Genomic DNA, 69979 nt, shown 5'->3' with positions numbered 1-69979 from the left:
GGTTTTCTCTAGTGTGAGCCTTCCCCCCACAGACACAGATGAATAACATTTCTCTTGTTTGTCATTATGGAAAAGAGAAAGCTTTACATTCCTGCCTCTCAGCTGCCATCTTGAGCTGCTCTTTGCACTTTGCAGCAACAGACAAAATCCTGCTGCCTTCTCCTGCTGCAGTCTTGGGTTTGAGAGTGATAAGAGTGAAGGTCAAAATGGGATTACAGCATTTAGGACCCATTTAGTTTCTCAGGGGCATGGAGTTGGAAACAACTGAGTGTTCCAGTGCTCCTGCAGGAAAGACCAGTGAGATGTTTCATGAGGAAGTTTTCTTTCTGCACAGTTGAGCATGCTTGCAACCTCATCATGGCAAGAGTTCCACCTGAGCAGCTGTTGGCAGTTCTGCAAAGTTCACCTAGCCTGTTATCTTTTCTAAATGTATAAATGTAACTAGGATTTGGGAAAGAAAAAATGTGAAAAGTAATGGGAAGTTAAGTCATGCAGGATGATACACAAGGCCGGAGTGTTCCTTGTTTATCTTGTATCTCTACACTGAGTGCACTATTGCACAATGTCACAAGGGCTGGATATTTTCTTCAGTGTAGTGATGCATTTTAATTAAATTCACTGCTTAACGTGCAGTTATTCATTAAAGTTGTGAAAGGCATCCTGACCTTGGATACCCAATCCTCTGAAGAGGACTGCTAAGGATATGAACTAAATAAACATTTTTTAATATTATTCACAGACAAGAAACATGGAGAGCTTCTTGAGCAGTTGACTGCATCCATGTGTTCTGTTCACCTTGCTAGTCCCTCTGCAATTTCCAGGTCACACTGTTGCCTATCTGACATCAGCAAATCAAGGCAGGTATGTCCCCCTCTGACAGAGGCTGGACTTTGGCTCGTGTACTGAGGCTGAGCCTCAGCCCCAGGCAGCTCCAGCCTCTGCAGGGACAGGGTGGGAGCCCCTGGGCACTCCTGGATCACCTCTGAAGGGAGTTTTCATGAGGAAAGCAAGCAGATAAAAAAAGCTCTGCAAAATTCAAGCTGCATCTGTCAAGAACAAAGAATGTACAGTTCTCAGCTAACAATAAAACATTTATTCGTTTCCATTCTCCTATTTTTTTGTTTTCCACTGCTCAAGTGTTCTCTGTGTTGAGGTTGAATCTTTCAGGCCCCAGTAGATGTCTTCCCTGGAACACAGAGGCCCTGTTTTTCCCTAGAATCTTCTGCCCTTGTCTAGCCTCAGTGTAAAATACCCTTTGCTGCAGAAATGCATTTCTTACTTCTCTCATCTGCCCAGTGTTCCTTTCTTTCTGAAATTTTTTTTTATATTCTCAGATCCAGCACTATGACTTTGATCTTGTTTTCTTTTGCTGGTGTTATCCCATCATCAGCCAGTGAGAGACAGAGAAGAAAACTGGCTTTATCAGGAAGACAGTTATTCTTTTGTTCTCCAGGATTACAAAGGGCTTGGCTTCTCATGGTCTTTACTCAACCTGTGCATGGATAAGCAGGTAAAGGACACCACTGTCTGCAGAGCACAAGGAACAGGGGGCAATAGGCAGTGAAAGATGAGCAAAAGACAAGGAAGCAAACAAGGAATTAGGTTTCAAACAAATCGACTGAAGAAGTTTCCCCACCTCCTGAATTGTCAATGAAGCTGCAACAGCTCAGTCTACTTTGACAATTTAAACTGCAGCCCCAAATCTGAGTGTGTTTCAATGAGGGTAAAGGCTTGGAAAGGTAGGACATGTTTTTTGGCTCTGCCAGGATAATGTGATCTGCTGGTGCCTAGGAAGTGGTGATCAAAGAAAGGCTGGGGGAGGTTGCAGGTGTCTGCTGGTAAGTGAGGTGAGGGCTGTGTAAAGATCAGAGTGCTCTGTTGATAAGGGGATGCACTGAAAGGGCACCAGAACCACAGAGGGCTTCCTGTGCCATTACAGCAGGTGCTGTGTGAAGCTGAGAGAATAGCTGAACAAAGCAAACCACAAGGATGGCAGGATATTTAAAGCAAAATGGGAAATAATGAGTCATCCCTATTTATCAAAGGGCAGGAAAAGAGATTTCTGTCTCGGGTAATTTCTCGATGGGATATAAAGGCAGCTTTTAACAAAAGGGGGGAAAAAAATCTTCATTCCATTTAATTTCCTTTAGCCCAAGCAACCAAAATCCCTTTAGACTACAGAAGCTACCAATTATGTAGTACTGTTAGGGAAAAAAGTCAGTATTTTCCAGGAGTCTGGAGTTGAATCTGTCCCTGTAATCAGTGATGTGTTGCTTGGTTGTAAACAAACATCTCTACTCAGGAGTGTTCCTCAGATACCCAGAGTTAAACAGCATCAGTGCAACATTAGAGAAACATCTTACTTGGAACAGATAATTCCCATGGAATAGGTAAGGTATTGATTTGGGAATTTTTTGGATTTGGTGTTCCTTGTTGAAAGTTTGGCTTCCCAAAAGTCATGGTTCCTTGGGGGGAGACCTTGCCAATGCCTCCAGACATTGCTTCAGGCCCTCTGCTATGTTCAGTGGACTCTTTGGCCATCAGAAGCTTTTCCAAAGAGCTTTCAGGCAAGTTGCTACTTGTTATTCTGGTAGTAAATCAGGTTACACATGTGGGTTGCCTCAAGTGGCCAGCACTTCCACAGGTGCTGCTGTCAGAAATAATCCTCCTTAGCAAGGCAGGCTGGTGCTGTGAGGAGAGTCACCCCTCCTGCAGACTGTCCATATGCTCTGCTGCTGCCCATCTGTTGGTATGAGGAGAACCTTCCAAGGAATGGGGAGGCTGCAAACGTGCACAGTGTGAGGCTGTGTGTAGGGATAGGTTAATGCTGATATCACTGCTGCTTGGTCACCTAGGTGATGGATCTGGCTGCTATAGTAACCTGCAGCCTGCATTGCTCATCAAATACAAATTTTTACAAATAGGATTGGTTTTAGGTGCTCTTGCCCTGTCTGTTGCCCTTTTAAAATTTTTACGTGGGTTGTGAGATGAGACTTTGAAGTACAGGTTTTATTGTCTGTTTTTTCCTTGGAATTGTGTCCTGGAAAACACATGATGTTTATGCTCAAACATTGAACTTAGGATAGAGATGTTTGAAAAAATAAAGACATGCTATTGCTCTTCACCTTCTGAAGTCTTGCCTCTTAGGCCCATCCTTCACTATGGAAGATGATGTTTCAGAGGAGCTAGAGCCAATTAAAAAAAATAAAATAAAAAAATATTAATATATGCTAATATGTTAGGTATCCACAAGGGCTTCTCACATTCTTTTGCCAGCATGCAAAGATGTGCCAGGGTCATGTCTGGGATGTGGATATTCTGTGTATGGCCTGTGGGGCACTTCAGCATCTCTCTTGGCCCAGAAAAGAAGGAGTTTTAATCCATACAGTGCTTTCAGCTCATGGATGGTGCAGTGTGTTCATCCAGGGATCCCCCTGAAATGCTGCTGGGTGGGAGATGTTCATGGGGTCATATTATGGGGTGTCTCACTGAGATCTGGGGAAGATGGGCCAGCAGTCAGGAGGGCACAGAGTGGGAGAGCAGCTCCTAACAAGAGTGTGAGTTTTTCTTTTTGATCACTGTGAAGGAGTTTGGGTGTGTGTTCTCAGGAGTCCCACACTGTGTTAACTTTTCCACTTGGACAATATTGGTAGTAGGAGATTTTAGAATTCTTATATATTTGTAAGTATAGGAATTAAAAAATAAGCATTTATTATATATATTTATTTCCTATATATTTTTAATTCCTTAAATCGAGAGATTTTTAAGTTCCTCTTGGCAGAGAAGAACGGGACAAGGGAGAGTATGTCATTGTGACTTGTGGAGGGACAAATTGGCATATCCTTCACAATGTGACCTGACTGAACAGATTTTCTGCTTTCTGGAAAATTTTACAAGGTATAAACAAAAATCTGGAAAAACACTGATGAAATCAAACCCAGAAGTGATTAAAAATGAGGCTGCCAACTTTCTGTCTCACAAAGGGCACTGCAGATTTACCGTGAAGGCAGAGCAGGGCCGACATGTGCACCCCAGGACTACACCAAGACAAATCTCAATATAAATGGGGAGCCACAACATACAGCAGCCCATTTCTTAGAGGCAAATTTGTGGCAATACCCCAAAGAGTTACCCCAATCCTGTCTGAAACATTCAGGAGAGTGTTCTGGTGTCCCACCCTGCAGGACTGAAACTGCTTTGCCTGCCCTTGGCACAACCAACTGTGCAGCTGTTGCTGCAGCTGTGTTGGGTGTTTTGAAAAAGCACAAGAGGAATATCTGTTCATGGCACTCCAGCTGTAATAGCAACCTGAAAATATTGAATATTGCCTCTGGGCAGTGACAAGACTCTGACTGCTCTGCAGACCAGTGTCTTTGCTGGCAGAACAGGCACGAGCTGTGTCCATATGATCTGCCAGCTGATGGCTTCTCGAGTGTGGGATGGAAGTGGAATGCACATTCCCAGGAACAGGGCTGGCTGGTGGGCAGGGATACACTTTGGTAGGCCTTGAAGACAAAAACCCAGGGAAAGGAAGCTGCCACTAAAGGGTGCTCTGTGCATGAAGTCATCTGGATTTGCTATGCCTACAGTCCAAAGAGAGGGTGGCTGCAGAAAGGTTGTGCTGTAGTTTGGGCATTTGCTGGTGAATTGGGGCATCTACTTCTGATTTGGGCTGCCCTCATTGCTTGGCAGAAAGCTGTCAAGCAGTGTAGGGGACACAAAGAGAGTGTGGGGAGCTTGTTCCAGCTGTGTGAGCACTGGGCCCATGTAATCAGCTGCATTAGAACTAACCCAAGTGTATTTTCCCTTGCTTGTCCATTGGCACTATTGACTTCTAAATGTGCTGGAGTCTAAGTTGACCCCATGAGCCTCTTCTAATCAATGGGCAGCTCTCCTCCATGGCACATGCCAGTTTTCAAAGAAACAACATCACTGAACATCATCATAGATGTTATCTTCATTCCCTGTCCCTGAGGCCTTCTGAACAGGAGCATGGCAATTACTGGATGTAATTTAATTTGCTTGCTTTGGCTTTTATTTCATTTGGGCTGTGAAGCAGAGGATTCTTACACAGCAAGGTTAGATCAGTTCTGCTGACTTCAGGCTTGCTTGAATTTGTAAAACATGTGCTGATGCTGTGAACAGGAGTGGTTCTGTCTCTCACTGCAAACTCCTTGTCAGCTGTGCAATGCTGAGATTTGTTTGGTATTAACTCAGTTATGGGTATGATGGGATGTCAAATGCTGCTGAGGGGGTGGCAGGTTCCTTCCACATCACCTGATCTGCAGCAGTTTGGGGTGTGACAAAGCAGGTTTGTTTGTTTGTTTGTTTGTTTGTTGAACAACAAAAGGGTTGTTCACTGAGTCACCCTCCCAAAGAAGTTAAACCTGAGGATGTCCAAGCAGGTGTTTGCCTTGTGTCCCCGGTGGCACACTTCAATCTGCACCTCTGTTTAGCATGCTGGCTGTGGGTTTGTTGTTCTTGGTTTTTTTCATCTTCTGGTGTGCATTTTCAGGAATGTATTCAGGCAAGGCACTGAAGTACTGAATCTAAGAAACCAGGGCAAGCAGGAGGGTACCTGCTGTGCAAATATTTTGGGCACTGATGGGGCATCAGACAGAAATTTCAACAGAGCCAGAAGTGAAAGAGAGCAGAGGAGATTTAGGCTCTTCCTTTCACAGTCCTGCACCTGGTTAAGGGGAAAGGCTCCATCTCCTAGGAATTATCAGTATGTTACACTGTCCTGTGATACTTCATCCCTCTTGGGTTCAAGACAATGATAGTTCTCTAGGAGTGTAACATAAACTCCTGAGGTGTTCATGGAGAGTGCAAATTCAAAGAGGCAGCAGACTCCTCAGAGGATGTGGCTGTCATGGAGCACCACAGTCACTGTAGCTGAGATTTCAAAGCCGCTCTTCAACAGTCAAGCTGCTGGCGGATGCCACTTTCCTCCTTTCCAGCCTAAACTCTGCTGGAGAATGCTGCTGGTTTTCAGTGTCATGTTCCTTTCCCTTCAGTGTATTCTGCTCTTGCCATAAAGCATTTTATTCAGGCTGAGTGTAGTCACTCACTCTTAGCAAATCCTGACTCATAGGGTGGTGTGGGGTGGAAGGACCTTAAACATCATCTCATTCCAACCCCCTTGCTATGGCAGGGACACCTCCCACTGGATCAGAGCCTCATCCAACCTGACCTTAAACACTGCCAGGGATGGGTTATCCAGAGTTCCTCTGAGCAATCAGTTCCAAAGCCTTACCACCCTCACAGTAAAGAATTTCTTCTTAATACCGAGTCTAAACCTGCCCTCCATCCATTTGAAGCCATTGCCCCATGTTCTGTCACTCCATACACCTGTAAATAGTCCCTGTTGAAGAAGAGGAACACTGAGAAATAAAAAGGTGGGGCCTTTGCTCACAGTAGATTACTTGCATGATGGATGGGCTTGAGCTGGTGAAGACTGGGGGCTGCTGGTGTAAGCTAATACTCCCTGGCTTTTCTGCAGCTGACTAAAACATGCATTGTGCTCAGAACTGAAATTGCAGGCACGTTTTCTTGGGGCTGGGCACCCAGCACCGCAGAAACCGGAGCCAGTGGTGCCTCACCCCCCACGTGTGAGGCAGGTACTGTGCTGCATCTGCACTAGGCAGCCCCCATGATGGTTCTGTTGGTTCAGACACTGCTCTGGCACTGAGGGAACACTTGCCTGCACCTGCCAGAGGATGGGTTTTGCCAGACCTAATGACTTGGAGATAACAGCCCTTGTGGTGGGGGGAGCACAAGGCAGCCTCCCCAGATCCCCTCCCCACTTCTGGTCTGAGGCCCTGGCAGGCAGGATGGGGGCTTTGGGTCAGTCTGTGATTTTCCTGTGGCCTCTTTTAATGGCAGACAAGCAGAATATTTCAGGGTTGGTGCAGGTACAGAAAAAGCCCAGGTCTGGAGTACAGAACTAGAACTGAGGTGACAGAAGGGAAGGGGCAGGGAGAGCTCAGGTTATCTTCTCCTGTACCTGGGCCTCTGGGGCTCTGAGGAATGGGGCAGGAATGCAGCTGAACTCTGTGGGGATCTCACACCCACTTTCTCCAGCAACTCCTTAAATCTAGCCCCAGCCTTTGATCCTAAACCAGCATCTCCCTCCAGTCCCTTTCTCCCCGGTGCCTAAGCTGTGGTTTAACACTTGCATTCATATGTAAAGGTAGGAAAGAGGGCCCTTCCCACTTGTGGGGCTTTCTTGGCTCTTGGGCTTGTATCCTGTTCTTTTCACTCGTGCTTCCCCACCAACTCGAGTTCCCTCCTGCTGGTCCCAGAAATGAAATAAAATTGAAGTAATTTGATTTGTGGAACACCTAACAAGTTTCCAGGTAAATTGTGGATACTTCAATGGAAAATCTCCCTCTAAATCATAAAAAGTATAAACTACAACACTCCTGGTAATTTTGCTGTCCTGGGTATGCTCCCTGCTTATCTCATGTCATAAAAATCCAGCTTGGCTATTTTTGGGTGCTGTCTCCAAACCACACTTTCTGTTCCTGTTCTTACCATCCTTCCCCACTTTTTGGCACATCGTGTGAAGGGGTTTTGGTGCCACAACAGGCAACCAAATGTTAACAAGCCCCTGGCTCTGGCTCTCAGCAGTCCTGCCAGCCGTGGTTAACTGAGCATTGTTCAGGTCAAAGCCATTGTGCACCTGGGCTGTGCACACCTTTAGAAATGTGAATACTTTTTTTCAGCTACTGGCTGAAGGATGCCAAGTGTTGGCCTTTTATACACCAGAGTTTGTAAAAGAGAGAAAGCCAAGATACCTGGAGCTTGCTAGTTTCCAGGAGGGAGACTAATCCAGGATAATTTCTACTATTAGGAGAAAATTACTCTCTTGTTATTTTTGAAGTACATAATGGTAATAGTTTTCCATTTACCCTCCTAGGTAGCCCAAGGCATCCTGCTGCTGCTGAACCATCAGGGTTTTTTTCAAAGAAAAGAAAGAATAAAGGATGTGGTCCCTGATAGCTGTCCCAGGGATTGACACATTGCCCTGGCTGGTGGGGCAGGTACCCAGGAGTGACAAGAAATTCAGCTCAGTTCAGCTGCAGGTGAAAGCTGTAGCTTTCCATGGAAACCACTGGATTGATTATCTACCTTTGGCTACAGGTAATTGCTATACCTCATGCAATTATGTGTGATAATTGTGTCAGGAATAACAAAAAAACATGAGTACATCCTCTGCATTTGTGGTCTGTTCCTTTAAGAGTGATTATGATTTTTTTAACAGTTTATTTTTTTTTTAGCCCAACCTAAACATTTCTGTTCAGTTCATCAAGCATAAGAAGGGAAAATAAAAATATTTTCAGCACATTACAGAGTTCTGTTCATTTTTAGGCATGCTCTCTAGGACAAGCCCTTATTGGAACTGCAGTGGAGAAGCAGAATGATTTAAGGACTCTAAAATTCTCATTTCCTTCCAGTCTGATACAGTGAGGGACGACAGCTAAGACACCAGGCAGACCTCAGGAACAGATGCAGCTCAAACATTTTGGTTGGCTCAGATATATTAAAGCAGTTATCTTGTGCTCTTTCTGTAATACTGGTTTGTTTGGGGTTTTTCTATATGAGTGCTTTTTTGAAAAGTGAGAAGTGGCAAGGTAGAGGACAGTTTAATAAAGGTTTATAAAGGTCCCAATTCTTCATTTCTTGAGAAGTGCTACCATGCTGCTATTCTTAATGAAAGGTCAGACAACTAAATTTTCCGTGGGATTCTACTTAATTACATTCAGAGATGGAAAATTTATTGTCACAGACTAATAAACCAGCAGATGGCTTTAAGGAAGTCGGTAACATGGCAGTTTTAAATAGAAACCTGCTTGCTTAAAAATAGAAAAGACAGTAGATCTGAGGGAGATGTTCTGTAAGCAGCATGTCACTTCTCTGCTGCAGGGCAAGAAAGATGGTTTTTAGCAGCATTAGAAATGTTGAGTTCATTGTCAGTGTTCATCCTCTAAGCCCCCAGCTGAAGAGCCTCTAGCTGCAGATTTCTTACTGAGAAATCTTTTAGTCTGAAACTTGGCCTGTGATAACTTGGGTGATTTTTCTTAATGCTTGCAAAGCCATTTATCCAGGGATGTAATTGAAATCCGGAGTACACTGTGGCTGCACTGAGACCCAGGCATGAAATGTTAAGTAAGTCAAGATGCTTAACAGTTTGCACCCTTAATGTTGACCCAATTTGTAATTATTTAGACATTTTCCTTTGCTTGTTTTGGGTTCATCGTTATGCTGAAAATAATTTGCCTTCCTTGTCAGCTCTGCAGTTTTTTTATGGTACAGCAGAAGTAATGTTCCAGTATTCCAGCTATGTTCACAAATACTGCAAACTCGAGTGTGGTGATGTTTGCCGGGGTCCCAGGACGAGGGAAGAGATGAGGATCTTGACTCCATGTTTCAGAAGGCTGATTTATTATTTTATGATATATATTATATTAAAAGAAAATGATATATTAAAACTACACTAAAAGAATAGAAGAAAGAATTTCATCAGAAGGCTTGAAAGGAATAGAAAGGAATGGAATGATAATAAAATATTGTGACTGACAAGAGAGTCTGAGACAGCTGGACAGTGACTGGCCATGAATTAGAAACAAGCACATGAGCCCAATCCCAGATGCACCTGTTGCATTCCACAGCAGCAGATAACCATTGGTTACATTTTGTTCCTGAGGCCTCTCAGCTTCTCAGGAGAAAAAATCCTAGCAAAAGGATTTTTCATAAAATATGTCTGTGACACTTGAGGATTGTTTGAGGCACTTGTGCACATTACTGTGTATAAAAGAAAAAATAATTTTAAAGAACACATGGACATTAACAGCATCCTGCAGGTTCTGTGACTCGCCAGGAGCAGTTCTTGCTGTGGGTGTCCTTCTGGGGCCAGCTGATGCTGTGCAGGGCAGGGAGGGCAGTGGGTGCCAGGGGAGGTTTCCTGCCGGGGAACAGCCAGGCTGGGGACACCCACACACCACACTCTGATGTCAGTCTCACACAGCTGATCAATGCTGCTCCCCAGTTGAAGCAGGAAATCACTTGTGCTCTGGAGAGGACCCAGGCTGATTCCACAGCACCTGGTCAAGGAAGGGCAGAGTCACGCTGTCACTGCTCCTGGTGCTGCACTGCTGCCTTGGCCAGGGTGTGATGCTGCCTTCCCATTTGCTTGCCTCTGAGGAAATCAATAGACTAGTTCTGCCAGGAGCCCTGGTGAACATCAAGAGCCTTGTGCCTCTTTCTCTCAGTATCTGTCACAAATGACCTAAATATTAGAAGAGGATGCTTTACTCTCCTGACTGCACACTTGTCCCACTAGTCCCACAGACTGACTGACTGAGGGTTGGGGGCCAGAGTCACCTTAGACATAAATGGAAAGAACAAACCCTAACTTTATCTTCTGCCTTTAAACTGAGGGTTTTAGTGTCAAGCTTTCTCTGCTTTTACTAGATGTATGACTTTGTAATCATTTTTCCTCAGCTGCATCCTGGCTTTAGGTTTCTCCTCTCAGACAAGAGCTGCCCAGTGAGCATTGGGCTGGAGGAGAGGAGGTTAGGCAGCTTTGTCACACAGAGGGCTGTCCCTGAAGAAGAGTGGGCTAAACAACCTAAAAGAGGGACACAAGGGGATTTCTGCCCTGTTCTGGACATTTCCTTGCTCTAAGGCTCTGTGTGATACAGCATAAATGTTATTAGCAGAGTTAGCATTTGCCTAACAGCTTTAGGCAGGGAACGCCCTGCTGGGCTGTCTCCCGGTTTGCATGGTGACTGTGAGATGTTTGGATCTGGCTGTAAACAGTCCAATTTCCATAAACTCGGGACCATCTTGTCTCAGTTTGAGCTCCTGAAATTGGAGGTTGTTGTGGAAACGTTCAGCCCCTTATCTCTGTGTGAGATAAAAGTTGTAATCCCCGTGTAACTTTTTCCCACAGGGTGGGATGCTGGGAGAACTAAACAGCTCCAAATATTGAACAATGTAAGTCAGCACTATGAGCAATTGTTGTTGTGAGTCAATGTTGAATGCTTGCCAAAGATGCCTTTTACAAATAAAATTTAGCACTAATTTATCAATGGGTTAGTTCAAAACATGATGTAAAGCGCTCAGTACATAATGAACCTATCTGGATCAAAAGAAAATGCTCATAACAACTTTGTTATAAATAAATACTATGTTTAAGTGGACCAAATCAATGTAAGGGTAGTGCTGTTTATCCACTGACAATTTCCTACCTTCCTTATTACTTGTAACTGGCAGACAGGGTTTTGATAATGGTTTTTTTCCCTTTTTTACTTAACAAAACTGTCAACATGTGTTTTTTACTTCTTGCTGGGGAAGTTTACTTCTTCTCCCTGCTGCTCCCCAGCTATCATCTGGTGGCACAAAAGCATCCCAACCCTCCCCCCAGTTCTCTTCTGCATGCCACACTCTGCTTCTGGCAGACGGGGCATTCTGTGGATCACTGTGGATTTTATGGATTTTTCAATTTTGTGGATGACCCACGATGAAGGCAAACCATCTGCGGTGCTGCCCGAGCTGATCCTGGGGAAAGGCCACCCGAGTTCCTCCTCGGGTCCTGTTCTGTGGCCTCCAAGCGAGGAGTAACCCCTGCTCTCTGTGTCCATCTGCTGCAGGCTGATGCAGCTTCAGGCTCGGGGGTAGTTGGATTTTGTTTTGTTTTGTTTTGTTTTTTCCCCTTTGCTGACCCGATGGCAGCAGCGGCACGGGCAGTACTGATCGTGCCGTACCCAAGATCCCGCTGCAGCCGCTCCCTGTCCCGCAGCCGGGCCGGTCACAGCGGGGCCGGACGGTGTTGCCGGGGCGCTGGGGCGGCCGGGCCCCGCGGGGAGGCAGGGCCCGGGCCGGCTCTGAGGGCCCGGTGCCCGGGGGGGACTCGGCGCTGAGGGCTCGGTGCCCGCCCGGTGCCCGGGGGGGACTCGGCGCTGAGGGCTCGGTGCCTGCCCGGTGCCCGGGGGGGACTCGGCGCTGAGGGCTCGGTGCCCGCCCGGTGCCCGGGGGGGACTCGGCGCTGAGGGCTCGGTGCCTGCCCGGTGCCCGCGGGCGGTGCTGAGGGCTCGGTGCCCGCTCGGTGCCCGCGGGCGGTGCTGAGGGCTCGGTGCCCGCCCGGTGCCCGCCCGGTGCCTGTGGCGGGCTCGGCGCTGAGGGCTCGGTGCCCACCCGGTGCCTGCGGCGGGCTCGGCGCTGAGGGCTCGGTGCCCGCTCGGTGCCCGCGGGCGGTGCTGAGGGCTCGGTGCCCGCCCGGTGCCCGCCCGTTGCCTGTGGCGGGCTCGGCGCTGAGGGCTCGGTGCCCGCCCGGTGCCCGTGGCGGGCTCGGCGCTGAGGGCGGGCGCGGCGCGGCCCCTCCCCGGGGCGGTGCCGGGGCCGGCGGTGGCGGCGGAGCGGGGCCATGGTGAAGATCGGCGTCCAGCAGCCGCCCGCGGCGCTCAAGCCGGACAAGGAGAAGGAGAAGGCGGCGGGGGGCGATGGGGTGGCGGGCGCCGTGCTACTGCCCCCGGGCGCCGTGAGTGGGGCGGGGGCGAGGGGCGGCGGGGGTCGAGGGGTGCGGGTGCTGTGATGCTGCTCCGGACAGGCACCGGCAGAGGTGTCCGGCTTTACCGGCGGCTTCGGGGGCTTGGTGGGCGCCCAGAGTTCAGAGGAGCGGGGAGGGGATGGGGCAGGGTAGCGGCGCCGTGGCGCCAGCAGCCGTCCCTGGGCACGGGAGTGAATGTCCAGCGCACACAGGGGCAGCAGAACTCATCCCTTCGGGCGGGTTAGCCTGCGGGAATGTAATTTCGGATTGGTCATACACGGGTGGATTTCAAATCCTAACATCTCTGAAGGCTTTGGGTTGGCACGGGGAAGAGGCAAGAGGAGGAAAGCAGATGGTGCTGGAGCAAGATGGGAAGCAAGGGGCTGAGGGCACGGAGCTCTAGATGCTTTGCAGATGGGAGTTGACACGGTGATATGGGGTTGCTCTGCTGGCTCCAGGTGATGGGTAGGAGAGGGGAGCTCATGCCTGCAGGGTTGGGATCCCGTCAGGCACAAGGGGAGCGAAGGCACTGGAACACCCGTAGCCGATGCAGAAGGTGCGCTGGGGCTGGGCACAGCTGCGTGGGTCACTCCCGGGCTGTGAGAGCCGTGGCCAGGCGCTGCCGGGCAGTGCCGGCGGTGGCACGGGCAGTGCCCCTCTCCAGCACGGACAGTGAACCAGGCACTGTTGTGTTTGGCAGGAGTTGGGTATGTGTGAAGTCTCTGCTGCTGGAGAGCCCCACTTGCCAGCCCTGCTGCGAGGGTGGACCTGCTGGGTGGATTCCACACTGTGTAGTGTGAGGGTGTCATCCTGAGCTGGGCCTGACCCACGGCATCCACTCTGCCTTGTTACAGCACTCCCGTGTCACAGGACGAGTCCTAAATGGCATTTCTGTATTCCTCATAAGTCCCTAGGCTGTGCATGTGATCTGATCATTTATTGAACCCTAGTCTCTCTCTGACTCAAAAAACAATGTGAGAGCTGTGGTTTTGCTCTGCTCCTGCAGCAGTGCAGAGTGTTCCTCCTCATGTGCCTCAGCAAACAAGTGGGAATGGCTCTGGAGAAGGGCTTTGCAGCAGGAGCTTCAGGAGACTGCCCTGTTCTGCAGAGTTCAGGGAGTGAGACCATGATGATCTCTCCCATCACACACGATGTGCTCACAGCTCTCAGCTCTGCTGCCAGGGTCTGGCTGTGCTCAGTCTGTCATGATTGCATCTGTTAATCTCACACCAGGGAGCTCTGCAGAGACCTGGGGGAACGTGGCTGACTGTGACCTCTCCGTGATTTCCTGACTGTATTTCCTAATTACAAACTAAGGTGCTTGTTTTCTTCCTGCCTCTGATGTCCAACCCTGGAAGCTGACTGTCACACTGGGCTTCCAGCTCACCCTGCCATTAAACCAGCCTTCCACAGCCAGAAACTCAATTCTTCTGTTGATCCTGCATGAGTTCAGGCAGGATCCGTCCATTTCTCATGAGCACTGTGAGAAAAGCAGTTTAAAAAGTAATGAAGTGACAGAAGCTTGTTTCTATCATTAGTGCTGCCAGATCCCAACAATCAAAATTACTCTGATTCAGGTCCTGCCAGATGTATGAAATTGGCTTAGGTAGCAAATAATAAATTTTGGGGTTTTTATGTTGCCTTGGGCCTTCCTCTGACTCATGGGAGGTATGCTGATGTTCTTTTAAGCCCACCTCTGTGAGCTACAAAGGAACCTAAAACCATGAATTTAGAACAAAGACTCCTCAGCAGTCTCTTGATTCCAGCAGACAGACATGTAAGAACATCAACATAAGATCCATGAAATAAAGGCAGGAATGGGTTACAGCGAGTCTGTGCAGTGTGAGGGTGTCCAGGGAGCAGCACATCCACTGACATCAGGTGGCCTCTTCCTGATGGTGTTTTTCAGACTATGACAGTGGATTCTTTGTTGTGCTTGGGCTTAGCTGGACCTTTACCTTTGTCACACACCCAGCTCGTGGCGTTGGTCTTGCTGTAGCCAGGCTTTTTTTGCCACACTCCTGCTGCCAATAATTTCTGTCTGTGTGTGTCTTTCTCTAGCTGCCTCACAGCAAAATGGCATTGGTGACATGCAAACAAGATGCTCTGCATTCCTTTCCTCTTTGATCTCATAACTTCAATCCCAGTGATAGGAGCCAGAGCTGGGAAATGATTCAGCGGCAGCTTCTGCAGCCTGGGGATTTTGGCAGGTGCTTGGTGAATGCAAAGATGCAGCAGGCAGGAAGATGTCTGTAATGCTAATGTGTCCTGAAAAGTAGTAGGTGAGCAGTTGTGACAGCAAGCCTGCATGTGCTGAACCTTGTTTCTCCCTGCACAGCTTGGCTTGAATCAGGAAGAATATGCAGAATATTTAAACTCCTGTCAGAAAAATCCATGTAATTTTGAGACTGTTGCAAGACTTTAAGAGATTATAGAAGAAACAATCCTGTCATTTAGTAGGAACTGTGGGGATGTAGCAGCCTTGAGCAGAAGGCAGCTTGAGGATATGCAGCCAGTAAAATAATCCGTTGTGTTCATTGGGAAATACTTGTTCAGATGCAAAATAGTATTCAGTAAGTTTTAATTGAACTCCATATTTGCAGTCTAAAGTGGAAATAAATAGACACATAGGCTGTGTCTGTAACTGCACTGGGAAATGTGCTCCTTGTTATTGTGGTGGATGTTGAAATCCACAGGAAGCAAATAAAACTGATGGCTGGAGCTCTCTACTCAAAACGTGGGTTGGGTATTTTGGGTTTTTTTGGTTTTTTTGATCCCTTGTGCATCCCTCTAGTAATTGCCCATTATTTGGCAGAGACAGTGCAAGAGCCAGAGGAGAAAGGGTTCAGTTAGCAGCTGCAGCCTGACCTGGTGTAGGTGAGAGTGTGCAGAGGAGGGCAGCTCTCAGCCCTGTCTCTGTGCAGAGTGGGCTCTGGCCTGGCCGGGGGCTGTGCCTGGCACTCGGTGCTGCTGCCTGGGGAAATGGTGCCTTACAGCCAACACTGCAGCACAGGCTGCTCTCTGGGGACAGGGGGTTCTGCAGGGAACACATCTGGCTGATCCAGGGGCTGCCTTCACAGGAGCCTCTTGTCCTGCCTCTGGGAAAAGGACTGCTCATGCTGTCCTGTCTGTCTCTGTAAGGATGAGTGCCAAAGGCAGGGCAGTGTTTGCTCAGGTCTGGCTGGTGGGAGAGGAGGGTTTTACGGGCCAGGCAGGACTGGGAGAGCTCTCTCCATATCCACAGCCTGGTGGGCCTGCTGGGAACACCTTGGCAGTGCCTCACAGCCCGGGGGCTGCAAGGGGCTTTCCAGGCTGCACACAATGCTGTCTGCAGGCTGTGACTGATGTTTTGCTCTTGGTTGGTTTCAGTAATACCAGGCTTTGATTTGATGTCTCTCATCCCATCTGCATTCCCAAAGTCTCAGTGGTCTTTGGATCCCACCCTTCCTGGTATGGAGAAGTTTCCCACAAGGAGCTGCTTGCTGCCTGGCACTGGATCCATCCAACCCCTCTGTGTCTGGGTGGTCTCTCTGTGGCTGCCCCTCAGGACCTCTCTCTGCTGGGTGCCCCAGCTCCTGGCTGACAGCTGAGCTGTCCCAGCCCCCTCCTTGTTGCCACAGCTCCCACACCCAGCGTGGTTGCCCTGCCTGGCAGAAATAGCAGGGCAAAGCCTGGAAACCCGTGGGGAGCACATTCCTGAGGACCCCTCTGGTGCCCAGGAAGCTCTGTTCCCTGCGAGGAACATCTCCCCTGTGGGGAGCAGCTCTGCTGTGGATGTGGAGCTCCTAAACAGGCAGATAGTGCCTCAGTGCTGGGGGCTGGTGCCCTGTCCCTGCTCCCCTGCCTTTCCTGATGCTCAGCTGGCCATGCTGGGCTGGAAATGCTTTGCATTTGCCCGAGCAAGCCCAAGAGGATCAGCGCTTTGTGGTGGCAGCAGGACAGCAGTGCCACTTGTGGCTCTCCCAGGGCTTTGGTGCACCTTGAGCAGGGATGCTGCAGAGCTGGGTTCCAGCTCAGGGGAGGTGGAGGGGCAGTGGCTCTTTGGGCACATAAAGCAGAGTCACACCAACCTGTGGGTGCTGCTGTGCCAGGGCACTGCTGGGTTTTGTGAGCGATTCCTTTGCACAATGCTGTGAGGTGGGAGACAGATGGCGAGGGAAGGGGATGTGAGGAAGAGTCCTTTAAAAAGAGGCTTTTTCACAAAGCAAGCTGTAAATTCAGAGAGAGGAAGGAAAAGCTTGCTGGCAGCAGTGTGGATTGATTGTGCTCATTGACATGTTTGCAGGCTTGAGTCCAGCCTTGAGGCTCTCGAGCTGTGTGGGTTCTCACCGTGTTCAGCCTTAGGGACTTGAATATGGTAGATCCTAATTTTAAGAATTAATCCATCTAATTTTAAGAAGCAGCCTCCTGTAACAGAGGGTTATTCCTGGTCTTTGCCCAACCCTCCTAAAACCACATGGGCTGAAATGGTGATTTCTTTTTGTGGCCTATATGGAGTTGTCAGCTTAAAGAGAAGCACTGTCATTTGGTTTTGGTTCTCTGTGGTTTGGGGATGCCTTGGAAACAGAGGAAAAGGTTTGAATTGGAAAAAAAAGGTGTCTCTGGACCCCTTGCAGGATCTGCTCTAGTGAAATACTAGACTTCAGTGTCTTACTGGACTCCAGACATGAATATTTGATATTCCAGCTGAGCGTGACAAAGGATCTGACTAAAAACTGGTAGAGGGATTAGGACAGAGAGTATCTATTCCAAGCAGAAACATTATAAATGCAACTGAATTTTGAAACATGTAGCTGTCTTTCACCAAAGAGATGTAGACTGAAGAGCTGGAGCCAGAGGAACTGGAAATAGCTGTGCAGAGGTTTGTGTTCTCCCAAAGCTGGGGCAGAGCTGGAGCCAGCCCAGCTTTGCATGGAGGAGCTCTTCACGTGGGAAGAACCTGTTGTGTTTACCTGCTTTGGGCACAGCAGTTCTGGTGATGTTTTTTTTGGCTAAACACAGAAAACCAAGAAATATCTTTAAACAGAAGAGTTTCAAAGGGTACAAATGAACCAAAAGTAAGTATGGGACAGAAGCCCAGAAGAAGGGAGCTTCATGCAGCAGAGGTCCGGAGAGATGGAGGATGAGGTGTCCTTATGCACTGCTCTGCAGTTCCTGATTTTGTGCTACCAAATGTTTGCTCACTACCAGGTTTACAGGAGATGAAAAAGGCATCTTCACTTGTAGGTGCATATTTTCTTCCCAAGTGGTGTGGGAATGTTTGGGTTTTTTTTTTTTTTAATGCCAGTGTTACCATTTGAAGGAGGACAGTGTGAGGGTGCTGGGTTTTTTCACTCATCTCTCTGCACTTGCTTTTCAGAGTTGTCTTCCTTGGTGCCATGCCCTACCTTTGAAGTCAGTTTGAACAACAAAGAGAAGGGTAAATTTGCCTCCTCTCTCTTGCTGTTGTTAAACTAGACACCTTTTCTTTGTGGTGAATTTTCAAGTGTAGAATTGACTGTCAGAGTTTTCCTATACTGTTGCTGGGAGAAAAGATAATAGCTGTCAGTGTTCCAGAAGGGAGCAGTGACTTCATTTTGTGGTGTGACACTGTGCAAGTCCTGATTTTCAGGGAAGAAGCAAATGCTGTAACCTGAAGTCTGGTTCCTTGAAGATGACAGGAGATGCTGGACTCTGCCCCTCTGCTTGCAGTGATCAGTGCAGGTTTCTGGCTGGGACTGTCCCTCTTGTCTGCAGAACCAGCCGAATGCAAGATGTTCTTAGGCATCTTGGGCATGGCTGTGTCCCTTCTGCCAGCTTTTGGGAATCAGTCACATCTAGAGGAAGAGTGAGGAGGGACAGTGCTGGCTTCATTGGCCAGAGCCAGATCAGCAGTGCTTGCCTTGCTCTTGGTGAGATCCAGAATGCCTGATGTGACCCTCTCTGCCTGCCTTGACTGTGCCAGCTCCGAGGTGGGTGCTGTGATTTTAAACTGTACACACCCAAAAGCTCTCCAGACATGGGGGAAGCAGTGAGAGCCCAGTGGCAGTGTCCAGGTGAGTCCTGGGCCCAGCTACTGCTCTGCTCTGGTGCTTCCTTAGCCTCCAAAGGCATCACTAGAGGTGAAAAGCTTCAGGTGAAATCATGTGAAACCTTTTGATGTGTCTTTTCCCTGTCACATTTTCTGCTTTCAGATGTGTTGCCACAGCACCCAGTCCTTCACACCTCTTGCAGAATCAGCCTCTGTCTCCCTTGGCTTGTGCCCAGGGCCACTTGCATGGGTTGCTAGGTGGGTTTGTTTTACATGGCAGCAGTTGTACAACTGCAGTCTGGGAAAAGGGGAGTGTGTCCCACAGCACAGCTCAGCACTCTGGTGGGGACCCAGGCTCATGGCTTGCTTCTTCCAAGCCCTGCATGATGGTAGAAGCAAACAGACTGGCTTTGGTAGCAGCTTCTCTTCCCTCCACCTGGGAGGAGAAGGAAGGCTCAGCTACACCAAGAGCAAGCTGAAAGCTGTTGGCATTTCCTTACCTCAGTTTCACAGTGTTCTTGAGTATTTTTGGCATTTGTGAGAGGTCTTTTAAGGAGTCAGGTGTCTGCCCACCTGCATATGTCTTTAGTTTTGAGTCAAGGCTCTCTTTAAATTTGTCAACCTCTCAGTTTAAGAGCTTCCCCTATTCCCAGAGCAGCTGCTCTGCTTCACTCTTGCTTGAGCTGCCTTTTGCCTATCAGTGCTCTAGAGAGGTTTGAGACCCAGTGCCAAAGCTTAACCTCCATTCTTCTCCTGGGGAAGATTCCCATTCTTTTAATGCCACCTCCCACTTCAGGGAGTCTTTTGTAAAAAGCCCCTAAAAACCCATGGCCTTCACATGGCTGTGCTGGCTCCTTCTCTCTCCCAGGTGAGGTCTGCCCAGGTGCTCCAGAGCCTTTCAGCTGTGGTGGTGCTCCATGGCAGGGACTGATTTTCCTCATCATTGCAGTGAGTGGCCTGGAAATCAGGCTGTGTTTATCAGAACCAGTATTTTGGCAGTCAGGCTGTTAAATGCCCAGGTTGGGATATTTTTTTGCCACTTTGTCTCAGCTGTTTATTTTCTCTCTGCCTGCCTCTCTGTTCAACATGATGCTCAGGGTTTCAGCTGTGAGCGTGGTAAGAACAGTCTTGTTTTTAGCAGGGGCTTTGTTGGCTCTGCTAATGCTCTGAATGGTTGTACTCCTGGGAGAAGGAGAGGGAGGCTGGAATCATTCCAGCTGGAAGTTGTTGTGCCTCTGCCAAAAAAAACAAAACAAAACAAAAATATGGAAATTAATTCCTCACCCCTGTGCAAAGAGGGAGGAGAAACAGCCCCTTAGTTCCATAAAGGGATGAAAAAAGGAGAAAAGAGGGGGATTTATATCTCTCTTGCCAATGAGGGAGAAGGAAAATATGATCACTGAGTGCTTAGGAGCTCCCACATGCTAGGCTGCATTTTTAACATCCTGCTGTCTTTGTCGTATAGCAACAATGCTGGGGGTTTTAATTAGCCAGTGGTTGTTTTTGATATTCTAATTTCCAGCACTGTGAAGTGACTCCTGAGGCAGGTGGCTTTGTTGCTAGTCACATGCTGCGGTGTCACTCAAAGGTGTGAGTAGATTCATTTATTGCAACTTTTTTGCTTTCAGCTGTGATAGTCTCTTAATTACTGGCTTGCTTTTGGGTTTTTCTTTGCTTCCAGGCATCTTTGAGTCCAAAAGTCATCAGTTGTGTTCTCTGTGGAAATGCTGTCGGGTGGCCAGTGCAAGCACTGCTCAAGGACTGTGAGCAGGGACTTTGGTTGCCTTGGAAACTGTGTGCCATATATATATATATGTGTGTGTGTGTGTTTTCCTCTCTGTCTGTGCATGCACATGTTTCCTTTTCTGACCTAGAGCATCAGAAATGCCCTTCAGCCTGGAAGGAGTCTCCTTCCAAGCGTGGGTGCCTTGAGAGGCCTCTCATTGCCAGTGCAGAGCTCTGACCCCTCTCATCTGAGGGCAGATCCTCAGGCAGTCTTCTCCCACCGGCTCACCCGGTATTCTCCTCATTTTGCTTCCTCTCCTCTCTCCAAGCAAAACTGCTCTTGAGGACAGGACTCATTTTTTGTTCATCTGGCACAGGAACCTTCTTTGGAGTGTCGGGGATGCTTTGATGGATGCCAGGATGCCTTTGCTGTGATATTTTATCTCTGTTCCTCTCCCTCTCCTTGTCTTCCTTTGCCTTTTCCCTGTGTGTAGTCTCTCACCTCCCTTCTGCAGAGCTTGGCAGGTGCTGCAATCTGGGCCCTGCCTGCCCTCCCAGCTTGCTCTGGCCATCCCTGGGGGCTCTCCAGCACGGAGCTCCCCTGTGCTGGCATTCCTGAGTGCAGACATGGCTGTCTTTGGGAGGCAGCTCTGCCCTGTTTCACCTTACAGAGGATGGCACAAACCCTGCAGTGCTTCTCCTGGAGCAGGGAGCAGCAGTGAGTGCCCAGCCCCTGCCGTAGTAGGGGTGCTGCCAGTGCTGTGGGTGGGTGAGTGGGGGCTTTGCTTCACAAGCACAGAGAGCAGGCTCTGGGTGCAGGCATGGGGGTCACTTCCCCAAGAGGGGACACTCAAAGCTGAGCTGTCACATCAGAGGAGAGCTCAGTCCTTTCCAGCTTACACCTGCTGTAAGTGGCAGCACTGCAGTTTTCCAGCAATCAGCTGTGGGGTTTTTCCACTTGAAGTCGGCGGAGGTGCCACTATTGTAAGTCCTTATGTTTTGTAGAGCAGTAACTGATTTTGCTGTGAATGTGGGACTTGATGTGCTGGAGGTAGTGACCTTGAACTGATGTTTTTGCTTTCCCCATAGTCCATATTGACCTTTGGCTAGCAGAAATGAGCAAACAGCAAGGTAAGTTAGATTGTTCTGATGAGGGTTTCTTAAGTTTGGAGCCTGCATCCTTTGAGGAAGCCATGGCAGTGTCTGCAGTTATGTCAGTGCATCAAACATTGGGAGCTCAGGCCGCTGCTCCCTTGAACAGTGTCCCATAGAGCAATGACATATTTTAGATGGCACTGCTCTCCAAACTGCATCCCTTTGCATTGCATTTCTCTCCTCACTTGTCAGTCATCAAAATCACATCTCCTATTTTTAGTCACCCCACGCTTCTTTTCCTGCTGGGGGTGTATATTTAGACACTTGCCAATCTCTGTCCCCAGTTTGTCAGGCCTTGCTGCACCTAAAATGAAAGATTTCAAACCTGTGTGTTTCAGAAATGCAGGGAACAGGGTTTGTGGAGGACTCCTGTGTTTCTGAAGCTGCAGGAGCAGAAAAAGGCCCAGGGCTGAGTCCATCTCTGCCGAGGCAATGTGTGACTTGGGAAGGGATCAAGGCATGACACGACACTTTTCATTTTCTCACTTCTGTCATCTTCAGCAAGACATGGGTGATGAAGGAGCAATAATGTCACATTTCTATTTTTATAACCTTCTCCTGTATTAATGAGAAATTCCAAAGGCAGCATCTCACCAGGCATGGTTCTTGTGAACAGCTCCTCCAGTGCTGTGTCCGAAGGCTCAGTGCTGTGAAGCTGGGGGGGTTGGCTCAGCCACAGGTGTCTGGGAGGTTTCCCTGCTCTGACTCACTGTTTGAACTTGATTTTCAAACCTTGAACCAGACATTGTGCCCAGCCAGGTTTCTGTCCCTCAACCCCCTTGGAGGAGAACTGTTCCTTAACCATTCAGTACAAAACAGGGATAACAGGACACCATCCATTTTCATCATGTCCTCAGCAAGACCTGAAATTCCAAAGAAAATCCACAAAGACTGAATTAGGGCTTTTCCCCACCCCTCAGGCTACTTTCAAGCCTCTTCTCCCCCATGGTGTGTATCATGCCTCCATCCTTTCCCATCTGGGTATTTGCTGCCTGTACTCTGGTGCTGGCCCTGTGAGCTGACAGGGCACTGAGTCATAGTGAAGAGCCTGTTATCCTCCTTTTATCCAAGGAAAGGAATTCCTTTTTATATTCCAATATCCTGTCTGCTGCTGGTGCTGGGCTGAATGCCTGACAACAGTCAGAGTCAGCATGTCTGGGAGCTCAGGCTTCTGTGTGGAGCTGCCTCTGACTGTCCCAGTGGAATGAAGGATTAGCAGGACAATGCCAGGCAAAAAACCAAGATGTGCAGGTGCTTTTTGTGACAGGTGGGTGCTTTTCCCCCATTGTCCATGCAGGGGAAGAGCGAGCTGTGGCTTCCCCTTGGCTTGCAGAGCATAAGGAGCTCTACCCACTGCCTCTTCTGCAATGGTCCCCTGGAAAGGGAGCTGGCCCAGCCCTTTCTGTAGGGCCAGCAAAGTGGCACTGCCAAGGAGAATGGAGCAAAGACAGGATCAGTGTGTGGAGAGGCAGCAGAGTGCTCTGCAGAGCTGGGGATGTGTCTGTGCATCCTCCCCACATGCACATCTATAGTGCCTGGACCATGGACACGCTGCCCTTCTGACACTGCTGTTGCTTTTCCTTCTGTTCTTTCATGGAGTAACAAATAAATGTTTGTCCTCTGCTCAGCCCAGGGAGGGGAGGAAGGGCCTTATGTTCATTTTTGTGTAAAATACGTCCAACTCTTGGAATATTGTGTTTAAAACAACGAAAAGAGGAAAGCCCATTTACTCAGCTGAAATACCTGTCCCTACCTCTTCCCAGGGATGGTTTTAACCCCAACCTTTCCCATTCCTCTTGGCCAAAAAAAACCCAAGCTTGATCAAGGCAGAAAATTAATAGGATAGCTTGTTGCAAGCAGTGTGCCTGGTTAATGAATTCTGTGGAACATTGTTAAATATCTGGTGAATGTACAGCGTTTTTGTGTGTTAATATTTTGATTTTTGTCCTTTGGAAATACACACCTTGAGGACATGAACTGCCCTTCAGGAAAACCCTGCTGCCAATTCTGATTCTCCCCTTGCTGGGGAGCTAGGCATTCCTAGGCAAGAAGAGATGGAAATCAGCTGTGATGGATTTTCTGGTTTTTAGAGTATTCTACTGCAGGGACTGGGGGTCCTGTGGGACAGGAGGTGTGCAGTGGTACAAGCAGGGCAGCAGCCTGTCCAACAAACTTGTTGGATTTTTGCAGGCTGGTGCAGATGGGGTGTCCTGGGTGAAGAGCTGTTGGAGCAGGCTGTGCACTGCTCCATCCTTGGGCTCTCAGTGCTGGGGATGCCTCCAGCCCCAAGCTGAGGTCCAGACTGATGTAGCAGCTTTTAAATTGTCATTTATTCACAGCGATAAAGGCTGGTGGCCTTTCCATCTGCTGGGCTGGGGGATGGAGACAAACATTTTCAGTCAGGTTTTCCAGGTGATTTTTATGCAGTATTTTGCAGGACTGTGTTAACTGTTCCCCTTGGCCTGGCTGGCTGCATTTTTAACCTTGCTGCCTAAATTGCTGCTCTCTCAGAATGGTTGCTGTTGATTTTTTTCTTTCCTCCCTCAGAATTTGGGGGTTTGTTTAATAACTTCTTCCAGATAAAAGCTCTGCTTTGCTTCTCCCACCTTCTCCCTCAGGGCAAAGCTCTGGCATTTTTCCTGAAGCCAGGAGTGTTTTGTAGGGAGCAGAACCCATCTTTGGCAGCAAGAGGTGGGATGTCTCACAGTGTCTTCGGTCATGTAAAGAAGACAGAGCTGCCCTAGCAAGTAGCAAACCCCTGTGGGCTGATTTCCCCTCTCTACCATTCCTCAAACACAGCTTTTCTCTTAGTGGGAGTATTTTTTTGCCCTTTGAGTGAAGGCTCTCTCCAGGCATCCCTGGAGCCAGCGCTGGCAGCCCCCAGCAGGAGCAGTGCTGCATTAATGTCTTGGTTTGGAAAGACAGGAGTCTGCTAAGGAAGGCAGGAGCCTCCCCTGAAATGGAGAATGTAAACCCTCCCCACCCCTCTGAATTGCTGTAAATTTTAAATTAAGGGGCTCTCAGGCAAAAATATGGGAGCAGGAATAACAGTTCTTTAATAGGGAAGGAAAAAAAAAGGATAAAATAAACAATGCAGTAGACTGGAACAACACTGACAGAGTCAGAACCCAGCCTGACACCCTGTGGGTCAGGGTGCTGGCAGCAGTCCCATTGGAATTGTGGCTCAGCCCTCCTGCAGTGTCAGGGGTGGCTCTGCTGGAGCAGGGATCCTGTAGAGAAGGATGGATTCTGCCTCTGAAGATCCAGGGGAAGGAGCGGCAGCTGCTGTTCCTCTGGGAATCCCGTGCAGAAGCCGTGCTGGTGTCTCCAAACCTCTGGATTATATCCAGGTAGGAATGCTTGGCTCCTCCCTCTGGGCTCACATCTCCCAATGGGATGTTATAGTTCTTATCAGCCATGCAGGGACATTCAATGGCTGTTATCAGCAGATGTCCCCTCCCTAGGGAGGTGTGATTGTGGTCACTCAAAGAGAGAGAAAAGGCAAACTGCCCACTTGACAAAGGTAATCTGCCATACAGATGGCAATTGAAAACATCTTGCATTGCAATTTTCAACAATTAACCACCACAGCAACCTGGCACCCTTTGGGTATGGTTCACTGGCAGAGCATTAAGCATTTTCTCAGCCTTGCTTCAGTGTCAGGAGATCTTCTCCTTCCTCTTCACCCCCACTGTCTGCACTCTCCCTGTGATGACAAGTGGCTGGGGAAAGCTCTTTTTGTGAGACACTTGACATCTAGCATGACTTTCTTGTCCTAGCGGTTCATGTCAGAGAGCCTTTAAACTTCCTCTAGTAATGTGATTTCTTTTTTTCTGTTCTTTGTGACTTGTCAGAGTTGCTGCCCATTGTCTGCAGAAGGAGAGGAAAAATGTAATATTTTCCAGCTTGCTCATCCCTTTATTTGCTGGAGGAGCAGCAGCAGCAAACTGATTACAGTGATCCTTCAGTGCAGGAAGCTGGAGGTGAATCGAGGTGCTGTGGGTCTTTCAGCAGCTGGGATGAATCAGAAATAAATATAGATTAATTTCTCCTGGAGATGTGCTGGAATTGTAACTCCTCCAAACAATTTGGTCTTGGCAGTTATCAGGTTGAATGTGGCTAGGAATAAAAAAGTCAGTATCTGGAGGAGTCCCTGTTGGCTGGGAGTAGAGCAGGTAGGAGAGGGGCTGCAGGCTCCTGGCTCTGCCCCTGTTCCTGCATCTCAGAGGAGCTCAGGTGCAGGGCAGGAGCAGGGAATCCCCACCTGGCAGGGTCCCCATGGGTGCCTCAGTGATGCTGGGGTGTCCCAGTCTGGGACAGGAATGATGCCTCCAAGCCTGGCACTGAACTGCTGCTCTTGCAAGGGCTGCTGCAAGGTATGGAAAGGGGAAAGAGGTGTTTGCTGCCAGCTGGGCTGGGCAGAGCTGGTCTGATGCCACCAGAGGGTGGCAGGGGCACAGAGGCCTGTCCTGTTGGGGCTTCAGCACTGGCAGCACCCTGTGGGTCTTGGCCACGTTATTCTGCAGAAACATCTCTTCCTTTAAGAGGTGAGGAACCTTAGAAATGAGAGGCTGATGTTTGCTTTCCAGTCACCCTCCCATTCGTGGCAGTCTCCAAGTAGCTGTGGAGAGTGTCTGTAGTCAAACACGTCAGATCTCAAACTGCACAGAGGGAGTTAATCTGCAAGAGCCCTCCCTGGTGCCTCTCTCCCCAGCCTGCCTGCTTAGCTGAGGGCAGCTTTCAGCTCTTCTGTGTGGAAACTGGGGCATCTCTGAACCAGCTTCTTTCATCTGCTTCTGAAAGGCCTTACATCACTCTGCTTAACATTTGAAGGGTTATTTTGGTAGTAAAAACAAGAGCATCATAGGTTGGGATGAGCTGTTTCTGGGAGGTAACCCTGCCTTTGCACTGCCCTCTGTTGTCAGGGCTGTGACAAGCTGAGCTGTCTGTATAGATGGGGCAGCACTCTGAAGAGGACAGGTCTGTTTTCTTCTGATGCTCTGTCCATTTTCCTTTGAAGCTGTGCTGCAATGTGCTTGAAGATGAAGTTGAGATCAGCACATCTGTTTGTGTCAGCTCACCCCAGCAGGGCCAGGAGGTACCAGTAATTTCCATCACAAAAATTTCCAATGAGAAATTCTGCCGTGAGTGGCAGCATTTCAACTAAAAATTTTGACTATAAATACATAAATGCTGTTACATTCAGTAACCAAGAACTGAGTTCCTCATCTTATTTTTTATTTTTGGTCAGTCTTTACCTCCCACTGAAACAAAGCTTGTCTTTGTTCTGAACAATTGGTGGGAAGCTGATGATACATATGTCTGTGTATGTTCACACAAACACACACAGACACTTTTTTTTCAATACATATAAATATATAGGTATTTAATGTATATAATTTATGTATCTGGGGTAAGGGAGGCAAAATGCACAAGTGTTTTACTCTTGCCAGGTGTGAAGCAGCTTTGCAGGATGGTGCCTGTTCAGGGCACAATACAACTTCTTTGGATGGGCCAGCAGGTTGCTGGTGGCCCAGAGCATTCTTTGAAGGGACAGCAGGTTGCTGGTGGCCTGGAGCACCCTTTGGATGAGCCAGCAGGTTACTGGTGGCCTGGAGCAGTCTCTGAGGGACAGCAGGTTGCTGGTGGCCCAGAGCAGCCTCTGAGGGGACAGCAGGTTACTGGTGGCCCAGAGCAGCCTCTGAGGGGACAGTAGGTTACTGGTGGCCCAGAGCAGTCTCTGAGGGGACAGCAGGTTGCTGGTGGCCTGGAGCATTCTTTGAAGGGACAGCGGGTTGCTGGTGGCCTGGAGCAGCCTTGGATGGGTTCAGCAGGTTGCTGGTGGCCCGGAGCAGCCTCTGAGGGGACAGCAGGTTGCTGGTGGCCCGGAGCACCCTTGGATAGGTTCAGCAGGTTGCTGGTGGCCCGGAGCACCCTTGGATAGGTTCAGCAGGTTGCTGGTGGCCCGGAGCAGCCTCTGATGGGTTCAGCAGGTTGCTGGTGGCCTGGAGCAGCCTCTGAGGGCCCAGCAGGTTGCTGGTGGCCCAGAGCAGCCTCTGAGGTCATTGTCTGTCCCCAGGAGGAGCCGGGCCCCGCGGCGCAGGGCCGCCGCTCATCGCTCAGCGGGGTGTGCTACCTGACCATGGGCCTGCTCGTGCTGCTGCTGGGGCTGGTCTTTGCATCGATGTACGTCTACAGATACTTCTTCATCACCCAGGTAGGAGAGACTTGGGAAGCACTTCTGGCTCCATCAGCCCGAGCAGCCAGACCACCTTTGAGGGAGGTGCTGCTGGTTTTTGTTGCCCTGCACTGTGCTAACTCAGGAGCCAGGTTGCTGGGCACTGCAGCTGAGGCATTTCTTAAGTGGTAGGCTCAGGCTGACCCTCCATTCCCAATACCAGGAAGGGCCTTCCAGAAACCCTCTCCTTCCCTTATGGCTTTGCTTTGCTTTCTTATTAACTGCATAAAAATATCCTGCCAGTTGTACCTTCTAAACCACATTGCATGGGGTACAGCAGCCTGAAAGCATGGCTTGTGAGGGGAGAGCAAGCCTGGAGAGAGCAGGGGGGTACAGGCAAGGGAACAGCTTTTTGCAGTAGGTTTTGTAGGCTCTAGCTCAGAAAAACTCTGTAGGTGTGACAAAAATAGGTGCTGCTATTAATAAAGCAAGCAGAGAAGTAAGAACAAAGTGGGAGGTGATGTAGAAAGTGAGCGCTCAACCTCCATTAAATTCAGCACCTTTTCTTCCACATTGTCTTTGCAAAGCCTGGCCCGGCCTGGCCAAGGCACTGGGCTGGCAGCACTGTGGAGGGTCAGGACACGGAATGAGACAGGGCAGAGCTGCTTTTTGAGGAGGAAACTGCTGAGCTCTGGCTTGCTGAGTGTTTAGCCAAGAAACCCCAGAGCACTGATTTGCACTGGAGCCCTCGTGCTGTGGAGTGGTTATTAGTGAATGAGTTCTCCCAGGACTGCTGCTGCCTTCACCTCTGCAGCCAGCACTTATCCACTCAGCACAAGAGTCTTTTTATATACTTACTCCTTTTCTCCATAAATTTTCTTGCTGTCAAATTAATTTGCAGTTTTGTTTTAAGAAATCATCCGTGCTTTATCAGCCGTTCTCATTCACACCTGATCTGGAAGGTGTGACAGCCCCAGGGCTGCTCCCCCCTCTCACTCAGCCCTGTCCCAGGTGAGGGCACCTGTCCCTGGGCTTTTGGTGGAGGCACTTCCCTAGGAGAAGCAGCCCTGGTCCCAAGGGAGGTCCTGGCAGGGACACCTCCCAGGCTGCTCAGAGAACAGCAGCTCCTGTTTTGCTGGGAGGTGAATCCACTTTGTTTTGCTGCATTTGCCACTCCAAGCTACAGGGGCCTCTAGAAATGATTCTCTGCTCAGCCCAAGCTTCTATGCCTCCTAGAAAATGCACCATTTTTTCTATGCCTCCTGTAGAAAAATCCAGATACTGGGAGCCATGGCTATGGAGGGATGTGAACAGCCTAGGAAGGAAATACAAGAGCTTGCAGGCAGTCAGTTTGCCTCTCTGAATTAGTCCTCATAAAAGCCAGCAGAGAATTCTTTATTCCCTTTGGATCTGGCTTGTGACAGTGTTCACAGAGGATGAGGGAAGAGTTGAGAATCTGACTCCATGTTTCAGAAGGCTTGATTTATTATTTTATAATATATATTATATTAAAACTATACTAAAAGAATAGAAGAAAGGATTTCATCAGAAGGCTGGCTAAGAATAGAAAAAGAAAGAATGATAACAAAAGCTTGTGTCTGGGACAGAGAGTCTGAGCCAGCTGACTGTGATTGGCCATTAATTAGAAACAACCCCATGAGCCCAATCCCAGCTGCACCTGTTGCATTCCACAGCAGCAGATAACCATTGTTTGCATTTTGTTCCTGAGGCCTCCCAGCTTCTCAGGAGAAAAAAAATCCTAAGGAAAGGATTTTCAGAAAATATCATGGCTACACCTGGCTAGCATGAAGTGAGATGTGTTCATTTCACAAGGGTAGTTTGCACTAAGTTCACCAAGAATGTTTTTTGCTAAAAAGCTTAATCTTAAAATATCCTCAAGCATCTGATGAGTGTTTTAGCCAGCAGGGGTACACTCCTGCCCATGTTTGCTGTGGCTGTTGGGGGGTGGTGGTGCAGCCCTGCCTGGATTGTGTTGTACCCCACAGCTGCCCCGTGAGAGCGTGTTCCACTGCGGTGTCCTCTACGAAGACTCGCTGTACTCGCCCTTCAAAGGGCAGCTGGAGCTGCACGAGGATGTCAAGATCTACATTGAGGAGAACTACGAGCAAATCAATGTCCCCGTGCCCCAGTTTGGAGGGAGCGACCCTGCAGACATCATCCACGATTTCCAGCGAGTAAGGAGCCCCTGGGGCCTGTGGGGGCAGGCAAGGGGCTGAGCTGGGTGCACAGCTCTGTGGTCATGGCCTAGCACTGTCACTGTTGTCACAGCATCTATTCCTGAGCTGCCCTCCTGCCCGGGGCCCTCTCTGGGCTTTTCCAACCCGCTCTGCTTGCTTGGTAGGGAGGTTTGTTTAACACAGTGCCCTATCTTCCCCGAATTCCCTCTCCTCACCCATTTTCCCAGTCAGGGCTCATTGCAGAGGGTTCACTTGTGTCACTCCTGTGCTTGGCATGCAGGGTCTGACAGCGTATCATGACATTACACTGGACAAGTGCTACGTCATCGAGCTCAACACCACCATCGTGATGCCTCCTCGCAACCTGTGGGAGCTGCTGGTCAATGTGAAGGTACAGCTGCAGCCCTGCTGCTTCTGCATGCTTTCCTTGAGTGGGCTCCTGGCTGCCAGCTGGCAGCTCCTGGCAAATCAGAACTGCTGTGTCTGGGCAAGTGAGCCTTGGCCCTGAGTCTCCACGTAGAGTGAAGGCTTCAGCAGGTTTAGCTGAAGTACTGATTGTGCAGACAGCACAGTAATGCTGGCACGATGATCAGCCTGACCAGGGAGACACAGAGAAGCAGCAGGTTCCTTCCCTCTGGTGCTCACTGACTGTAGGAATCAAGGGAAAAAAGAAAGAATTCCTTCCTTTCCCTTCTGAGTTTTGCACTGTGGTTTGCCAGTTGCAGAGCTCTCAGTGTCCCTTGGGGAGGAATGGGCCTTCAACACTCACCTTTTTGGGGGAATCTGTCCTGCCCTCTCTTCTGGGCTGCAGCACCAGGCTTGGGCTCATGCAGTTATGCTCACAGCCAGCATTAATTTGGTTTAGTACCAGCGATTTTGTTCAGTTCAGAAGCCTGTGCTGCTGAAAGCAGCCATCCTAAAATAGAATACTATTAATCTTCACAGCAGGAAAAAAGCACAGGATTTTTCAGACTGCAAAAGGTACATATCTGTCTCAGTCTTCTGCAGGTAAATCAAGGCACTGAGCTTGGGTCTTTTATCACTCCTGTGAGGGTGTGTTTAAAAGAAAGAGGGAAAAAAGACAATTTAATTCTTACTCTTTCTTAAATTCTCTTTGCTCGCTTCCTACTATGTGCAGCATGGTGAACTTTGCAGTGTGAACTCAGAGATAAACAGTTGTGCCTGGAGAGAGCCTGACCTCCAGTCCCTGTCAGACTCCCAGTTTGTTTCCTTGCAGTCCTCACAATTCCATGCACTGTGACTGTCTGACAAATGTGCTGGGAACCCCACTGGGGTACAACACACGTTTACTTAAAACTCATCCAGGCCTGTCACAGCTCCTGACCCTGGCAGGTGACCAGTCCCTGGGGCAGAGGGAAATGGAAAAGGCAGGATTGCACAAGCTGAGAGAAAACATCTGAGAGATTGGGAATGCTGGTCACATCCTAAAATAACAGATATAAACTCACAGTCAGTGAAAATGATGCATTGTCATTGAATTTAAAAAGGGGATGTGCTTATGCTTACATAAGCACATATGTGGTCATATGTGAGGAGCCCAAAGCAGGTGTGAGTTTAAATGACCTCCTGATTATTGAGATGGTTCAGTAGTGTCCAGTCTGTCTCTGGAGGCTTTAACCTGTACCTTAGAGACATTGTTTTAAAATGGTTAGCTTGGTTTTGGGCTCAGAAAAAGTTTTCCACCACAAGGACAGTGAAGCAGTGGAACAGGGTACCCAGGAAGGTTGTGCTGTCTCCTTGAAATTCTTGAAGATTTCAAGACCAGGTGGGATAAAGTCCTGAGGTCCCTCTCCAGCTGAATTAACTGTGATCCTATGGGCCTGGCATCTTCATGGCCACATGTGGGAGGGGTGGCCTTGCTGATCAGACAGAAAGCTCAAGTTTGTTCCTGCTACAGGGAGGATCTTTGTGACCTTATGACTTGCCCTGCTGCTCAAAACTGCTGCCTTTTGGATGCTGGGTGAGCTTTGCTGGTCCTTGGACTTGGAGATTTTTTTCTTCTCTGCATCTCTGAATGCAGTCAAGTCCCTAATGAATGAGAATTATTCCCAGCAGAAAGTTTAGTTTTGGATCTGTTCAGTGACTACATTCCTGTTTCTAGAATCAAATCACAGTCCAGCAATTAACACCAGTGGTTTGCTCCAGCAGACTGGGGCAGCACAGGGAGTTGGGGAACTTCCTTTGCTCTTTCCTCCTGGCCAGCCTGGTGCCAGGGTGCCCCTTTGCAGAGTGGCTGCCACATGCCCTGTGCCTGCTTCTTTCAGGCTTTATTCTGCACAGGTGTGACAGTTCAGTGACCAGGCCTGCATCAGTGTCTGACACAAAAGGATGGAGGGATCCTGCAGCAGCAGGAGCCTGGAGGTGACCCAGTTAAATGATGGACCATCCACATCTCTTGCAGAACACAAGATGCTCAGAGCTTTAGCTTGCTGAAAGTTCTTGGCAGAGACTTGAAGGTACTGTCCTTATTCCCCAGTCCTGCCATGGAGGAGTGGTGATTCCCCCTTCACCTGCCACAGCTCTTTCAGTCTGAGACAGTGAAGAAACTGGCTTGTGTGCTCATGTCTGTCTCTCTGAGCCCTCTCTCCAGGCCAAGGAGAGGGGTGTGCACATCCTGAGCCCCAGCCCTGGCTGTGGCTGTGACAGCCCCTGCCAGGAGCTGCACGTATCTCACAGCCCCCCTGCCTTCTCCCCCTGAGAATCAATAATGGAATTTCTTGCAGAACTGAAGTGTTAGTGCAGTACAAACTGGCACTAATTCTCTAATCCTGCAGTGTTAGAGGACAGCCTTATTGATCTACCTGGCTGTGCCAGCTCAGCAGCATAGCACTGAGTTAAGGTAGTGTGTTTCCAGGAGTGTCTCTGTGGAGATAACCAGTCCTGGGAAACAGAAGAGGTGATACCTGAAATAGTGCTGCTATTGCTTGCTTTTCACCTTGGTTATTGCCTTGGTTTGAAAAGACAGATGTCTGCTAAATGGAAAATGAAATGGAAAATGTAAACCTCATCCCTCTGAATTATTATAATTTTGAAATTAAGGGGCTCTCAGGCAAAGATATGGGAATACGAATAACAGTTGTTTACTAGGAAAATTAAAAATACAAATACAATAGTACAAAAAACCCAACAGTCACTGAGTCAGAGCATGCCCTGGCCTGGCCCCCTGTGTGTCAGGGTGGTGGCACAGCCCCATCCCATGGGGGCTCAGCCCTCCTGCAGTGCCAGCTGTGGTTCTGCTGGAGCAGGGATCCTGCACAAGGGGGGAGTTTTCCTCTGCAGCTCCAGGGCTGCTGGAGATGGGCCTGGGCTCCCTCTGGCAATGCAGGGCAGCAGAAGCTGCTCCTCTGGCAATGCCCTGGGCAAAGGCTGCTGTGCTGTGCCAGGCTCACATTGGATCCAGGTAGGAATGCTTGGCTCCTGCCCTGGGCGCAGCATCTCCCCATGGGATGCTGGAATTGGATCAGCCCTGCAGGGACACTCAGTGGCCATGGACAGCAGAGATCTCCTGCAGGGAGGAGTGGCTGGGGGAGAGAGAAAGAAAAAACTGCCCAAAGAACAGCAGAGAACTGCCCCAGCTCTGACAGATGGGAATAGAACACACACTCACCTACACCTTTCAGCTTGAGACAGTTATGCTTACCTTGGCCCCAGGGTCTGACAGTTCTTTTATTTCTTTGACTCTTCTTAAGGAAAAGGGACCAGAAGTGATTCTTTGCTTCATGATCTAGTTAGCATCTGCTCACAAGTACCCCTGGCCCAGGCTGCCCTTGTTACACAGCTGTTCGTTGCTACAGTGATGTCCAAACATGAAAGATGCCCTGAGCACCTGGGAATGAGCTTGCAGAGAGTCTCCAGTGCTGAGCTGAACTCTTCCCTGCAGGGGAAGATGAGACCTCCATCTCTGGGGGACACACTGAAACCTTGCTTTATCCATCCCCTGGTAGCTTTCTGCCATGACACCTCACTCATCACCCTGGCCTTCATAGTGGCCTCTGGCCCAACAGCAGGGATGTCACTGCCCCAGACATTCCTGGGGCAATGAAGGTGTGTGGGGAGCTCAGTTCTTCTCTGAATGTGCTGCCCATGGCCATCTCTAGTTCCCATTCCTGTGGGCACTAAGGGCAGGACATCACTGTGGCTCTGCTGAATGGACCAGAGAGGAGAGGAGAAGGTTGAAATCTGAGCTGGGCTGGTGGTTTTGGGTTTTTCCCTTTTGAAGTAAATGTAGAGTGCACATTTCAGTGGAGTTCCTGGAATTTTGGTTAAGCTTTTATTTCTCTCCAGATGGCTTTGTTGTACTCTCAGAGTTACAGTTTTGGGCATCCTGCTCTAAAATTTGGGTCAGTTTATAACAGGGTTGATCCTACATTGCCTTCACCCCTTATGTGAACATTCCATTTTTGGATCTCATCTATTTTGTGTGCACTGTGCTAGTAGCAAGGGACAGTTTCTTGCAAGGACAAGGTCACACACTAACTGGCCTCAGTAAGTGGAGCTTGAGCCTCAGCAGTGAATGAGTTTTCCACAGTTTGGTTGTTCATGGTGCTCTGCGTGAAACAGTTGTGTTCAGGGGCTGTTTGTGCCTTATTCCAGTGGAAACTCTGTTCTTTCAGAAAGGGACATACCTGCCTCAGACATACATCATCCAGGAGGAGATGATCGCCACGGAGCACGTCAGTGACATGGAGCAGCTGGGCTCCTTCATCTACCGCCTGTGCAGCGGCAAGGACACCTACCGGCTGCGGCGGCGCGGCGCCCGGCGGCGTGAGAGCCTGCCTGCTCTTCATCCTCCTCCTCATCACAGCTCCTGCTCCTCGTCCTCCTCATCATCACAGCCTGCCTGCTCCTCATCCTCCTCATCATCACAGCCTGCCTGCTCCACATCCTCCTCCTCATCACAGCCTGCCTGCTCCGCATCCTCCTCCTCACAGCCCCTGCTCCTCATCCTCCTCATCATCACAGCCTGCCTGCTCCTCATCCTCTTCATCATCACAGCCTGCCTGCTCCTCATCCTCCTCCTCCTCATCACAGCCTGCCTGCTCCTGCTCCTCCTCATCACAGCCCCTGCTCCTGCTCCTCATCCTCCTCATCACAGCTCCTGCTCCTCATCTTCCTCCTCATCACAGCCTGCCTGCTCCTCATCCTCTTCATCATCACAGCCTGCCTGCTCCTCATCCTCCTCATCATCACAGCCTGCCTGCTCCGCATCCTCCTCATCATCACAGCCTGCCTGCTCCTCATCCTCCTCCTCCTCATCACAGCCTGCCTGCTCTTCATCCTCCTCCTCATCACAGCCCCTGCTCCTCATCCTCCTCATCATCACAGCCTGCCTGCTCCTCATCCTCCTCCTCACAGCCCCTGCTCCTCATCCTCCTCATCATCACAGCCTGCCTGCTCCGCATCCTCATCATCACAGCCCCTGCTCCTCCTCCTCCTCATCATCACAGCCTGCCGCTCCGCATCCTCATCATCATCACAGCCTGCCTGCTCCTCATCCTCATCCTCCTCCTCACAGCCCCTGCTCCTCATCCTCATCATCACAGCCTGCCTGCTCCTCATCCTCCTCATCACAGCCTGCCTGCTCCTCCTCATTACACCCCCTGCTCCTCATCCTCCTCATCACAGCCCCTGCTCCTCATCCTCATCACAGCCTGCCTGCTCCTGCTCCTCATCCTCATCATCACAGCCCCTGCTCCTGCTCCTCATCCTCCTCATCACAGCCTGCCTGCTCCTGCTCCTCATCCTCCTCATCACAGCCTGCCTGCTCCTCATCCTCATCACAGCCTGCCTCCCCTCAGCCCCTCACAGCCCCTGCTCCTCATCTTCATCACAGCCTGCCTGCTCCTGCTCCTCCTCATCACAACCTGCCTGCTCCTCACCCCACATCACAGCCCTGTCCTATCCTCCTCACCCCACATCACAGCCCTGCCCCCTGTTTCTCACCCCACATGACAGCCCTGCACCCTGTTCCCTACCCCACATCACAGCCCTGCCCCTGTTCCTCACCCCACATCATAGCCCCTCTCTGGCTGGTGCAGCCATGCTGGCCTCTTCATGGCCAGAGCTGGGTTTCCCTCTGGGGCTTTGCCTTTTCCCATCCAGTTAATCCAAACCCAACTTCAGGATGCTGCTGCAAACGGGTGCTGAGTGCTGTGTTTGTGTCATCCATCAGCATGATACAAATCCTGCAGAAATGATTGCAGGAGCCAGCAATTCATTTCCACGTGGGCTCCTGGGGCTGAACTGATAGCAGTGCTGTTGGGAATTGTTTGGAAAATTTCCCTAATGAAGGCACCCGATTCAGTGGCAGCTATTCAGAGCAGATTAGATCTGCAAATTGCCTTTAATTAATTAAGTTCATAATAGTATGGAAAGTGTTGTGAAGAGGGAACATTGGACTGTGTAAAAATGATTTCATGGAAATTAGCAATATGTATCTTATATTGCAATGGTAACATTGCTGCAAAATACTCTTTAATATGAGTATTTGTATTAATTTGCTTTTAAGGTATACTTAAGGCTTCCCTGGAACATGGAGCTACAGTCAGTGGGGTTGGGGTCTCTGGGGAAGCTGCAGGGTGCAGAGGTCCCCATGGCTGTAGCTGATGGTGCTTTCCAGTGGGAGCTGCACTGACTGCCATGGAGCCCTGGCAGTCATTGGGCACCCCAGCTTTGCTGTAAGGGGGGAGGAGCTGCCAGCAGAGCTGCTCAGAGCTGAGGACCTGCATTTGGAGGGCATGGGGAAGTGTTAGCCAGGGGGAAGCATTGCCCCAGGCTGGGGCCACAGCAGGATCAGGCACACAGGGATACAAACAGGTGTTTTAAACACTTCTTGGCTGCATCCAGAAACCTGTGACTTCTGCTGGTTTCTTGAGGCTTTCTGGTCCCTGAGATAACGCTGAGATGCTGTCAGCTGAAACCAGCTGTTGCCAAGGATTCCTTCAGTGTCGCAGACATCTTTCATGAAAAATCCTTTCTTAAGATTTTTCCTTGTGAGAAGCTGCAGTTTCAGCAACCAAAAGTAAACAATGGTTATCTGCTGCTGTAGAATGCAACAGGTAGACCTGTGATTGGTCTCCTGTAGATGTTGAGATTTCCTGACCACTCATGGCAGAGCTGGCTCTTGCTCTCTGTCTGAGACACAGATCTTTGTTACTCATTCTTTTCTATTCTTAGCTTAGCTAGCTTCTGAAGAAACCTTTTCCTTTCTATTTCTTTTTAGTATAGTCTAATGTAACATATATCATAAAATAATAAATCAAGCCTTCTGATCATAGTGTCAACATTCTCATCTCTTCTTCATCCTGAAAACCCTTGTGACCACAGTCACACTTCAGCCCATGGCAGCTCTTACTGCAGGACTGTATCCTAGAGGAGGTTTTTAATTCTTCCAAAGACCAGATAAGGCTGCTTTCCATATGGGCTATGTTGTCCCCCCATTTCAGTGTTCAGAAGTTGCATCTCCTCTGCTTTCCTTCCCCTCCTGGCTTTGGTTCTTACAGATTCTCATTTGTTGATTCACCTCTCTCCTCTCTTTCAATCACTTCTAGGTATCAGTCGACGTGAGGCTGGGAACTGTCATCGCATTCGTCACTTTGAAAACACTTTTGTGGTCGAAACTGTTATCTGCCAAAAGTCATGAAGCACTCTCCAGATGTAACCTTCCTTGGCTTTGCTTGCACACACATGCTCTCAGCCCCCTCTTTAGACATGGTAATCTGGCTACTTTTTATACTCCCCCCAGCTTGTGCAGCTCTAACCTCTGGGGTCCTTTGTGGCCCTTTCTTCCCTGCTACCTACCCAAGACATTGGTTGGGCTTAAATTTACACAGTGCTCAAAGATAACTGGGGGTAGATGCAGCTTCTTCCACATAACAGAATGGAAATCTCCTTTGGAAGCAGGTTTGGGTAGAAGGGATGGCAGAGAAATAGAAATGCTGGAAATAGGTGCTCTTTTCCTGGCTGAGCAATTTCAGGCTGGGATATTGCTCTGAGGCTGCCATGGCACTGGGACAGAGGTGTATGCACAAGAGGAGGATTTCCATTTCTGGGCTGATAGAATGACCTAAACCAGGTGCACTTAGGAAAGGAATAGTTGTGAGGCTACAGACAGGGCAGTTTGAGAGCTCAGCAGAGGGAAGGAGGTGCCAGCAGCAGAACTGGTAGTTACTGGCAAGTCAAGAAGAAGGTTTTTCAAATCTTTTAACAGTGTGCATTCTTGTGTAACTCCTCCAGTGAAAGCTGTTTTGATAGTGATCACTGTAATCCAGCTGTGTATCACATTATCTGCAGGCACCAGTGGAGGACAGATACTGACAGAAGGCAAGATTCAGCTGATCAATATACTGCAGAGAAATTGTTTGAACAAAACTGCATTTCTATTGATCATCAGACAGAAGAATTGCAGAGTAATTAAATATTCTTCCCTCCATTCCATAAATGTAGTTAAAACTAATTAGGTTCTTGAAATGCAGGCAGTTTTTTGGCTTGAAAGAATGGGGTGAGTTTCAACTTGGCACATTCTTGTTAATTGGTTTCCAGCAAATCTGGACCTGTTCACCATCTGTTGATATGAGCCTGTTGTTTTGGAAGAAGAAGGATAAAGTAAATGCAAGTACAATCATTAACTCAGCACAACCAAAATGCAAAGTTAATATATTTTAAACTTCTGAGTGTTAATTTTATGAGTTAATTATGTGAAAACAAAACAGGATCTCAGGATGGTCATGTAATGCAATAGGAATTAGTATATCATTAGAGGCTGAGTATTTATTATTTTATATAAACATAGCTATAAATATTCATTTCTGTCAAATAGAGGAGGACACTTTGGTTTCGTTCTGCTTTAAGCTTGATGTAAAATGAAGAATTAGGTGCACTTCTTGCAGGTTGGTGTGGAAAGTTTCCCACTGCCAGATGGGTATTTACTTTTCTAGCATTGTGTTTTCCCAGCAATAACTTGCTGCTAGCCCCAGCCTTTAATTGCCAAGAGGATGACAAGAAGTGGATCAGAGAATTGGTTCACTTCATGCAAGTAACTGGTAAATTTAAGCCCTCATTTCTCTTCATTTGTAGCAGCCTGAGCCTGCACTCAGGTGCCACACAGGCCTCTTGCCCTCCCCTCTGGTTCTGCATGATGTTCCTGGTCGTTGGATGTGCTACCTGTGCAGTCCCGCAGCTGTAAGGACAAACCTTGGTTCTTTGGGGTCAGCTCATGTGCTCACTGTTCCATAGGGTGAGAATGCAGTTGTAGAAAGAAAACATAAGATGCTTTGTATATTTTGTCTGGTGGGAATCTTACTTCTTAGGAAAAACCCATGGGATAATAAAGTCTTTTACCTCTGATCTGTGAAGTGTGTGTTGGTCTGGAATGGGAAGCACGTGCCCTGCACAAAGCTGTGGCTGATGGGAGGCAGCAGCTGGGGAGTCCAGCCCAGTGGGATGGATGCTGCAGTGGGGAAGCCCTTCCCAAGGAGATGGGAGAGCTGTGGGGATGTGGCTGACCCGCTGGGGAGCTGCCCATGCCTGCAGGCTCTGAGGGCCCTTCCCCTCTGCCATCCCTGGGACACCCAAGGGCAGCCTGTGCAGGGAAGGTGCCCAGCTCGGGTCTCTGAAGCAGACAGACAGCTCTGCTGCTCAGGTGGCTCGTGGGCACTGGATCTTTGTGCTCAGCCCTGCTTCTCCAGCTGTTTGATTTCTACAGGAAATGTGTCCAACATGACCTAAGCCTGCAGTTGCCTTCTGGCTGGTTCTGTGGGCTGGCCTTTGGGGTTTTGCCTTTCCTCGCTACAACACAGCAATGGAGGTTCCTTGGTGTCCTCCCAGGCTTTCTCCCCCTGTTTCATCCTTCTGGCTGGAAAGTGTCAGAATATTTTTCCTGACCTTGACTGTTCCTCTTTCCACAGTTAGTCTCTGGTCAGTCAGGGAGGAAGTTCATGTTTCACTTGTTACAGTCATTTTTGCTGCATTTTGCATTTAACTCTTCACTGCATGGGTGCTTTGTCCATCCTGGGGTTCTGAGGGGAGCTGCACCTTACAGTGACTGTGTTTGCCAAAGCCTCTTCTCCCAGGCCTGCCCAGCTGGTTCTGCCTGACTGCCCTCTTCTTCCATCAGCTCTGGGCTGCATGAGGAAGCAACTCTGCAGCTCTTTGTGGGAAACCTGAACCTTTCAGACATGCCTCACCCTTTTCAGAAGGCTGAAATGCTGATACGGAGAAGGTGATTGATGTATTCCAATAAATCCAGATAGCAGTGAGTCAGCAACTGAGACTTGTCCACTACAAAAAAAACCCAGCTCGTTTTGTGAAACTGTATTTTCCAAATTTCCCTCTAGGTTCAGATTTTCATTTTCTGAGGTTGTATTTGTTGCCCCTTGCTCTTAAGAGAACTTAAATCAGTTCTACTTCCTAATCTTGCTCACACTCTGGCAGAAGGCTGCTTTATTTGATTGGACAGTGGCACGTATACAAGCTTGGCAATAAAACCTGCTTTAGGAAGACTGGCAGAGATGCAGTTGAAACCCTAAAATATGGGTCACTGTGATAATGGCTGACATCTAATATAATTTACTTTCTAATACTTGCATATTGCAGCATGGCTCAGGCAGGTGTTTAGCTCTGCCAGGCAGTGCACAGTAAGTCAAAGCTGGTCTAGCTCTAGGAGCACCCACCTCCAAGCTTTGTTTTGTTGGATTTTTTGGGGGGTTTTTTGTCTTTTTTTTAAATTATATAAATAAAAATAATATAAATAAATTAAATAATATAATTAAATAATATAATATAAAAATAATTAAATAATATAATATAAAAATTATATAAATAAAAAATATAAAATTATTAACTTAGCAGTTGAGGGGAGGTACCTTAGTGTCTCCTATAAAACATACATGGATGTTTTATTTTATTTATTATTTCTTTATTAATTTTTTTCTATTTATTTATTTATTTCATATATTATTTATTTCATTTTATTTATTACAAGCTCTCTGCAGTTGCATTTACAGTCCAGTCCCATCCTGTGCTGTGCAGCCCTTTGGGATCTCTGCAGCCTTGGGCCAAGGAGTGTCCAGGCCCTGATGGAGAATTAAGGACCTGGCTTTCCACCAGCACAATGGAGAACCCATTTTGGTGGGGGCATGGCTGCATCGTGCTCCTGTGTCACACCAGCATCTGGGCAGGCAGCAGCTGCCAGATGTCCCTGCTGGGGATGGACTCCAGCCCAACAGGACCAGCTCTCTGTGTGTTATGATGCCAAGCTAAGGAAAGCCTGTTCTCTCTCCTGTTTGTGCTCATCCGTGTGCCTTAGGATGTGCAGGTTGTTCCCAAAGCATTTTGCTGCTCTCCTGGATGCCACGTGGAATGTTAGAAGAACAAGTGCTGTCACAGCTCCCCAGAGAGAAAAAGGCATGTTTGGACAGCTATGTGATAGACAAAAATAGCTTCCCAGGTCACAGGTAAATGCCTGTTTCTTGCTCTTTTGGCAAGTACAATTCCTGATGTCCCAGTGAAATCATTGAGGTGCTGCAGCTCCATCTCAGGGAATGTTTTCTGGGTTAAATGAACAAAAAGCAGTGTGAGGGAACAGAGCATCTAACACACATGGGTTGAGGTTTAGTGAATATTTCCAGTTAAAAAAAAGTAATAGTATAAAAAAGAGTGGAAGCAGCCAAACTTCCTGATGTTAAGCTGAAGCATTTGTTTTGACATTTTAGAAATTAAATTATTTCTTGTTTCAAAATAAATTTTATCCAAAAATGCTGAATTAAAATGGTGAAGTAGCATGTGAATAAATGAAACACTGTTCATCTTGTGTTAAAAGAAACATTTAAGTTGACCAAAACGTCTACAAAACAGTAGACATTTTGGTCAACTTGCCAGCAGGGCCCTATGAGACTGGGAAGAGAACTGGATCTTGAAGCAAGGTTTGGACCATCCAGCTTGTCATATTTAATTTAGGAGTCTTTGTTTCTGGAGAGTAAGGACATCTCCTAGAGGATGCCTTTGACTGCTCAGTTGAGGAGTTCCTGCATATCTGAGTCTCTTCAGTTAGACAGTGTGAACACCCTTGTGTGTCAGATACTTCGGAGGAGTGGCATTTTTTAGCACACAACTGACTTTAGGACAGGGTGACACTCCCTGGCTTTGCTGTGTGCATGACCCCTTGTGTTTCTCTGCCTCCTTAGGGCTCGGCTGGCTCTGACTTGCTGTGTCTGCAGGTAAGGAGGGGAGTGCTGAGCAGAAATGGTTGTCCCTGTGTGGCTGCTGCTTTTGGTGTCAAATGAAAGGAAAATCTCTTGATTTAGGTTGGAGTTACCTCCACAGCAGTTTCAGCTGATCACTGTGACCTTCCCCATCATCTCCTTTCGTGTATTGTTCCCCTTTCCATGGGTGCTCCCAGGTGGGTCTCACACGGCAGAGCTCACCCCAGGCCCCAGTTCAGGGGAAGGAGCAGATCTGGGTGGTGCAGCACATCCCAGAGCCTCAGCCCCTGCCCTGAGCCCATCTGCCACTGGCTGATGTCCTGTGGAGGCAGCAGGAGGCTGCTGCAGAGGTGCCACAACGTGCAGGGCAGCCTTGGCACCGGGACTGATCGTACAGGCTGGGGCACCTCCGGTGTTGGCAGCTCACATCAGAGGAGGGGCTGGAGCTGCTGCAGGAAGAGCACAGGGGCTGCTCCTCAATTAACTCCTTCTCCCTAATTAAAATATTTGAAGAAGTGGGTGGGCTGAAGAATCAAGAATCAACTGTCTCCTCAAGTTTGCTGAGAAAATTTGCTCTGGGAATATTATTATTCATGCTGGATATGGAAGGTGTTTGTGCCAGCTCTAATTAACTGTTCTCACTAGCACAAAGATGTTCTCCAGTGAAAGCCAGTGTGTTACTCTACTGATTTAGATTAATTAATGTGAAAAGGCCAAGTGTGTAATTTCGTACTTGAACTTTTAGATCTGTTTTTGAATTGAAATCGCATTATGCAATGATTGAATATTCTCCTGGTCTGACTGGGAAAGAAGTTTCCAAAAAGAAGGCAACTTTATGTTGAAGAAAACCTCTGAAATTAAAATTTGTTTCCTTTCCAAGAAGTTTTTCTGAAATGTCACTCTGTTCCCCCAATTGTTATTCATGGAGTAACTTGTTCTCTCTGAAGTAAGAGGAAAGGCTTTGGGTCAGGCCCCATCTCATTTCTCCCCCTTTTCAGATGGTCATTATGTGCTTGCCAGAACGACAGTCAATCCCCTATGTCATTCTCCCTTCTCTGAAAACTGTTGCAAGTAAAACTCAGAGAAGCATCTGTAAGCTGATGGATACCCAGAGCTGCCATCTGAAAATGGCCCAGTGGCAGCAGTGTCGTCAGAGCAATACCTTCTGCAGAGGTTTTGGGAGCTGCAGCTGTCCTTGGCCCTTGGGTACCCTCTCCTGCAGTGTGCCAGGGTCTGATGGAGCTGAGGAGGCCTGGGAAGCACCTGTGGGCAAGTGGGCAGTGGCACTTTGTGCTTTGCAATGCACAAAGAAATTTGGCAAGCTGGATTTGAGAAATGAAGGATTTACAGCTCAGTGGTTTTGAATGTACAGGAGCCTTTGTGGCAATTAAAGCAGCAGCACCATGTTAATGGCCTCTGGGGGGTGTGTAGGAAAATAGAGGCCAATGCAGTTACCCTTTGGAGAAAGGCTTGAATCTGACATAGCTGGGGGTTTAGGTTTTAAGGACTGCAAGTAGTAATGTGAGGCAGCATTTTATGACTTGGCTGAGTTCAGCTTGTTCTCCAAATTGGACTGATTGTTTCGTAGGTCAAATATTTGGGAGCAGCTTAGTAAACTGCTGCATTTTTGTTATACAAGCTAAGAATAAACACAGGAGGTCACTGCATAAACATCCAGGAAAAAATAAAAGCCGAGGATGGAATAGACCATGCACAGACACCCACATCTACAGGCTGGATTTGCACGGCCATCTGCAGCCCCAGCTCCTGGGGAGGGGAGCAGGGGAGGCTGTGTGGGCTGGCAGCCTCACGTTCCAGGTTGTGCTGCTGATTGCCTTTGGTTTTGTAATGACTTCAGCAAGACCTGGAGTGAGATAGGGCTGTCAGACCAGCTGTGGGGACAGGGAGCAGGAGGGGGGGCTCACTGTGTGGGCTGGATGCTGACTCCAAATTTCTGAAAGCACTCCCCATCCCTGGCCTTCTCCAGTGCTCCTGAGGAGTCCCTGTGTTATAAGGAGCTTTATACACATCCCAGATGGCCCTTTGGCTGTGGCACATTCTGCACACAGTCGCCATGGGGCACACACCCAGAAGGGCTGCGGCAGCACCTGCCTCTGAGGCTGCTCACTGAGGCACGAGAGGATAACACAACATCCTCCTTAAAAACCAACAGCACACCCAGTTATTGAGCAATGCTGGAAAGATCCCGTGACACCACGTGCAGCCCCGCGGTGTGAATGTGGCAGACAATGCACGGCAGGCAGTGAATGTGGCTGGGAACAGCAAACAGGTGATTTCCCACCCCACTGCTGGCAGGACTGTTTAAACGTGCTGTGTTTCCCTTTGTGGGCAGGGTGGTTGTGAAACTGTGCCCCAGGACAGGGTCTGGGTCAGGGGAAATGTGGTGAGCCCCAGGCAGGGAGCTGTTTGGATGGCCAGGGGAATGGGAGCTGTTTGAATGGCCAGGGGAATGGGAGCTGTTTGGATGGCCAAGGGAATGGCAGCTGTTTGGATGGCCAGGGGAATGGGAGCTGTTTGGATTACCAGGGGAATGGGAGCTGTTTGGATGGCCAAGGGAATGGGGGCTGTTTGGATTACCAGGGGAATGGGAGCTGTTTGGATGGCCAGGGAATGGGAGCTGTTTGGATTACCAAGGGAACGGGAGCTGTTTGGATGGCCAGGGGAATGGGAGCTGTTTGGATTACCAGGGGAATGGGAGCTGTTTGGATGGCCAGGGGAATGGGGGCTGTTTGAATGGCCAGGGGAATGGGAGCTGTTTGGATTACCAGGGGAATGGGAGCTGTTTGGATTACCAGGGGAATGGGAGCTGTTTGGATTACCAGGGGAATGGGGGCTGTTTGGATGGCCAGGGGAATGGGGGCTGTTTGGATGGCATGGGGAATGGGAGCTGTTTGGATGGCCAGGGGAATGGGAGCTGTTTGGATTACCAGGGGAATGGGAGCTGTTTGGATGGCCAAGGGAATGGGAGATGTTTGGATTACCAGGGGAATGGGAGTTGTTTGGATGGCCAAGGGAATGGGAGGTGTTTGGATTACCAGGGCAATGGGAGCTGTTTGGATGGCCAGGGGAATGGGAGGTGTTTGGATTACCAGGGGAATGGGAGCTGTTTGGATGGCCAGGGGAATGGGAGCTGTTTGGATGGCCAGGGGAATGGGAGCTGTTTGGATGGCCAGGGGAATGGGAGCTGTTTGGATGGCCAGGGGAATGGGAGCTGTTTGGATGGCCAAGGGAATGGGAGCTGTTTGGATTACCAGGGGAATGGAGCTGTTTGGATGGCCAGGGGAATGGGAGCTGTTTGGATGGCCAGGGGAATGGGAGTTGTTTGGATGGCCAGGGGAATGGGAGTTGTTTGGATGGCCAGGGGAATGGGGGCTGTTTGGATGGCCAGGGAAATGGCAGCTGCTCTGGAGCACATTTGCCTTGTCACACGGGATGGCGACTGTTGGGAATGAGCACTGAGCTCCATCCCAAGCCCCAGGCCTTGGCTGTCTCTGTGCTCCCTCTCTGGCCTGCCAGCCACAGACACGGCCCTAAGTAGGTCCTTACCAAGCTCTCAGTTGTATTTTGGGGACAGCTGCCTGTTTGAAGGGTCACAGCTGTCAGTCTTGCCTTGGCTTGAGCCCAGGACTTGGGAAGGAAATGAGGGCCATTTAAGCATATTCTGTTGGCTGCCCTATTTTGGTCTCAGTTCCCCATTCAGTTGAAGACATCCAGATCCCCAGCACTGCAAGGAGGGGCTCCTGTCTTGGCAGCAGCAAGCTGGGAAAAAGAATTGCCTGATCAAAGTGCTTTGAGAAGCATTTTGCTGTATTTGGAAAGGAGGTGCTTAGAACTGACACTCATCCCCCTCTCCAAGACAAATGAATGCTGCAGAACTACAGACAGTTGCAACGTAGCTTGAGCCCCTCAGAAGCATGAAGCAGGTTTGCATTAATCCTTTTGGACCTTTTCTTTCTGTGCTTTATAACAGCTTTTAAAAAAGTTTAAGTTAAGATGTCATGGATAGAAATGCTCACTCTTTCTCCCTGACCCAGTATTTTAGTGTTAGCCCATGAAATGCATGAGCCAGCAATAAGCAAACTCAAACCAAGTTGCCTTTATAACAGCAGCTACCAAATATCAAATGGCTGGCTGAAATGTTAAGTGGGAAGAGGAAAGCATGACAAGTCTCTAAAAAGGTTTGCAAAGGAAATGCACTTTGCTTCCATTCAGTACTTTTGATGAAGTTGCTTAATTGCCCTAAAAGGTAAATACTTGATATCAATCTCCTTGACAATTTGAGTTCATCTGCTGTAGCTGTTCCTGAAACGCTGCCTCTGCCAGAGCAGCATGTTTGGCTCGTCCATACAGGGAGCTGGTGGGGCTTTACATCTTCAGTTTGCCTCTTTCCCAACATGTTTCATTAACAGCCACTGTTCTTACACTCTGCTGGAAGGGCAGCACTGTGCAGGGCTGTGTGCAGGAGCTGTAAAACTGATTCAGGCCTTCTAATATTTGTGTGTGTCAGCCCATTCAGCTGTGTGCTGGGTAATCCTACCCCACGCAGCTGTGGTGGGGTATCCTGGCACTGCTTACATCCCCCTGCATGGCCAAAAAGAGTGGTTTTTGGCAAGGAGAGGCTTCTGTGTCTGCTTGATGACTTGGGGGGGCTACCTAGAACAGAGGCTAGACAAGATTCAGAGAATAAAGTGGGGATTTATTGAAGGCCTTCAATAGATACCCTGGGCAGTGCAAAAGCCTCCCAGAGGCTACACCCAAGCTGGACAATGGGCACCAGTGTTTCAGACAATTATAAATTTGGTCCACTTACATATCAGGGGTTAATCCTCCAATTACAGCTTCAGCTAATGAAGTCATTTACCCTCAGTTTGCTCCCCCCTGATTCACTTTTGTTTGTACTTTCAAGTCCTGAGGCTGTGGGCTGTCCTTGGGTTCCAGGCCCAGAGGGATTGTTTTGACTGACCAAAATGTGAAGAGAGTAGTTAACACTTTATATGACGTTTAGAGTTATGCACTAATGCAGCACAGGATTTGAAAAATATAAAGGCTAAAATCTTAAGGTATAATGTTGCCTGCTCCTGAGGCCATGGTGACTGCTGCTATGGTGGCTCCAGGCCTCCCCAGCCAGCGGGGCCCAGGCCTGCCCGGCCCCTGTGCCAGAGAGGCTCCTGCTGGAATTACCATGGTGTTATCTCCTCAAGAGACCCTCTCATGGCAGGTTTTGTGGCTCTGCTGGAATTACCATGGTGTTATCTCATCAAGGGACCCCATCATGGCAGGTTTTGTGGCTCTGCTGGAATTACCATGGTGTTATCTCATCAAGGCATCCCCTCATGGCAGGTTTTGTGGCCCTGCTGGAATTACCAAGGTGTTATTTCCTCAAGGGACCCTCTCATGGCAGGTTTTGTGGCACTGCTGGCATTAACATGGTGTTATCTCATCAAGGGACCCCCTCATGGTGGGTTTTGTGGCCCTGCTGCTGCCACTTGCCTCAGCTGGGCCATGGAGGTGCTGGGTGGTGGCCGAGGTGGCAGCACTGAGGGGAGGCAGGAGGGGTTGGGACCTGCACGTCCTCCCTCCTTCACATGGGGACTTGCCCTCACTTGTGGCCCTGTCCTGGCACTCACCCAAACACATAGGAAATGTTAAAAGCTTAAATTAATATTTTAATGTCCAAACCCGTGGTTTTCCCCCACAGAGATGAGGCACCAGAGGCTGCACTTTGTCTCCAGAGCTAGGAGTGTTTCTGTACAAAATCCTCCCTGGGCACAGGGGGTGTTTAAAAGTAACACTGCTTTTCTATCCAAAACTGTTCCTGAATTTGGCAAATGGCTTTGAGGAGAAGGAAGTCAAATATCCTTTGCTGTCCATATTTAAAATAGACTCTGGTGCTGCTGCATTGAGACCCAGTCTGCCAGCAGCTGGGAGTGCCCTCAGGTCCCACGGGCTCCTGGCTCATTGCAAAACAGGACCCTTGAGACACCTTGTGGAGGCAGAATCCTGCATGTGGTGGTGCATTTAGGAAAGTATTTGAGGGTGGTTTGTTTTGTTTGGTTGGTTTTGTTTTGTTTTTAAAATGGTGTTTTGGTTTGTTTTTCAAACGGAACAAACAGCTGTTTGTGATGACCCACCCTTAAGGGGAAGGTGCACCTTTAGGGTGGGTTGTCAGACCACAGTGACAGGAGCAGGAGAAAGGGCTGAGGCTGCAGATTGCACTCAGGGATGTGTGGCACCATGAAGGGTGGCATTGTAATTGCTTTGTCATTTCAAAAAATGTGCTAAAAGTGACTGGCATGGTTGGAGTCAAATGCTGGGCAGTAGTGAACTCTTCATGTGTTGGATGTGGTGTGCTCTTGGTGTGCTCTGGTGTCAGTGGAGCAAGCAAACAACAACAAGCCAAACCAAAATGCAAACAAACAAACAAACAAACAAAAAGATGTCTTCTGTCACCAAGGCTTATAATGGAAAAATTTGCTTTGCAATACATGAATTATTGTGATTTATTCTAAGAACTATCACTGAATATACATTTTCCTGGCACTTTCCCTCTGTGACAGTTGAGGCCTGCAGTTTTCCCCAGGGATGTAGCAGTGCTGCAGGTGTCAGCCCTTGCTGTCCCACTGCTTGCCAGCTCTCTGTGCCTGGGGCTCCCTCAGGCCTCCCTTGTATCCCACCACCCCTTTCCTGGCACTCACTCACCTTGGGCCCAGGGTGCTGCTGCCAAGATCTTCCAAAGGAGCCCCTTTCACAGCCAGAGCCTGCCAAGGAAAGCTGTTGGCATTGCCACCCTTCTGCTTTTTATGGCATTTTTCTTTCCTCCTTTTTCTTTTTTTCTTATTCTTTCTTCCTCCTTCAGAAGTTGGGTAACAGATGTTGAATTGTGTTCCCATCTGTGGGTGTGAATAGCATCTAGGTGACAAAAATGAAGTTAAAGCAAATTGGACACTTGCTTTTGGTTGCATCTATGAACTCCCACCCAGGGATGCAAAAGGAAATACAAAACCCCTCTGAAATCTTTTTAATAGTTTAAGGAGCAGCTGATACATCCTAAAAATCTTCAGACCATAAGGATTCTGTTGCTTTGTCTGACTTTTCTTTACTTGTCCTTCACTGTTCTTCCTAGTGAATGCTATTTGCATGAAAATGGGACCTTCTGTTTCTGAAGAGCTGATCCATCCCTGCTACTTATTCCTCATTTGGACACTGACCATCGGAGCCTGAGTCTGCCCAGAGAGTGCAATTCACTCAGATCCTGTAGACTCTAATCCTCTGGGACACTGGGCTCACTTCCACAGCCTCTGGCTGTGCTAGAAAGGGTTTCTCACTTCAGGTGGATTAAGTATGCAGCAGAGGCTGAGCGAACGTGGTTGTAATGGAGAGTGGGGTGCAGCAATACCACAAGTGTAAGTTCCAGCAGTGCAAGTTATACCCTTCTGACAGGAATTTCCCCAGAGTCCTTCAAGGGCCAAATGTAGCTGTTAAAGAAATGAAATTTTCATGTGCTGTTTCCAGCTGTGTTTGAAACCCCACTCTTTCCCTGGGGGCTGAGAATCCTGGAGCTGCAGGCCCTGATCTGCTGTCCCTTTGTTCCACTGGGCCACCTGCAATGCAGCTCCCTGGCTGGCTTGTCACTTGCAATTGGCTTGTGCTGCTGCTTCATCTTGTTTGATTGGACAAACTTGCCTGGTGGTTCTTTGTGCTGTCTTCATTAACCCTCAAAACATCACCAGACTTCCAGCTGTCCTTGAGCTGGAAAGAAAAGTCCTTCCTTCTTCTTGGCTCCCTGACAGAAAGACATACAAGCTTTGCTGTTTTGACATTCTGTATACAACCAAGAAAATAGTATTTTGTATCCTGAGCAACTTTGCCAAAACTTTGATAAGAGAGATTGTTACCTATGTGGTTCTCTTTGCATCTGTGTTTTATGGACATGAGGGGGGAGCTGGATTGTAAACCTGTAATGTGACTAGGGAGAATGGTAGGAATAAAATTCTTGGGCACATGCAGGAGAGTTCTAGAAAAACAAATGCTTCATCTAATGCAAACAAAATAGTTTTCAGTACAGGAGTCTGGCTGCTGTGGTGTTCAAGGTAAACAATCTGATAGCCTGAGAGTTAGAATGGGTGCATTTACCCACAGTATTGGATTTTTGATTGGCAAAAAGTGGGAAAGAGATTTGGGACATCTTCTAAAGATGTTTTGTGACAGGTGTATGTGGGCATCCCAAGGCAAATGACACAGGCTAATTTGAGAGAGCAAGAACCCATAATAGTGTAGAGCATAAAAAATATCTGCATGGTGTGATTATGTGCAGAAATGAAAGCTGGGATAAGATCAGTGATACTGCTTGGCTTGTGCCCTGTTGCTCCAAACCAAGATGACATATTATTCCAGCCTCAGTATTTTGTGTTCCAAAGGAGAGGGGCATTAAAGGTCTCACTGTTGCTGCTGAGTGTGTTGGGCTTTTTCTTACTCATGGAGTGGGTTCCAAATGCAAATATGGCCATGGCATTGCTTTACCTCCTCCCTTTCCTGATAGCCTACATGTGGTTTTTCTGAGGAATCATAAGGCAACGTGCGTCAGGCTGTGGGTTTGTTAGGGGTAATCTGGCTCCTTTTGTGTGTTTTTTGCTGTGGGAGATGGGCAGAAGTGAGATGGACCAGGAATACCCCATCCCTGCTGGATTCCACGCTGGGGGCTGGGTGGGATACCACAGGGCAGCTCAAAAGGGAACAAACACCCCTCGTGACACAACAGGTCCCACCCCAAGGTCTTTGTGCACTCACAGGCAGGAGCAGCAGGCAGAGCTGAGCTCAGAGCAAAACAGAGTGTTTTAGACCTCAGTCACTGCTCAAACAAAAAGGTCTAAATAGCATATTTATTATGAATACCAAGTTATTTTGCTCTGCATGAGGGAAACAAACCCACATACAGCGCTTTTACTGCTGTGCCGAGCTGGGTCTGGCAAAAGTCACAGTCCTTTGTTTCTGCCCCCCTCCAGCTGCAACTTTTTCAAACCACACCACTTCCTATCAGTATGAATGAAGTCAGTCAGGTCTCTGCTGTCTGCAACTTCTTGTGTTTTCTTTCCTAAGCTCTTCTTTAAACTGATAAAAGCTGTGTCAGACAGCGTCCTTCACTCTCAATAGTGATGGCAGGCCAAGTAGGCCCAGGTTAAATGCTGGGCTCTGGGAGGTAGCTTTACTTGGAGTCACAAAGTTAATACTTAGCCAGGAATGGTTGGGATTCTTGTGGTGTACTCCAAAGTGTAATCTAAACTGGCTTTCCTGGGTTTGTAATGCTTAGTTCTGGATTAACAATCGCCCACCAGTGTTTATAGCTCTAAACTGCTGATGCTTGCTCTCAAACATAGTCCCAGTGTAATGCCCTTTTTGTCTTGGAACAGAGAGAAGGATTAATGGGAATCTGTAGCATACAGCAGATGTGAGGTTTTACATCATTTGATGTCTTCACATGGCACTGATTCAGCTCTTCTTCCAGGGACACATTTCTGATTCCTCGTAGATTTTTCATTTTAACACTGTCCCACAACATTAGAAACATTAGAAAATGTGATAAATGCCATTCTTACAAAGTGACAGTGCATAAAATCAGAATAATAAGAATAAACAAAATGAAGGAGCTTGTAGGCGTCCTTTGCATTTCCCAGCAGCTAAAGACACTGATTCATTAGTTTGTTGCTATGGTAGACCTTTCTCAGTAGCAAGAAACCCAATGGAGGGAGAAGTTTCAGCTCTGCTAAAGGGTTCAGTGCCTCCAAAAGCTGAAGGCAGAGCCTTGTGAAAGGGAAGGAAGGATGAGGACAGGTATGAATAAGGCAAGCTGGAGCCCCTGACTGAATTGTGGCTTTGCACTGGCCAGCTGCAGATCGAGGAGCAAACTGCTCCTCATGTGTGGGATCAGTGTCCCACCCAAAACTGGAGCCACGTCCGTGTGTCCCTGGCACTCCAAGGTCACCTGTGGGAATTCTCCACCGCTTTGTGGTCCCACTTAGGACATTTTACTTCTTTGTGAGGCTTCCACCAGTAAATGCAGCAGATGGAAAGAGCATGCAAACAGCTTTGCTCTGTGGGGAAATAGCTGTGAAGGGAGCTGGGGTGTGATTTCTGCTCCTGCCTATCTGCAGCTTTTCACTTTCACAGCAAAATTAACTATTTCACTTCTCAGAGGGCTTCTGCCTAGCATCTACAAATTCATCTTTAGATCATGTTGCTGTCCTTCTGCAGAGAGAACAAATGGCCAGCAGCAGTAAAAATGCTACAACATTTTGAGAGAGGCAAAGCATAAGAAAATCTCTATAAAACCCTTTTTATTTCTGTTGGGAATTAATTTTCTGAAGCTGTTTCTCATTACCTCTGATCACAGATGTGATATTGTTCATGGTAAATACTTTTCTCCATTCATTGTATGTGAACATCATTCAAAAAATATATAATATTTTTTTTTTACTTTTTCATTTTTTATTTCCAAAATAGTGAAAACTCTGTAGAATTTTCTGCATGCCCAGTACCTGTGTTGATTCTTTCCATTTGAGAGATGAATGCTTTGTTTGGGATTTCCATGATTATTTGTAAATATCATTGGGGATGTTTTCTTTTAAACCTTTTATTCTTTCCTAAGCCAAACAGATACTTCCTGAGCCTAACACATAGGATAATAGTTGTACTAGAAGACAAGAAATTTGGAAAGCAAAGGACAGATGGGCAGAGTTAATCTAAGTCTAAGCCTCACTGCTTTCCCCGGTGAGTGAAGCTGCAGGGAATAGACCATTTGCTGCTGAGGTGTCACTCAAAGAAGTGAGTGGGAAAATTGCTTATGTGAACAGGATACAGGCTTGAACTTCTGCAACACTTGGCAAGAAATCTGACAGCCTCAGGGTGCGTTTTTGAAAGGCCTCTCAATTGAAATGCCTTGCTTGGCCCAAAGGGTGAAGTTCCCCAGCAGTGCAGCTTCATCAGCTCCCATGACCTGCTGTGCTTTCAGTGCTGATTCAAATCTTTTGCCTTTCACTATCCAAATGCAAAGCCAAGTGCAAGAAGAAAACATGCTCTATAGCAGCTCTCTAGCCCCCACTGCATTTTTTTGAATAAACTGATGATTTTAAGGTAAGAATTGTATGTGTTAGGAATGAGTCCTTGGTTCTTGGGGGCAAATGGTTTCCAAACAAAATTCTTTCTTTTTTTTTTTTTTTAATATGAATTTCAGGTTTTCAGATTTTTTCTCCTTTTATTTCTTAGCACTCTACAGATTTTAATATCCTCTTGGTGATACCCCATGTCATGGTTCAGATACAAATGCCTGCCAATGAGCAAGTTGCTGCAGTCACCCATCTGAGCAAAGAACAGATCAGACAACACCACATTTGACTTGGAGAGTCAATATTCAGAGGCCCAGAAACAGTAAGATCCAGCAGGGAACTTTTTAGTAGAAAGTGTTGCCTTTACAAAATTCTAATTTCTCCCAGGAATGTAGAATGAGTCGCTGCTGTGCCCTGACATCGGTGCTCTCATAGCAGGCAGAGGCACTGTGGGCCCTGCTCACAGGCTGTGCCCTGTCATGGACAGCTACTTGCTTTTCCACACCTCAGCCTGTTTGTTTCTAGAAAAATCAGTGGCCAGATTCACCGGAGAAACACAGAGGAGATGCTCAGGTGAAGAAGAAATGCCTCAAGCATTTTTAAGTTTTCTTTGTTCAGTGTTAACAATGCTTAACCTGGTCAACATCCCAGCCCTTTCTAAGCAGTATGTTACTGCTGAGGAAGGTAACCTAGAAGCCAAAAATTCCTAAATTTAATGTTCATCTCCCTGCTGTCTACCAGCACTCTAAATTAAATTACAGTACAAGTTACTTTATGATCTGTGGGACCAAGGACAGCAGGGTAAAAAACCAAAACGGGCGTACTCAGAAAAAAGCTGAGCAACAGAGGAAGCATAAAACTACAGGTGAGCTTCTAGTCCCAGTTATTGCAGTGTAAGCCCAAAGTCATGTCAGTGAAACTAATGGAGCTGCCTCAGGCTACAGAAGAGCAATTGAGATCAGTTTTCTCATACACTTTGGCATTTTCTGCCTCCCCAGGTACTGACGCAATCCCTGTTCCCTCTGTTCAGGCATTGTCAGTTAAGCTGGAGGCCCTCTTGGCAAGGCCCACTGCTTTGAGATGGAAAATAACTCTTTTGCCTCAGCATTATTTTCTTCTATGATTTGTTAACTCTTTTTCCAAAAGGAGCATGAAGTCACAATGGTAAAATCTTTGTGTCTACTGAAGGGTAGTTAGTTAAAAGGTAAGTTATGAGCAAGGACCTGATGAGGATTCCTTATCTGCTAGCAGGGATATTCAGTCAGATATTCTGAAGGTACCGAGGGAATCAATGGAAATGGCCATAGCTATGGAGAGGGAATTCTTGATGGAATATCCTGGTGAATTTTATTTTCAGGCATTTTTTCATAACCAGGATATAAGGTAAATACACAGTCCATGTCTTCTCAGAAGCACAATTCATCACCTGAGCACCAAAAGGACTCTGTCAACATCAGCACATGCTTAGGTCTGTGTTGAGTCAGTGTTCCCAACTGGAACTGGACTTCTTTGGCACAATCTCATACATAAATTCATTTAAAAAACATTCCCTTTGACAGACTGGAGCCCCTACATGTAAATCTCCAACTCAGGGGAGAAATCAATACACACTTTGTGCATTAGCCTTGTCAAAAGTTGTGGAAAAGAGACGGTTCAAAGGCTGGGATTAGTGTCCCTGCCTCAAAGAGGTACTGCAAGGATGCAGCTCAGCATGAATATGAGAACTCTTTGGCTTTGATTGCTAAATCAGCCTCATCCCTGGGGAAGGTGGCAGCTGATGGCTGGGACAGGGCTGCAGGCAGCAGTGGGGGTGGCCCAGAGCAGTGGGGTGCCTCTCTGCAGGCTGCATGCTCCTTGTCCTTGGCTTTATCTGTGCCTGTGAGTGCTGATAAGAAGTAACTGACTGGCATGTTAGGCTCTCACTGCTTGATTATTTTTTATTGCCTTGTTTGCTTGGGGAATGGGAGTGCTTAGCTTGCTCTGAGGTCCAAAAGGTTGCTTTCCCCCAGGGTTCTGTGTGCTTCTGGCTACTGCTTTAGGGATCAGGGCTGCTCTTATCTTATTCCCCCATAAGGTGGGGGTGGTTCTTTCAGGTTCATGTGTTTGCCACTGCATTGGACATGGGGATTTTTTTTCATGCTCTTGTTTGGTTTGGCTTTGTTCATGAAACTATGTTTGTAACCAAGCAGGAAGGAACAGATGTGAAAAACCTGCAAGGAGGAGAGGAGCTGACGAGGAAGCCGGGAACTGGGTGAGTCAATTAATGTGTGCTGTGTGGGGATTGGAGCCAGTGGCAGCTTTAGTTAGATGTGTGCTGAGCTGTCACAACAGCTGTCACTAAAACAAGTGCTGCACCTTGAAGTCCAGCAGTGGAGGAATGATATGGAGACCTTGCTATACACACATGAACCTAAAGCTGCCTTTGCATTTAGAGTTACAATCATTATTTTCTTTTTTAAATAGCATTATCATTATGCTTTTATAAATAGCACAATCATTATTTTCTTTTTTAAATAGCAAGTCTAAACCTGACAGGCACATGTGTGTGAGGACAAGCGTAGGTGACCAGGACAGGGGAGGCAACAGCATTTAGTCTGAAGCTTTTTACCATGAACTTCAAGGCTTTGTTTCTCACCTGACCAAATCTGTAGTGACTAAAGTTTTGAGGAAGGTTTGCAGTTACAGTGTGGACAGGGAAGCTGAAATACGTTACCACATATAAGTGAATATTTTTTTCTTTTCGGAGTGAAGAAGAATCACATCCAAAGAAATATGCATCACTATTAATATGAATAATTAAAAATATTTTTATACATAAATAATAACAGGAAACATTATGGAAAGAAACAAAAAAGTTAGGAAGAGTCTCTTGGAAATTGACATAGTTCTGGTTTTTAAGAAATATTTTCAGCTGTGAATATTTAAAGCAAACTGCTTAGGCAAGAAGTTCAGAACCCTGTACTTTCCACAAAAGCCTCTCCAACATCATCCCAAGTAACGAACATTCAGTACATAAATCAAGGCTTTTGCACAGCTCTTTTTTCACTGTTTTGCCATGGGTCTTCCAAGGACTCCTTTAAAACAAAATAATAACACACCCCATCGAGACAGCAGTTCAGGTTTGCCCAGCAAAGGGTGACCTGAACAGTGTCTCGTAGCACTTGTTGAAAACTGATGTGGATGACATTGTTCTTCACCAAAAAGTACATCAAGTATGCCACGTGGTAAGGTGTGAAACACACCAGAAAGGCAGCCAGGTTTGTCACCACGATCCTCTCTGCTCTGGTGCTGTGTGTCTGGGGGTTGTCTGGCTTTCTGTGCCTCCTCAGGCACCGGACAGTTTGGGCCGTGCAGAAAGTCATGGCTGCCATGCTGCCGAAGAAGATGATCTCCAGGGTGCTGAGCAGCCCTGCGTTCTCCCACGTGCTCTTGGAGAAGTTGTGGAAGCAGGATGAGATGTTGTGGCCCTTTCCATGCAGTTGGAAAGTAGAGAGTGTCCCCACAGAGGTGCCCAGGCAGATGAGAGCACAGACCATGGCAGCTTTCTTGATGGACCTGAGGGTGAGTGCCACAAAGGGGTAGCAGATAGCGATGTAGCGATCCACGCAGATGCACAGGGAGATGAGGATGCTGCCATACATGTTCACAAAGTACAGGCTCTCCAAGGTGGAGCAAAACACAGACCCCAAGTTCCAGTTGTCCTGAAGGTGGTAGGAAATGATTTTGAAAGGAAGGGTAAACAACAGCAAAGTATCCAGGAATATAAGGGCTATCATGTAGACTGTAGATTCTGACAGCTTTTTAACCTTAAAAAACAGGAATGACAGAGCCATTATGTTGAACAGCAATCCCAGGATAAAAGTGGGGGTGTACACAATGAGCTGGAACAGTTCCACAGTAGCACTGATATTGCCCTTGCCATGGGTGTCATTCATATCTCCAGGTATGCTGAAAGAGAAGAAAATCACCACAAGGAAGGATGAAGATCATGTAGAAGACATAGAACAAAGGCTAATGAGGTCTCTATGTGTCCACAGCCTTGGAAACACTTTGTTCCCCTTCTGTGTGCTGAATTGCAGCTCCTGGTAGCGTGGAGCTGCTCAGTGCCAGTGATTTTGGGGCAAGGTTGTACCTCAAGGGGGATAGGGCTTTCTGGTGCCCACCCTCACTTGCACTGTTAGCTGTAACCCCAGACTGTGCTGTCCTGAAATTCTGGCTGGGCAGAGTATGAGTATGACTGCACCATCCCCTTGGAGAGATTCAATCTCTCTGCAGAACCAAGGTAGCAGACCCTGATTTTAGGGTTTCTTGGATCACGAGGGTGCAACAATTCTGTGGCTCCTGTTTCCTGCATCAAGCTATCAGATGAGATCTCGGGGAGCCAAGAACAGAAGGGTGCCCCACATTTATGAATGTGAAGATCCCATACAGTCACTGCCATCCTGCACTCCCTCCCACCACCCCTGGGCAAAGAGGGACTGTGAGTACCTCTGGCCCTTCTAAAGGCTGTTTGAAAGCTGCATGCAGGAAGCTTCCAACAGGCTGTTTCTGGCAGAGGTTAAGTCTTTGGTAGAGGGATGAGATTTTGTCTAAATCAGCCAGACTTACCAGAGCTGAGACAGGGGTTACAGGAAACATGCAGCTGGATTTGCCTCTGCAAGAAGGAACTGAAGGAGTCAGGCAGGCACCCTCCGAGCTGAGCTGGGGTCACAAAGTAATTGCCTTCTTTAGAGGAAGGGTTCTGGCTTGATCCTGCCCTCAGACTCTCCTGATAAGGACCAGGAAGGTGCTCATTGGTTTCTGCAGTGCTGTAATCACTTAAAAATGCAAATGGCCAGGAATACCAGATCCTTTCCTCCAGCCAGTTCCATGACAGCAAATGGAACCTGTAAATAAAGTATGCCAGAGATCTTTCTGTCAGCACCCAGAAATTAATTTCTCCTGCTGTTCTCTAGTTTTTACTTCAAACCAGTGTCTTTCCTACATGAGTTGCTGATTTTGATGCTGTTCCATTTTGGATTTGTCAACTGTTTATCAACTGAGCAGTCAAAGTTTCTGTCCTGCAGATCAAGTCACCCCCCATAGGATTTCACAGGCAAACTCTCCCTTGCTGTGGTTTGAGAGATTAAGATCTCTTTGAATGAGATTCAGATCAGCAAAAAAGGAAATTTAGTTCTTTGCTCCTTAAAGACACAGTAAGGGCAGGTAAGTGAGATTCTGTAAATTCCTGGCTTAGACAGAAGTAAGAAAAGCAGCATGAAGCACTGTGGGTTTGATGCTGGGAGGGAGCCCATAACTGAGAGCCAAAGGAAGGAAAATTAATTAAGGAATTTCTAAAAAGTAATAAATACTGACAAAGTTCTTTACTTCAATGCCTCTGTAGGAGATTTCATTACTACCTTCCTTTCTTCAGTCTTGTTTCTAATTTGTTTGATAGTGTGTCTAAGAAGTTCTGGGTCTAGAGAAATAGAATTTCAGCTTCTCACCAAGATGTTTAACTAAGAAAATTCCCACTATGATTAAAAGATGTTTCAGACTAGGATGTGTTGTGCAGATTTATTAAAAAATAAACAGAAAAAATATTATATAAAGTATAAATTCAAAGGGAAGCTTTGTTCAGTCATTAAAAAAGTTAGCTAAGCTGTAAGCAATGCAAGTTATGTAAAATATAATTAGTTTTTGGCTCTCGTGACAAGAGGAAAGCTTTTAAGGCCAGGTTTTGCTATAGTGAAATATCTCTTGTCATCTTACCTTTGGGCTGCCTCGTGCTCTGCTTGTTGGCTTTTTCTCCTTCTCAGCTTGCAGAATTCTGCACTCTTGTGTTTTCTTTTAGGGCAGCAGAGTGAGCTGCATGCAAAGCAGCTGCTGGTCAGAATGCCAGAAAGCCCCAAGTGCTGCTGCTTTTTGTTCCATCGCAGATTTCCATGACAGCGTGGGGCTCCCCACGCCGTGTCTGCAGGCAGGCTCTGCGTGCGCAGGCAGTCACAGCTCCTTTGAGGATGTCAGTCTGTGGGACTCACACCTCTGTGAGTCACCCTTTAAAACGCGGAAGGAAAGAAATCTGGCTCTACAGACCTCTCTTTGTGTTTTTTTTTTCCTCTTTTGTGTGGCTTTTTTTGGTGTTTTATTTGTTTGGTTTTTTGTTTTGGTTTGGTTTGGGTTTTTTGTGGTTTTTTTTTTGGTCGGTTAGTTAGTTGGTTTTTTTGGTGGTATTTTTTTGTTTGTTTCTTCTCCAATACAGGATTTTATTGATTGTACATAGCATCCATGGGTAGAGTGTTAGGTGTCAAAATGTGCTTTGAGCTAAATCCAGTCATTGCTTCCTTTACTTTTCATGATATCAGAAAGGAAAAAGAGATTGCTGATTTTCGGTGGTGATCTGGTACAACTTGGTGTTTCAAAAGAGTCAAGGGTTACTCTTACATCTGTTTCTACTCCTAGGGAGCAGGGAATATACCCATGGAGAGTGTCAGGTGATGATTTTCTTCGGGTAGAAAGGGGAAAAAAAGTGAACTATTTTGGCTGTTGTCTGCATGTTTGCAGTGTTCTTTTCAAAAAGGGAAAGAAAGTCCACAGATGACGTTTTGCTTGGTCTTCTGCATACTCCTTACATTTCAAAACTGAGGATTATACTGGCTAAATTAAATCTGTGGAAGAGATAGGTGATAGGACATGAGACAAGAAACAGTCCCTTGGGGTTTCCCCCAGGCTATTTTAGTTGAAATGACTCTAAGGAAAAAAAAGCAACACCACCAAAGGAAAAAACCCATAAAAGTTTGAATGAATAGTACCTCACCTCATTTCTCAGCTGTTGCACTTCTGTGCTGGTCTTGTGACTGTGGCTGCATTGTGAGTGTGAACAAAACCCAGCACAGGCAGGCACCAGCACCATGAAGGGATGTCTGGGGCTGCCCTCAGCTCAGATGGGCTCATTTTGCAGCACAAACACCAAAATCCAGCACCTGGTGAATTCTGTCCCACAATGATAGGAAGAGTCGATATTAACGGATTAAAAGGTGATGTTGTTATGAATGGTTGTTATGAGTTAGTTATTTTTGTGGTAATTTTTTGGATATTTCTTGTTTAAAATTTAAAAACTTAGGATTGTGAGGTTTTGTTTTTATGGTTTGTATCTGCATTGAAAAATTAAGTGAGTTTTTGGGTTTTTTTTTGTTTTGTGGGAGGTTTTGGGGGGTTTTTTGAGTATGTTTTAGGATATTTGTGTTACGTTTTGATAGGTGTATTGTGTTAGTTAAATTTTTTATTTGTTGTTATTTAGGGTTTTATTGGAAAGTGTTTATTTTGTGGGTGATTAGGTAGAGAGGGTTTATAATTTGGTTAAATTTGGGAATGTGTTAAAATTTTTTTAAAAATTTATGATGTTTAGGAAAGTTTGTGAGGCTTTTTGTTGGTTGGTGGAGATATTGTTGTAATTTTGTTGATGATGTGTGAATTTGATGTTGTTTGTTTTGTTATTTTATTTTTAGGAATTGGATTTGTCGGGTAGGTTTTATAATTTTGGGGGTTTTTTTGATGGTGAAATTGGTTTCTAGGAGAATCTGGATGATTTTTTTTTTAAATACTTTCATTGTTGTGTTTTTTCCCACAATGATGTTATTGATACATTGTAGATGTTGATATATTGTATGTAGATATATTGATATATTGTAGATTTTTGGAATTTTGGGGGTTTTTTTAGTGTAGTTTGGATTATGTGGTGGAGTTTCTTTAGTACATGTTGTTTCTTGTTCCTCTTCATCAGCAAGACCAAAGTTTTCATTTTTAGCTTGGTGCTGCTCTGTGCTCCTGCCCTGCTCTGGGCTTTGCAGATGCCACTTCTGAAACTGCCACCAAAGCTCACAGCGAGGGCTCTCTTTTCCCACTCAAGGTTTTCCCCTCCCTCACATGCTCGGGGCTTTTTCTTCTGTCTCATTTCCTCTCTGACCCTCATGTTCTGAGCACTGCCCACCTTGCTGGAGGCTGTCCCCAGCCAGGTGTCCCCTGGCTGCACAGAGCTCTGTGAGACTCCACATCTGGAGACAGATGCTGTGGGAAAGGCAGGATGGGGAAGCAGCAGGGGTGGCTCAGCCACCCCCAGTGAGTGATCTGCTTTTGTTCCAGCAGTGTCCTTGTGCCCCTGTTCACAGGGGTCTGAGGATGAGGGAAGAGACAAGGATCTGACTCCATGTTTCAGAAGGCTTGATTTATTATTTTATGATATATATTATATTAAAACTATACTAAAAGAATAGAAGAAAGGATTTCATCAGAAGGCTGGCTAAGAATAGAAAAAGAAGGAATGAATAACAAAGGTTTGTGTCTCAGACTCTGTCCAAGCCAGCTGGGCTGTGATTGGCCATTAATTAGAAACAACCCCATGAGCCCAATCCCAGATGCACCTGTTGCATTCCACAGCAGCAGATAACCATTGGGTACATTTTGTTCCTGAGGCCTCTCAGCTTCTCAGGAGGAAAAATCCTAAGGAAAGGATTTTCCATAAAATATGTCTGTGACATATCCTTGTGAGTTCTTCAGGGAAGAAATGGCCAGGAAGGCACGGGCAGGGGTACAAATGCACCTGGGACAAGGTGTGAAGGCTCCTCTCCCTTCAAATGGAATGGATGAAAAGGTGTGATGCTGAGGGCTGCTGGGGAGGGTGACAAGGATCCCAGTGAGCAGCACAATGGAAAGGCTGGGACAGCCCCTGAAGGACTCCTATAGTGTTCATTACTTGGGATGCAGGGGAAAGCAGTGGGCAGCAAGGTTTCTGCTGCTTTCTGTTCTCAGCACAGGCTCTGCTCTGTGCTAATGGGATGTGTCTCTTCACAAAGTCCTCAAGTCCAAGTGTGGGTCCCTTTTCATGGAGATGTGGGAGAAGAGGGCCACCTCTGCACCTTCTCCTCTGTCCTTGACACATCTGTGTGTGTCACCAATGCCACCAGTGTGTGAAGCACCTCCTGTTTCACATGATTCCTGATACTGATGCATCATCTTGTGCCTTTTTCCTCATGAAGGAGCTGCTTCACATGCACTTTTTTGTTGGTATTGAGGACTTTGCTATATCACTGCTGCTACACAGACCTCACCTTCAGGACACACATATCTCACCTTCAGGCCACACAGATCTCATCTTCAGGCCACACAGACCTCACCTTCAGGACACACATATCTCATCTTCAGGCCACACAGAGACCTCATCTTCAGGCCACACAGATCTCATCTTCAGGCCACACAGATCTCATCTTCAGGCCACACACAGATCTCACCTTCAGGACATACAGATCTCAGTTTCAGGACACACACACAGACCTCCAGGCCACACAGACCTCATCTTCAGGACACACAGACCTCATCTTCAGGACACACATATTTCTCACCTTCAGGACACACAGACCTCATCTTCAGACCATGCATATCTCACCTTCAGGCCATGCATATCTCACCTTCAGGACACACAGATATCTCACCTTCAGGACACACAGATGTCATCTTCAGGCCACACACATATCTTCAGGACACACAGACTTCACCTTCAGGACACACAGACCTCACCTTCAGGACACACACATGTCCCTCAATGGCAACCAGAGAAGTTCTGCCGATTCCCTGTGCTTGCCCTTAAGGCCAGCCTTCTCCTTGCAGTGCTGGGCAGTGCCAGCCAAGGTCCTCCTGGCTCTCCAGATGTTGGTCCTGGCTCTTGGGAAGTGTCAGCATGGGGCTGATGCTGCTGTCAGCCTTCCAGTTTATGACAAGTCAGTAACCACACAGGGTTGGGCAGTGAAGACATGGTGAGGTTTTTTCTTGATTTAAATCATAGCCTAACCAGTGAGAAAAGCATTTGCCCTGTTTGAGAAGAGAGAGCATCCACTGCTGTGATGCAGAGCTGCCTGCAGCCACTGGGTGAGCCAGAGATGGGGTGAAATGTCCCATCCCCTTCATCTGGTGGCTCTGCAGAGCTGTTTGCAACTGAGTTGCTCCATCTCGTGGCACAGGAGTGTAGCGGTTTGGGTTGGCCAATCTGAGATTTCCCGGCCGATGCAGCAATGGGCGCGGTGGGTTCGCTGTGGGCTCATCACCACCTGTGTACTCATTTGGTGCTGGGAGGCAGGAGCAGCACTAAGGCAAAGCGGGCTCAAAGCTCACTGTGAAAAATGCCAATCACTTGGGGTTTTTTTTAAGTTTTAAAAGTTTAATGATAATAAAATAGTTATAGCAATATAATTAGAGTAATAAAAATTTGGACAATTTGGATTAGGACAATACGAGACAATAGAGACAAAGAGTTACAGAACAGTCTAGGTACCTTTTTCTAGGCAAAATAAGCCCAAAAAGGACCCACCTTAACAGAGGATTAACCCTTAAAAACAATAACCTGTTGCATATTCATACATCTCACACATGATGCATAAATTCCATTCAAACACAGGATTCTGTCTGGGCAGTGTCAGCTTCTTCCTCTGAATCCTAATGGTGTCTTCATGGCTGAGCAAGGTGGGAAGAAGTTTGTTTCTTCTGATAAGGGAGCAATAAATTCTCTTTCTCTGAAAGATTCAGGTGTCCTGTGGCTGCTATCTTGGTGCGAGTCCTTTCTTTAAAAAAAGTATCCTACATAGCATAGTTTCTATTTTAACATTTTGTTAAAACCTAAAACTGTATTTAAGACACTACTTAAGAGAATTAATACAGCATAACTTTCTAACAGAACACATAAAATATTTATTTTAATATTTGCGAAAAGCCAATCATAAAATTCACATTTTTCACACTCGCCTTTCTGCAAGGCACTGTGAATACCATTCCACATTCCTCCACAGGAATGAGGAGCTTGGCCTCAGCCCTGCCATGTGCCTGCCTGTCTGTCTGTCTGTCTGTCTGTGGTGTTCCAGGAGGAACACCATCATGTGACCGTGTTCACAGGGGTGTGAGGATGAGGGCAGAGATGAGGATCTGACTCCATGTTTCAGAAGGCTGATTTATTATTTTATGATCTATATTATATTAAAACTATACTAAAAGAATAGAAGAAAGGATTTCATCAGAAGGCTGGCTAAGAATAGAAAAAGAAGGAATGATAACCAAGTTTTGTGTCTGGGACAGAGAGTCCAAGCCAACTGACTGTGATTGGCCATTGATTAGAAACAACCCCATGAGCCCAATCCCAGCTGCACCTGTTGCATTCCACAGCAGCAGATAACCATTGGGTACATTTTGTTCCTGAGGCCTCTCAGCTCCTCTCAGGAGGAAAAATCCTAAGGAAAGGATTTCTCATAAAAGATGTCTGTGACACCATCGTGTAGCTCAGACAGTTTATCCCAAGCTGTCCCCACCAGCTGAGCGCTCCTCTTCTTGTCCTCGCTGGAATGATGAGCAAGGCAGAGGCTGAGCTCTGATGGTTCTGGGTGGGGAGGACCAAAGCACAGCAGGGCTGAGATGAAGCTTTTCTGTGGAGGAAGTGGCCACAAGGCTGCCTGTGTGTGGCTCGTGGGGCCGAGGGCCAGGGCCAGGAAGCTGCTGAGCCGAATCAGCGCTCTGACCGCAGCACTGATGTTTGTCACCGATGTTTGGTGTCCTCTGGGAAGGACCAGCCAACCTTGGCTGTGCAAGAATTCCCCAAGGGTCCTTCACTGCTGGAGGAGATAAATCTGCTGCGTGGGAGAGCAGATGAGCTGCTCTGGCTCTTTGAGCCTTGACGTGTTCAGTGTTGAACTGATCTGATATTTTTGGAGAGACGTGTCTCAGTTTCCACAGAGAAATCAGCTGGGGATGCTCTTGTGGTGCTTCTGAGTCCAGATCAGCAGGGTGGGTATTTTCCATCTCAGTGCCCTGAGAATGGTGAAATTTGAGCCTGGTGGAGATCTGTCTCTGGTATTGCAGATTTTGCATTTTCAGTTGTTCTCTGGCTCCGCAGAGCAGGCATTAGAGAGAGGCTCATGCACCCCAGTTGTGGGCCCTGAATAACACATCACAGCCTTTGTGTCTCTTCTGCCTAATGGCTGAGTCATTTTGACACTTCTAAGTATTTTTTCCTATTTAAACCATTAGCTATACTGGTCTTCAAATTATCATTACCCTTGAAAGACTTGAGACAGCATTTTCGCAAATCCAGTATTTCCTGAGAGATCATACAAACTCCCAAACCCTATGACTGACCTGGCAAGATCAGACAGGCACTTTGGCTGGAATTCTGCAAGGTAGGGGGGAAAAAAAAAATCAATTACTGAAGATGGTCAAGATCTCATTTTATTTTTCACAATTGCAATTCAATTGTGAATTGCACGTAGAGCTCTAGGAAAATAACTGCAGAACTGGAGCTCCTTTCCAAAGGCACTTGCCCTCAATTTTGAGCCAACTGGGCTCTTAGATGGCTGAGGTACTGCATGCACCCTGTGGTGACCAAAGAGTCTCAGTCAGACCCCACATCTCATGGTTCCATTTCTTCTTAATGGGAACAGTCAGTTTTCCTTGCCTCGTTTCTGGGTGTGTAATGTGTCTGTGAGAAACTGCCAGAGGTATTTACAGCAGGGAGGGAAGGTCTCTGAATGTCATTTCATTACAAGAAAATAATGAATGGAAAAAGAACCCAAGAGTCATTTTAGGAAAGAGAAAAAGTGTGGCTCAAGTGGCTCAAGTGACCAGAGCCAGCAGTGGATGTTAAAGGGAAGAGTTAAAAACTGCATGAAGAGAAAAACTTGGGTTGGCAGCTGAATCATGATTTCCAGTGTTCCTATGGTAGCAGAAATTGAAAGACAGCAAACCTCCAAGTTCAGATAATTGGCATTAAGAGATTAATTAGTTAGGAATGCAGTGACAGCAGTGAGAAGCTGACAAATCCACATTTTCCTGAATTTCTATAGATAAGATATTCCTCAAAGGAAATATTCTTACAAAATTGTATGTTTGCAAAAGACCTGCTTGTGGGGGAAAAAGAAAAACTTTAAAGAAATGTTTTTACTAGAATTCATTTTGCTTTCTCTGTTTTCTGCTCTATGACTTCATTATGTAAATTGTGTGTACCATTGTTGTACCAAACATCATCCCACAGTCTATTTTAATGTTAACAGACCAGCAGCAATGCAGGTATTTATGATATCATGATGTACTGGTAAAATTTAACTTTTCAGCACACAGAGGATTTGGCTGCTAATGAAAATCCTTTTCCTCCTGCTGTTGCACAGTTGGACACATCAGTTTGGTGCCTTGCTAATGTTACAACCTGTTTATCAAATACTATCCCTGCTGAACACTGTGCTGATCAGGTGTGGTGTTTGTGCCTGGACACACCACTTTCAGGGTGATTTAGGTTTCTGCACAGGACATCTCAATGCACCATGACAGGCTTTGCATGCAGGGCACAGCCAAGGTTGGGGTTTTTGTCCTCTTCTCAATGTACCTGTTCTGGTCCTGTCCTGGCATACACAGGGGCTGGGGTTTGGGGTTTTTTTCATTTTATGTATGGGAAATCAAAGCAGAGATAATAAGAAGGATTATCCAAAGGTTATACAAGACACTTGCAATGGAGTGCAGTTTCCCAGATCCAGATATCCAAGACCAAATGAATTTTCACCTGTTCCTTCCTGGGACCCAGCTCTGTCTGCAGCCCAGGAGGGACAACAGTGCATCAATTACACCCTTCTAGAAGTCCTACATTCTTCTAAAAAAACTTTTCTGTATCCCCTTTCCTATTCAGAATTAACTAGTCTTGGGTGGTAATTGTTGAAACTCTGTTGATAGTATGTAGTAACAAACAAAAGGAGTATTAAATGACATTGTTTTATTTCCTTTCGGGTTTCATATGTATGTGATCACCTAATTACTTTGAATCTTTCAGCCTTTCTGATTAATTTCAAAAACATTTCAGTTTGGGTGAGGCTGTGTGAAGGAAGGCAGGGAGAGCTTTGTGCCAGCCTCTGTATCTAGAGGATGCTGTCTGTGTATGCAAAGTCAGAGATGTGGTCCACAGAGAAAGGGGCCCAGTGGCTCCACAAGAAGAAACAAACCTGGGTTTCAACCAAAAGAAAGGAGAGCTGCTGCTCCTGCCCTGTCCCTGCTGCTCCTGCCCTGTCCCTGCTGCTCCTGCCCTGTCCCTGCTGCCATCTCCCCCCTCCTCTTCCCACTGCTTTGCTTCCCTCAGAGCTGCTATGCACAGACTGAGCCTTCACCCTTCTCTTCCTTTTTGAAATGCCCCTTCAGTGAAAAGTTTAAAGGGTTTTTAGTGGACAAAACCCACTGTGAGTTAAAAAAATATCCATCTTCCTTCCTGAAAATGGAGCTTGAGAGCTGCTTGTTTGGTACCGGGACACGCCTGCACTTCAGACTTCTTGCACTTATTAATTTAAGTGAAATCCAATTCAAATGAATAAATATATGACACTGATGAAGATGTAACATGCATTTATCAGGCCACATCCTTTTCCTGTTGTTTTCCTGGTAAGTGTTTCTAAAGTCAAGTATTAAAATATTTTAGCATAAAAATTTCTCTGGTCTTGAGCATTTTTTTGTAAACAACCACAACCACTGAAGCAATACTAAATAGGGCTATACATGCTGATTTAGCAGTCTGGTTTGTGATCTGAATTAAGTGGGGAGCTGGAGAAAGTGGTTAGAGTAAATTTTTCTTTAACTACAAAACCTTTTTTTTTTTTAATTTTATTTTTAATATTCTTACTGTAATCTGATTTTTGCAGAGATGATGCTTGGGTCATGTTTTTCAGTGTTAACACCTGGTTCTTGAGAGTAAATTGTTCCAGCATCCAGAACATTGTTTCTTCCATTTTTTTTGATCTCATAAGCTTGTGAATAGTCTGATCAAATTTGAGATGAAGATGAGTCCAAGCTTCTAGAACTGCAGTTTAATGACATCTACACAGCCTGCCACATTTCAGCCAAATCTCTACCTGAAACTGTAACTGGTGGCTTAAAATTTGTTCCTCTCGAGTTGTTAAAAAGATTAACTGTGTTTTGTGCTTCTTTTCTTTTTCTTTTAAGCTGATCCGATTCGTCAAACTGAGAAATCCTGACCATTTCTGCAGGAGAGCTCTTATGATTCTGGATTGAGGAGAAGGTATATGTTTGCAGGGACACCCATGAATGTTAATTTAATTGGAATTTTCCCCCAAACAAATGGATGCACTGTATAATTATGGCTTATTCCTCTTCTGCTCCACAGCACCTCCCACATCAACATCCAAGGGACTCCTGGTAGGGGCAGCTGCCATTCAGCAGGACAGAGATTTTCAGCCAGGTCTTAACAGCATGTAAGCCACAAGGCAGGGGTGGAAGAAAGGGTGTGTGATGCTGTTCTATTTGTTAACTTGATGCTGCTTACACCAAGACAATTTTTATGGTACATACACAAAGTGAGCTCTGGGTTCTGTTTGCATCCAGCTGAGTTTTCACAGCCAGCTCAAGCAGTGCTGGGGTGCACAGGCACTGAGGGAGCCCTGCTTGCCTTCAGCCTCATCCCAGCTGCCAGGGGGGCCAGGGTTAGGGTTAGGGTTAGAGTTAGGGCTGCCTGCTGCCCAGCAGAAAAGGGGCTCTGGCTCTGTGGGAGCCCCACTGCCACCCTGTGCCCTGCTCCTGGTGAGTCACGCTCAGAGATGGGTGATCTCCACTTCAGAAACCTCTCTGCCTGTGCTGAAGGGCTGTGCTTTAAGGTGCTCTCAGTATTTCAAGGTGTTTTGTTTCATGCAGGTCTGTCTTCTCTAAGGTTCAGGAGGCAGACTGCTGCTGAAGGCAAACCAAAGGGTCAGGGTGCTGTGAGTGAAGCTCTCAGCCAGAAGGAAACCCAGGCAGGGCTTTCATGTTCGTGTTCTCCTCATGCTGCATGCCAGTCATTTCTGTACCCCCAGTTCTTCCCCTTCAGCTTTGATTTCACTGTGCTCCAGCTCCAGATGTACATGAGGCCTTCGGGTCTCTCAGCTCTCTGACATGAGAAGAAAGGTGACTCAATCCCACAGCTTTCAGTGTACAGGAAAAAGCAGCTTTTTCTCACTGCTGAGGAAAACCTGGGGCAGATTCTCAGAAGAGTCCCAGCTGTGGCTTGCTGGCAATCACCAAAGCCGGGAAAGGAGCTCTGTGGACAGGTAAGTGCCAGGGAGGGTGAGAACACCCAGTGAAAGAGGCCAGAGGATGCTGCAGGGCAGGAGGGGGGATGGCTGCTCGGGGTGGCCCCTGTGGTGCACAGGGATGGCTCTTCTCTCCCTACCTGGGCAGAACTTCCTACTTTAGGTGGAGATAAAAGGGCAAGCAAAGGGGAAAGTCTTGTAAGGAACCTTATTCAGTTTAAGCAAGTGAGTCACAAACCAGTTTTGAGAACTGGAAGGTAAGGTTGAAGAGCCAAAATTTAGGTGCAAAGTTCAGGAACAGAAGAGGGTTTGAATTTCAGCTGAGGCCATGGTCAGGGACAAAAACATATTGCCCAGAATGTCAAAATTTAGAGTAATTGCTATTATTATAGGACCTGGAGAAAGACTGTGATGTATATGGTACTTTGGATGGTACAGTCACTTGGAAAATTAAAGATTTTGTTGAAGAGCAGAACTAGCCCACAATTTGGACTTGCTGAGAGACTGAAAATTCTCTGGATCATTCCCAGTGTGTATTGGTCCCCAGCTGCCTGTGGTGATGGGGAACAGAGAGTGGTTGCTTTATATTGCAATAAAATATGTGTATTTTTCTGACTTTCCAACCTTTGCAAAGGGATTAGTTTGAAGCTGTGTGCCAAGTCTTCTCTATGCAGTGTGTGTGTGTGATTGTATTAGAGAAATATGCAAGCATAGGACAGAGTGGAGTTAAAATCTTTAAAAATTTGAAGAAACAT

The 69979-nt window shown here is 47.3% G+C and overlaps 2 protein-coding genes and 1 long non-coding RNA gene across 3 annotated transcripts; 2 read left to right on the top strand and 1 right to left on the bottom strand.

The window, feature by feature from the left end:
- The first annotated feature begins 12396 nt into the window (after nt 1-12396).
- On the top strand, nt 12397-39185 carry ITM2C (integral membrane protein 2C). The gene is made up of 6 exons (XM_066556262.1): nt 12397-12544; nt 27523-27660; nt 29628-29816; nt 30100-30210; nt 34454-34604; nt 37391-39185. Exons 1-6 carry the CDS (start codon nt 12431-12433, stop codon nt 37480-37482), a joined length of 795 nt encoding a protein of 264 aa, XP_066412359.1. The 5' UTR covers nt 12397-12430; the 3' UTR covers nt 37483-39185.
- A 16764-nt stretch (nt 39186-55949) lies between these two features.
- On the bottom strand, nt 55950-59023 carry LOC136560746 (G-protein coupled receptor 55-like). Its single transcript, XM_066556769.1, has 3 exons — nt 58912-59023; nt 57769-58046; nt 55950-57108 (listed from the first exon to the last, which is right to left on the bottom strand). The coding sequence occupies exon 3, from the start codon at nt 57093-57095 to the stop codon at nt 56178-56180; it is 918 nt and encodes a 305-aa protein (XP_066412866.1). The 5' UTR covers nt 57096-57108; nt 57769-58046; nt 58912-59023; the 3' UTR covers nt 55950-56177.
- A 7557-nt stretch (nt 59024-66580) lies between these two features.
- Nucleotides 66581-69247, top strand: LOC136560885 (uncharacterized). The gene is made up of 3 exons (XR_010784214.1): nt 66581-68221; nt 68327-68414; nt 69045-69247. It is a non-coding gene; the product is annotated as an uncharacterized lncRNA (long non-coding RNA).
- Nucleotides 69248-69979: the final 732 nt, after the last annotated feature.

The sequence above is a fragment of the Molothrus aeneus genome, chromosome 10 (assembly GCF_037042795.1).
Source record: "Molothrus aeneus isolate 106 chromosome 10, BPBGC_Maene_1.0, whole genome shotgun sequence".
Taxonomy (NCBI): Eukaryota; Metazoa; Chordata; class Aves; order Passeriformes; family Icteridae; genus Molothrus; species Molothrus aeneus.
Note: the sequence above shows the minus strand (reverse complement) of the source record. Positions and strands in the feature narration are given on the sequence as shown.

What these genes read in the sequence shown, in the direction of transcription:
- ITM2C (XM_066556262.1), top strand. Translation starts at nt 12,431, where the DNA reads ATGGTGAAGATCGGCGTCCAGCAGCCGCCCGCGGCGCTCAAGCCGGAC. An exon ending in TGCTACTGCCCCCGGGCGCC is followed by an intron (nt 12,545 to 27,522) that starts GTGAGTGGGGCG and finishes GTCTGTCCCCAG; the next exon opens with GAGGAGCCGGGCCCCGCGGC. An exon ending in GCGGCGCGGCGCCCGGCGGC is followed by an intron (nt 34,605 to 37,390) that starts GTGAGAGCCTGC and finishes AATCACTTCTAG; the next exon opens with GTATCAGTCGACGTGAGGCT.
- LOC136560746 (XM_066556769.1), bottom strand. Translation starts at nt 57,095, where the DNA reads ATGAATGACACCCATGGCAAGGGCAATATCAGTGCTACTGTGGAACTG.